We start from the raw sequence: 72,089 nt of genomic DNA, 5'->3' as shown, positions 1-72,089 counted from the left end.
GCTATACACTGCAACTAATAAACTCAAAGCAACAACAAAAAAGAAAAGCAAATATGCAATAATGAAACAGTACAGATTTTTCTGCAAGTTTTTTCAAGATCACTGACCAGCTGAGAGACTCCTCAGGGTCGCCGCTGGCAAGGTTTGACTTTACAGCTCACGCAGACTTAAAAAGGCAGATTACATAGTCCGGAACTGCTACAGAATACCTGTACGGAACCTTTGCTGACCAAGAGATGAATGGGATGGGAGAACAGGAAACCCTAGAGATGAAGACCTTGGGTAGTCCATGAATATAAGTATTGAAATTTTCTTCTGTTCCAGCCTGAATTTACCTACCTTTAAGATTATCTTGACCCTTTGTTAAAAACTGTGCAAAATAGCCTTGTTTCATTTAATGCAAGGTGATGAGCTGGTTTCAAATCTAAAGGTCTATTAAACTATAAGTTAAAGTGCAACCAAGGATATCAGTGCAAATTTTTTTTAAAGCTTAACAATATCGGGTCCATATCTTACAGTTTAGCTGTCTGCAGTTACATGGGAAGCAGTTAGTGCACTAACTTCCTTAAAACAGAATTTCAGTGATGTTTTATTACTTTCAGCAGACACACTGAATTGATTAAATTCACAAGCTACAGAAATTGTTTCTGACAGCTAGTAGCTATATACTGCAAGGACAAAAGCTTGTTAGGAATGAACTCGAAAGCAATACAAACTGATAGCAAAAGGCCTTTTGCTAATCTAGAGAAGACTGACTTGAGGTTTTTCTCCTCTATAAAGCAAGAATAAGCTGCTTGAACTTTTTGTATGCCTTTCAGGCTTTGGTAGTTTGACAATTGTGTAACAGATCTGAATTTATAAGTTACTTAAAGATTCCACAAGAACACACAAACAATTATTTTCTTCATTAATAAGTTTCAGAATAAATCAGAGCATGCTTCATTTTCATCTCTGCATAACTACTGAGATACTGTGGAAAGACAACTCTAAATAAAGTATAGGTTGCACTCCATTACTAAACTACTGCAACAAGTGACCATCAACTGGAAAAGAACCATTTCATAACGTATAAACAACTCAAAATGCTCAGTATCACTAGAACACTTTGATTCCAGGAGAAAAGATCAAACTAATTGTATATATAAAATTGGCATTATTCTGTCAGTCCAAGAGGGACTGAATGACTATCATAATGATATGCCAAAGCTACATATGCATCATCGATCAATTATGCTTCTGAATGCTCACACACAGCCTGGTGTGCAAAGCAACACATTTAAGTCAACTAGAATTTATGTCAAGTGAAAAATGACTACATTTTAGAATCAATCTAAAGCAATGTTTCAAATCATTTTTCTCCCATATGTGGTCTCCTACAATCAAACACCATCTTGTCATTTTGTTTAAACAGAGAAGTGACTTTGTAGTCTTCAATATAACAGAAGTCAAGCAACTTTTTAAGCACAGTGATTCCTATTATATTTTTTTTCAGTTCTGTTTGACTTTGTTTTTATGGAAAGAGGTTTGATGATCAAAAGGTAAACAACATAAACCATGTGATTTACATTGTCATGAAATACTTTATATATCCTGTTTGCAGAAAGTATGTAGAAATGCTGGGTTCAGCATTTACCATAATTGCCATTACCACTTTCATGTCGCTTTTCCCCAAAACACTTAAACAGAGAATGGTTTTATCTTGCTGAAACCTAAGAGGCAAAAATTAGGTGGTGAAAGATAGAAATTACATGAAAATTCACTAGGCGAGCAAAGAGTATAGTCCCAGACAGACGCAATATTTAAAGCAAAGCAAAAATGAAATTGAAAAAAAAAAAGGTAGTCAGCAAACATGCTTTTGCTTACATGCTTTCGCTTCTTATTAGTAATTTATAAAATAATATAACATTCAGGTTATGTGGCTTAGCAACTTTCAAACTTTCATGATTCCACTTAAAAGCTAAAAAAAGCCAAAAATTATACACAGGTATTTGTTTTTCCTCTCCTCACATAATATGCTTTGGAAGAAAAATACTGTTATATTGTTCTAAATTCCAAAAAAACATGCCTGAAAACTGAACCTTAACAGTTCTCTGATGTTCTGCCTGTATACTGAAGAGCAGTCCATCCTCAATTCCTAGGACTCTCATCTTTCAGAAAAGCACAAATACAGCATCAAATCCAGACTCAAAACTCAAACTTATGTCCAATCTGAAAATACTTATAAAATACATTTTTCTCTATTTAAACAGTGATTGAAACTCATAACAAATCCCAAATAACTACAGTTAAGAAGGGAAAAAAATATTTGCTTTTCAACAGGAAAACATATTCACTATATGGTGTAAAAGAATTAGGGATTTGGCTTCTGAAAGTTGAGGGCATGAGATTAGAATGGATAAGGAAATTCTGTTTAATATTTTCCTCAACCTGTATCTAGACACATAATTTTCTACATATAGTCCTAAGAGAAAGTTGACCTCAGGATTCCCTGAGGCATGCCCACAGGACAGATCACAGCTGGATCACTAAGTAGGAATGTTGTTCTCTCCGGTTTTACGTTACTGGCTGTAGAGTTGGTTTAATCCCAAGGGCTGTGTGCAGCAACGCCTACTTCTGTATTATATTAATATTATGACCCAGAAGATTCAAAAAATGTACTAAGTAGGGATAAAATAATGAGGTGATATCTACTTTGTTGACAATGAGTGAAAGAGAAACTGTACCATTTAAAACACAGTAAGCATTGCAAAATTCCCAAAAGGAACTAAAAATATTTTTAAAGGAACAAAAAGAAGATAAAGAAAAAGAAGATTAGGATATCAGCAGTGGCATTCTTCTGTAGTTCTTTTAGCATAACGGGGCATATCTGAATACCCAGAGCAGATAAAAATATCAGATGAACTTTAGCTATGATTCAGCTGAATTCCAGCCAAGCAGCTTTACTTTGCATGTCAAAGCTATATGGATATGTTAAATGTAGCAACAATACCTTGTAAGTGCATCATAACCAATAGCTGGATCAGAATCGATTTTCTTCTTCTTCTTTTTTTTTTTTTTTTTTTTTTTAATTTCAGCATTACAGGCCTCTGGGTGTATATTACTAAACTATCCCACTTCGCAACCTATAAGTGATGACTCAGAGTTTAAAAGATGTAACTGTGCTTTCTTCTGTAAATGCAGAAAAAAGCAGGGAATTGGGGGGGAACAAAACAAAACAAAACCTAAAATTGTCTTCTTAACAGCAAACTGCTACATAGACACAAATGCTTCCTTGCCAGAATAGAAGCATGTAACAATCTTTAAACGCTATCACTATCTTGAAATAGTGTTGTTAGAATTAACCATTATGGAACTAAGACCCAAATAATTTAGTATGACCTTTAAACGAACAGGATTATTTCCATAGCAGTATGATGTATACTGCAGCCTCAGCCCATTATCAGCCGTATTAGAAAACCCCAGTACTAAAGAATAGGGTAAAAAAATTTGCAGCTTGCAGGAATGGCCATGCTTTTTTTTGACTTTTTTTTTTTTTATTTGTGCCGTATTCCTCATTCCCTTATCCAGCAGAAAAAGTACAAGCAAACTCTTCACACTTTTCCATCATTTTATCAGTTGGGCTCACACTATTGTTAAGTGGAAGCATCATCTCTGTTTTCATCATGAATGAAGCATCTAAACCAGGTGCACTTCGTGCCTAACTATGCCTGGAAAAACCTTCAGAACTGCCACCGCTACTGCTGAAGTCCAAGGCCTTACTCTCACAGACATTAACATCAACAGGTTGTCCCATAAGACTTGTAAGACTCTTCAAGTCATACGCATGCCAAGCAAAGACTAGTGTCATAGCCTGCGTATCATTGCTAGCTGGATAGCACCCAGTTAGAATCTGCATTCTTCCCAAAAATGAATGGATCTCAAAAGCATAGTCTTTCAAAAAGGAAAACAATCCCTGAATGATTTTGAGGAAATTCATGCAAAGTGAAATGGAAACATATATGGAAAAAAAATATATGGAGAAAAAAAAACTTTCAACTCTAGTCATCACTTTTTCTGACCCATTTTTCAAGCTTTATTTTGCAAAGAAACATTACATTTTTAAAGATTTAAATGGGGAATTGTTCTCCCCAGACTAGTAAGACTTGCTAGATATACACGATTACAAAGGCTGGATATTTGTGTTTAGTTGAAATGAGACAAATTAAAAAGCTTTAGTAACAAAGCCATTCTCTTTAAATTGAAGTAAAAGGTCAGTTATGAAACATATCTGAAAAATCCATGAACTAAGCAGGAAGTGTCCTTGTAGTGAAACCCTTGAGAAGTCAAGAAGCAGAGAAAGTGAATTAACTCAAGAGTCCTTTCTTTGGGCTGACTCTTACTTGATTTCTTGTTTCAAATTAGACCAAAGGTCATATAGATCAAGAATTTCAGAGCTGATAGAAAAATCTACTCACAGTATGTAAAAATACAAACTTCTCCAATCAAACAAGAGGTATTGCCCGTGGAAATTTAAAGAAACAAACTAAAATAACCAAGGTGGTTTACTTCAATCTTACGCTATGAAAAGGGTGTGCCTTGACAGTAACTATCTAGACCAGGATATCTTTCCCCATACTGTTTCATACCAAATAATAAGAATAGTTAAAAGATTACCTAAACTGTAAAAGACTGGTGGCCTCCTGAATTCTGTCACCACATCCCAGCTGAGGTTAGAACACTATAAAATGTCCCAGGTCGCGGTTAATAATGAGATGTTAGGCATTCATGCTTGAAATTGTGGGTCATTTTTGATTAAACATCTTCCAGAGGAAATAAGGCATGGCATTTTCATAGTGAGTTTGTAGTGTAATATGAAAGTGCATAAAAACTAAACTTGTTAGAGGTGATATATATAACTAACAGGAAGTGACAGGGGAAAACTAGTTCATTTAAACTGGGACTTAACTGAATGTTGTTCAAAATTCATAAAGGATACTATGTCCAGAGAAGTGAGCTAAGCCTGTCGTAGAATGCTAGTTTAGTTTAAGTTTCCATGTTCAGATTAGGTCTAGAACAACAGATTGTTTGTTTGTTTATTTTTTTCTGGAACTACTAGAAGGTACACATTTAATAATACAGGGATTTTAAAAGTTGCTATTTGCACAGAAGACCTCAGATTTCCTTGTAAGTAGAGTTGGTTCTTCAGCTCTCTGAACTTTTTTCCCCAGAAATATTTTGAGAGGAAGAAAGGTTTTATGATTAAGGCACCAAATACCAGGTGCTTTCCATCTGGTCCATAACCTCCAAGATTACTTTATTCATAATTCCTGAATGACCTAAACAAATCAACACATTTCTTGGGGTAAAACTTTTCTTTTTCTGCTACCTTCTCTCTATTCTGTTCAGCAAATATTTTTCTCTCATCTCTTTTGCACGTGAAATGTTAATCATAGTTAGAACCTATAGACACCACAATAGTACACACCAATAACAAACATATCCTCTATGATAACACAATATTCATACTATGAGGGAGAATATTGTTTTTTGGTCTGCACAAACAGAAACTTCAGCATTTAAGATCAAGAAAAAGTGAGCAAAAGGTATCGCAGCTCACAGATCATGGAAAATCAACAAAAGATATTAAAGAAAATACCTTGTTTCCAATTTTTGACTAAGAACATTATTCCACCCACCTCCAGTTGAATGCAGATAAACAGAGTAGTGAAAGGTGTCTGTCAGTATTGCACAGTCAAAGCATTCACAATTCAAGCAACAAAACACAAAGAAATAATGAAATTGGTTCAAAAGCAATAAATTGTTCTCTGTTTTAGAGTCTTGGTGTGTCTAATGCTTTTTTTTTTTCCAGCAGTCATAATAATGGGAGTATACCCTCTCTTTAAGAAGTTAAAACGGGGTGAAAAAGGCAAAAAAAACACTTCAACCCAAGATTCTTACCTTTCACATGACTACATGGTGAAGGACTGTGAAGGAAAAAATAAAAATACCAATACTATCAACATTAACAACACTATAATAAAGCAGAGTGAAAGCCTCTTAATAGCAGTAGGGCACTAGTACGTGTAAAGGGAAGGAACAGCTCTCAAATGCAAACACAGCTGACACATTTAATAGAAATTATCTGATATATATACCCCAAGGCTGTATTTCTTAGTAAAAGTGTAAAATCTTTCAAATGTTACATTCCCTTCCTGTTCTGAGGGATCCAAACACATGTATGTGTGGGGTCTTTCTACATTGCCTGTAGGTGCGCTATGGGGAAGGCACACTTTTCAGCATCCACTCTTGCCTCTGCCACGTGTTGGCCATACCTTATACGCATGCTTGGATGAAAGCCACGTATACACCATGCGCTTCAAGGAAGGGAAACTGCAACGCATTCCTACACAGTCCTTTGGGGCCATGTAGATAATCAGGACCATTGGACATACTAGAAACCATACTCGGAACCAGGACTGAAAACCGAACCAGGAATGGATAATCAGGGACTGGGATTGAAACACACATGTAATAAGTCAAAATGATCTTAAATGCTCGTTTTAAGAACCCTAGGCAAGACACATCCATTGTGCTGCTGACTCAGAATCAGTCCTTTTAAATCTTCTTATGTTTAACTATGGCTAAGAAAGAAACTGCCAAGACCAAGATTTACACAAATCTTGTATAAACTACAAGTTGTGACAGGTCATGAAAGATAATTACTAGTATTTGGCAGATTAATTTTAGCTGTCTTCAGTCTGTGCCTATGGTATATTTTACAGAATTAATCTTTCATACAATTTCATGTCCGTACAGTATTATCAGCATGTGACATTGCAGTTAGGCTTTCTTAATGGACAGCACAAGTCATGCTGGAGTTGGGAGGTAATACAATCAAGTCCATCATGTCTGTTCCAGAGGCCAAATATAGACAACAAGATGACCTTTTGCAGATAATATTATCAAATGGGTTTTTTAATTCTATTCTTTACCTTATATTTTATTTCTTGTACTAGAAGAAACTTCTAAGTGAAGATGTTGCAGAACTGTGAAGCTCTGAGTTCTCATGCCTTCAAGTTTCACAGGTATACTGCAATGGATATGGGGACTTCAGAATGGAAAACCATCATCACCTTTACACTGCTATGTTTAGGAATTTGATAAAGCCAAAAGACTGGATTTTAACATCCGCATCTACCAAATGCAACGGTTTGCATCCTATGAACAAGTAATTTAAAATGTATCCAGAAAATGCATTTGAATTTAAATTTAATGCTTACTATTTTCTTAAAGCACAATGGCCCATAAATGAGAACTGGAGAATTGCAAGTGTGCAGCTTTATATCATTAGTACACCGTTGTCCACAAAATGTCGCAAATGGGATTTTTAAGAAGATCTATTACTTCACAAAAAAAATATTGCTTGAGATAGCTCAAAGAAGATTACATATGACTGATTTTATGCTCTACGATTTCTAATTGCTTCTAATAGCTATCCCTAGTCCATCTTAGCTGAAAAATATCATTTAAATATTTTAGGTAGTTTTCTTTAACAGGCTCTTAGACTTAATGTTTCTGCCTTGCTTCAGGACAACATCTTTTAATTGCTTTAAATTATCAGTGATGTCTCCAGCATTTTCACTGAACATGGATTGATTTCAATTAACTTTCTCACGCTTTAGCATAAAAGCAGTCTTATTCAATTTGCCCTAATTAGATCACACAACCTCTTGAAGCTAAAGCAATGACAGTCATTAAAAGGTTGTACAAAGAGAAAGAGGGAGACAGAATGAAGGTTGTTTACTGCATTGTTAGTCCTTTTGTAACTTTGAAGCTGCAAGGAGAGCCTGTCCCCGTGCCCATATGAAAGATTTAAAATGAAATCCAGAACCTAGGACCTGTGGAATTTTTTGGGACCATATTTTGTGTCAAAATCAGGATGATTATTTTGTTACTGCTGTATTGATGAAGATCAAGCTTCACGCTGCTGCCCGTAATGCACCTGCAGCATTGTTAGCTGCACAAGGCACTTTCCCATCTTTCAATGCACTGAGAGGATATTAGTAACTAATGGATTGGCACATAAAGAAGACAAAAGTAAGGGAACTATAATGATACGTAGTTGTGATCTTCCTTCGGTTTATATTGCCTTGGAAATTTTCTTTTTCTTTTACTGGAAGCTGCACACAAAACAGAACTGAAAAAAGACATTATCTCTACACAGAAAATTTATTTGGTTACTGAATTAACAGGCACGAGGCAGAAAATTGTATGCTGGCTGTAGGCCAGCTGTCTGGAAAGGGACATAACAGAAATTTCAGAAATGTACTTGCAATGAAAAAAACAAGTTTGGCAGCCTTGGAGAGGGAAGAAAGGAGAAGAAATAATGGCCTCTAGTAAACAGGTCTAAGGGATCATGAGACTCCCCTGTCATTAAGCCTGGTACTCAACTATCAACAGAATTACATAAAAACTGCTAGTCTACAAATATCCTCAAGAACAGTCACTGTTTTTCTCTCATATTTCAAAATCTCCAAACACCCCAGAACCTCAGAACAAATCTACTACTTCTACTACAAAAGGCCAAAAGATACAGAAAAGGAAAAGGGGAGAGCAAGACAGAGAGCCCTCTCAGTGTACAGTAATCCTTGAAAAATATTCATACATGCAGAAGATAATGAGTTTGATTATTTTCTGGGGAGACTATAGGAGTGGTAGCACGTCTCCCTGACTTCAGCGCCGACCAGGTACATAGTGTTCCATGCTGCTGTTCCTTATGCAAATACTCATAGTCTGTCTTGGAGCACTGTGTAGGCTGGATTCAAAATTAGATTCAGAGCCAGGAAACTACAGCAAGTTACAACACCTGAAAAGAACTCTTCTTCGTGCTACCATGTAAGTACAAAAAAAAAAAAAGAAAAAAAAGACAAAAATTTAATCCCTTTAGCCATGGGAGTCTAGGTCAAGCATCTTCTAAGACTCAAGTAGTATAACATGCATTGTGGGGAAAGCTGTGATCCTTTTATGTACTCCTCACACATGAAAATGCATCCACTGAGCCTGTAGCTCTCTGGAATTAGTTTATGTTCATCTTGTAGAGACAATGCATGTAACTCCACAACAATTCTGTTTAATTAAATATTGCAAAGTTGCAGAGTTGTCAAGGCATAAATCCTAGTTCCATTGAAATAATATGAAAAAAATATTACATTCATCTGTATCTAGAGTTCATAAAGGACAAAATTTCACACACTCAAAGTCACAGGCATACAAAGGTAACTAAAATACCATTTACCAGTTTTACAGTGTGAATGAATTAAACAAGCCCAGATCACACATTAACACATTTGAGTAAGTAGGAGCAAATATTTACCCCTTGTTTAGCCATAATAGCCTGTTTCCAAACTCAATTTTTCCAGTGAAGGTCTTTCCTAGAGTGAATTCCCCAGTGCTGGCACCTTGTGAACCTGCCAGAACAACAAAGTTATGGACACTAATTAGCAAAGCAGCTCTGCCAGGTTGTGATATTTCAAGTGAAATCAGAGAGTTGCTTGTGACTTTTGCTAGATCACACAGCTTCCATCAGCATAGCTGGTGATCACATCTGCTGTGTGGGTCGCAAGCTGGTTAACACTCCACGTTACAGTTCAGTGCTCGAAAAACACAGCACTGTCTCTTGACTCCCACTTAGGGATAGCATTTCTGTAATCAGAAACAGTGAATGTCAGATCCAATATGAAAGCTTTTATCTTTTGTTTAATGGGATTGGTCAGTGGAGCAATAACAAGGAATACCTTCAATTTGGCAGAAGCATTTCAGATATGTATTTTAATCCATTTTAGAAAAGTTGCACTGGTAAGACTCTGAGTGGTGAAAGACTTATTTGGGGATAAACCATACAGGAAAAATCTAACTCTGGATTAAAAATTTTCATGGAGTACGTTATACTTGTAATCGCATACCTCTCGTGTAGAACAGAAACATCACTAGCATTAGGTCCTAGTACTTCTGTAGATGTGATGGGGTCCCAATGCATGTAGCTCATTGGAAAGAAGATTTTCTAGTTTTGCTAGAACATTTTAGTAAGTTACTTGGCCATTGGCCGAGGTAAATTTATTATCAAAGATTTGAAATATTCTATTACTGTTATTGAGGTGGTGGGTGACAGACTATCTTAACTGATTTCAGGAGGTAATAGGAAATCACTGGAAGCAGATAGGAAAACATTTCCTAAAATTTGCATTGGCCATGAAGACTAGCATAAAAAAATTAGATGGACAGCATTCTACATGTAAAACCCAAGGTTTTCAAAGCATTACAAATACGTATTAAAATCACATGGGGTTTTCTCTATCTCTGTAATGAGGTACAGGAACAGAAAGAATACACATAACAAGTGACATCAGTAGTACAAATAGTGGTCCAGTAGGAAAAAAGGAATGCAGTTTCTTCGTTAAATCTTAAGTATCATGAGTAAATGTAAAGCATGTCATATTTCTCAAGTTACCCTTGCAAACATAAGCTTTGTGATCCCCTATGTACTTGCAAGCATACAAAGATAGCTAGGATGCTACACTATCAATATTACAACATGAATAAATTCAATAATGTCAATTCATGAGGGAAATTCAGGCACCTGGTAAATTTTTTTGTTGCTTCTCAACCTGTAGGTATATTTAGATAACTCTTTCTGAAAGATTTACTATTTATCCCTAAAAATTCCAGTGTTTAGCAATGTACAATGAATTTCTGTTCAAATGTTGCGACCTTTTCAGGCTGACGTGGAATTAGTGATTTCTTATGTCAGCAACATTCCTGTTTCCCTCTTTACTTGATGCTTCACAATTATTTAATCTCTTGCTGTTTACTCCTTCAGAGACACAGTGTCCTCCTCCATATAAAAGAAAAAAAAATATTCACTTGCAGTTTCCCAGTCCATTTAGGCCAATTCCCTACAGTATATGGTTATTAACTATTTATGTAGTTGCATTTTATATAGTAATTCCATTATTTCCTTCAGACCACTGAATTAAGATTGGCATGTGAGAATAATCTGGGCATATTGGTGTTTATATTTCAGTGGCCTGTAAAGGAGTTTCAATGGACAGCATATGCTCAAAGAACTGCCCATTCCCAAAAGATGTTATAGCCTGAGTCACAGTAAAACACTGCTGATTAAACAGTGACTTAATGAGGGAATTAGGAAGAATAACGCTATAGTAAAATGAGCTTATATGGACGTACAGAGAGCTTTAGCTATGTCTTTTCAACTGCCTAACTGTTGTCAGCTAGAAGTATCTGTTAGATGTATTTATTTGCTGTATATTCTGTAGTTCTGCAATACTTTCTAAGAAGAAAAAGTCCTCACCTACTTCGAGGAGCCCTCATTCCACCTGCAGGGCAGAACAGACAGAGAATTATTCGGCTATTGCTTTTTTCTGTCTCGTCCTTTGCACTTCATTAACACTTTCCGGAGCAGGTATTTGGACACATATCACTGAGTCATTAGCTTCATAATATTTCAACCACATTATGACACTTACACACAAGAAGTATGGAAGCTTATAGCTGCAAAGTACTGGAAACTTACTGGTTTTCTGCACCACACACCCCATTCCATTGCATTAAGAAGCCCAAAAGAACTTATAGGGTTTAGAATATATTTTGGGGTCAAGGCAGGACTCTAGAAGATGTTAATACAAAAGTATAAAGATATCATTCAGTGTCTTCTTATGCGTCTTACTCGGTTGGATTGGGCACTTGTGTTTGTGACACAGTGATTATCTTTTAATTACCTTTAGAGTGGTAATCAAAACAGACTGACTTATCTAGTGATCACATAACAATGATAGAACAGGACGATTAATTTGGTTTCAAAGCAAAACAAGCTACCAGTGTATTGAGCAACTACGCATACTAGAACAACATGCCTAACTTTTATTGTGATCTTAATTATAGCATAAGGTCATACACTTCTTTTCCCCTGAGCTTGAATTTAAGACCTGATTCAGTCCCTCTGTAAGTCATATAAAAATTCTTACACCCACTGAATCCAATATCATAATTCATTCCAATTTCTCTGTAGACAAGGCTTTGACTTTTCTCTTAATGGAGCAAGCCCAAGTGAGATGGCTAAACTCTTTCACGGAACAAATGTGGCACAGACAAATGAAACTGCCAACAAGCTTATTTCAGTTAGGATAGACTCCTAGCAAATAGAGGTTGTTCTTCCTCTGTCCATTAATTCCTTGATCTTTGCAGTTGGACTTTGTGGAAGGTCTGGCTCCCAAATCCACTGAAGTCAAAGATCAATTCTTGACCAAAGCATGGAAAGAACCTAAAAATTTGTCACTGGGGAACATGAATTACTAATGTCCTCATATTCTGAAAAAGTTTCCAGATAGCACCAGCAACAGTTCAAGGTATACAAGGGTACATCTTGAGGTAGCTCAAGGTACATTCCTGAGGTAGGAATCAGGCTTTTCTCAAGAAACCATTCAATGAGTGAGGGGTTCTTTTGTTTCCTCCTCCACCCCTAATGAACAATGTGAGCACAAATCACCACAGCTTCTATAAGGGTCACCTGCAAAAAGAAAAAACAGAAGAATCACCCACTACAAATTATTCTTGTATCCTAGGAGAAACACTATTAACTGCAATGGCGTGTGAAAAATATGTTTGTCCTTGATTATAGCAGCTTTATTTTGGGGAAGAACAGGTCAAGTTCCTTTGTTTATGGTGACAGCACCAAAGTTCCCAGTTGTTGATCTATCTGCTTCTCTTAATTTCAAGCAACCTACCTAGATCAGAAGTCCCTTGTCAAAGTAATCTTCATTCATTATCAGGGAGAAGTAGAGAGAAATAAAAAAACTAATGACTAAACTGCTTTGTAGGTTATGAGTATTATACATGTGTTCAGTATTAATAAATATTTTTAATTGAAAAGATTTTAACATTAAAATATGCTTTCAGTAATCTGGCTTACTGAGGATGCTCTGTCGTATCTTGCGTACGGTAGAGGAAAAGAGGAGAGGGGCACAAACCAAACACCTGGACCTAGTGAATCCAGAGACAAACTTCATAGCTAGTCCGTACTACAGTAAAGGAGTGAGCCAAACTCTGGATAAAGAACTTTCCCACCACCTCTAAATTTATTGAAGTATGACTGCAGATATAAGCAATCTAGTTTTGTCCTACTGAAGAGTAAACAAAATACGCTGTATATAGTCTCTGCTGAGTGACATGGCAAATCCCACGCAGAGGAAGAGAGGACTGTATCCAGTCTTCTCACATTTTCCATCCACAATTTATACCAACTAACTTAGCTCCTAAAATGTAATGGAAAACTCACAGGAGAGCCAGAGGATTGGTCTGTGACAGTGTGATTTAAGAAGTAGAAAATAAGAAAGGAAAGGTGAAAAGGAAAACACCAATGTGAATGGCTATTTCATATAGCTGTACATACAGCTTCCAGGCATCCCACTGTGACAGTCAGTGAAATTTAAAATTTGTGTTCAAGGGTAGAAGAGGTGAGAGAAGTTTTGGATAGGTTGCTGGAAGGACATGATTCTGTCTTCCTTAAAGACATAAACTTATCTCTCTCAATAGAATACTATTCTTATTCTGAGCTATATACATTTTAGTGGAATCTAGACAGTAGTATCCTGAAATGTGTCAGAGGCTGGATGAACCTGCTCAATCTATGGAGATTTGCATTCAATGCCAGCTAGTGAAATAGGAGCAATGATACTCAAACCCTTCCTTAAATTTCTACGTCTAAATGAAAGCTGCCCTTAATTTATTTTCTTTTATACAATGTCAGCCTACAGTAGTAATTCTGATGCTATTTTGTTTCATACAAATAAACCCCACACCTATCTTAAAAACTATATCAATACAATATTCTTATCCACTATCATAAAGGGGGAATCTTAGCCATTTTACCAGCTCTTCCTGGTATTATTCTATTTAAGCAATTAAAAATGATCTAACATTTTAAGATTGTAATATTTCCATTAAAAAACTATTTTTTCATCATAAAGCTGATACAAGATTCATTTGTTGTCACATACTAATTTCTTTTTCCCCAGAAATGTTATTTTTGACCTGCTTTACGAGTGGCCTATAAAAAACACAAATGGATTATCTCATTACTGCAAAATATGGTAATTATTATCCTCCCTTGTAGCCTTTCTTCTTTTTCATTCTAAACAATTCACACTGGTAACTACATAAAAAGGTGGAAGTGTTCTGCCAACCTGGAATACACCAAAGTTTTGTGCAAAAAAAAAAAAAAAAAAAAAGCAGTAAAAGATGCATTTCAACAACAAATGCAGCATAGATGATAGTATTTGCTATAATCTATTATGTCATGTGAGTCTATTAAGATGTTTCTATAAGGCAAAGTGCTTAGTGTTCCTTGCATTACAGTCTAAGCACTATTGCTGGACTCCCAAGTTTCTGTGAACTCCTTGAATTAAGATGTTGAAATACAATAGCATTGAGCATGACCAGCAAATCATATGTATATTTTCATTTGCTAACAACCTCCAGAAACTTGTATACGGAAATTTCAAGCTATTTGCTTGAACCTGTGGAACTTGAGGGTCAAAAATCCTCCTCTCTTTCCACCCCCATTCATGTATTCTACTGAATTTTCTGTTCTCTCTCTCTCTTTTATCACACATCCAGCCGTACCGAGTGGATTGCACCTTTGTGTTATAACCATTTTCCTTTGCGGGGAAAAAAAATCCTATCCTGGCTATTTTATAAAGTATGGATTTGCTACTATATATTGGATTATTGAAACCAATAAAGAGAAACTTGAACAATTGCACCTTGCTGATTAATTCTCCAAATACTTTTCAACATATTACTGAAAGAATGGAATCTTCAAAATGGTGAGGAAAAAAGGGAAAACACCTAAAATACTTTCTGTATGAAGCTGGCTCCTTTGTGGCTATTCTATTTTTGATCTATCCATCTATCCTCATGTATTTTAATGTCTTAATTATGTCTACAGCATTATAATACAGACATGCTTACAAAAAAGCTGGAGCACTCAAAGATACAAAGCTAGTCTCTTGGCTCTGACATAGTAGCTGCATGTATGAGCAACTCTAATCCATTTGAGAGCAAAACAAAGCAGTTGAACTTTAAAAGAGTCAGATGAAAGGTGGCAACCCCTTTAACCACTACAAATTGTTCTACAAATAAGGACCTGATTACATCTTAGTTGATTCAGCAATTATTTCTTCTTACATCTGATTCTAATCACTCATTGCAAATGATAAAGCAAACAAAATTACTTCCCAACTGCATCACCTCAACCATTTCTGCTGCGTGCCAATTCTTTCTTCTTGTCAATGTCATTCTGCTGAATGGGTGAATTAAAAAATTGTAAAAGTTTAATTCAAACGATCTCATACCAGCTACCTGAACAGCTGGAAGGACGTAGACACTTATAAAGCAAAATATGAATTTTCCTATTTGCACATGTTCAGTTATAAATCCAGGCTTTATTTTTTAAAACTGTTAGTGTATATTGGTTTTATGTATTATTTTTACTGTACATATTTCTTATGAAAGGCACTTATGAACTATTTTTACAGTGCCTTACAGTCTCCTTCAACATCATCGTGTTCCTTTAGGCACTTCAAAAATATTTTATTTATCTTAACCTCCAGCACTTTTCTTTTTATTCTCCACTGTTATATTTCTTATCAGGTGTTTTTACACTTACCTGACTTTATTCTTTAATCTTTCTACTTCTCCTTTGGTCCGGATATTTTACACCTTATAGATGTCTCTTTCTGACCCTTTATTTTTCATCTACATTGGGTCATTTTTTTGTCATAGTATATTCACAGCTAGATGAAATACCATCATTTATCTTTCAACACTTTCCATTTCCTTTCTATGTCTTCCTTACATTGATTTTTCTCACTTTCTACTAAAATAAGATCAGAAGAATTTCAACCATCCTTTTATTCCATTTTGTCTCATTGCAGTCCAAATGGTAAACTTAACATTATTAAAGTAAGTAACATTTTGAACTTATTTAATACATTATCATCAATGATGTCCTCTTCATTGTTAACAGTATATGGATAACAGAATTTCTGATTGATTTATTTCTAAATCAAAGAGACAATAAAGTACAATAAATATTCATTCTTGCGTAGCAAATTGCTTGTGTTAATGATCAACACAAAAATGTTGATAGAACTAAACACAGAATGAGCCATATTTATGTGCTTGATTTTCAAAGGCCTGACAGCCACTAGTAGGTACATAAATGAATAAATATAAAATCTGGAAGATGATTTTGGTTTTGGAAGTTTGTATAAAATTGTTCGAATGCTAGTCTGAAGCTTCTTTAAAATTAAGCACTTATACTAACCATGGAGAAAACAGTTATGTTTTAACATACCAGAAAATCCTTAGTTCGACTTTTTAAGTAATTTTGCTATCTGTTGATAACCTTTGTCTCCATACGTACACCCTACACAGTAGGACCAATTTCATTTCATGTTTCAAAAAAGGAGGACCTAGTCTACATCATGAGTATATTACTACTGCTACTCCTTTTGTATTCTTTTCCACCCTTGTCTGGGAGGCGCAGCAGGAAGCAAAGGGTCTAAGCTTTCTCCGTGAATGGCATGAGAGTAATGTCTTTCTCCACTGACTCTTGGAAACTAATAAAGAAACTGACGCAGCTGGAGCAGTGTGAGTGCAGGTAGCTAGAACAATAATTCAATAAAGAAACATCTATTTCAGCTGATTGTTCAACACTAAACTAGGGCCAGGAGGAAGACTGAAAATGAACTATTAAAAGACCACGTATAAGTGTGGGTGTAAACATTTGCTATTGTTCAGGATTTTTTAACGAGGCTACTGCAGCTGTGTTACAACCCAGCACTTGTTTGTCTGTTCTATTTTCCTACTGAGAACAAATAGAAAAAAAATATCTTGTGGTCAGCACTTTAAGACAAAACAAAAACAAACAAACAAACACACACACACACAAAAACCCCCATCCATATTGGACACACCAAATAAATAAAATGGGGACAGGATACCTTTTTCATCAGGATCATATAGAAGAACATACTTGGAAGACAGCAATTCTCAAAGAAGAAATCATTCTGCATCCCAATGGACGTTGAAGGTGACAACATGGTTAACAGACTGTAAGTTGCAAATCTTTATTCATTTTTGCTAGTGTTCCTCTTGTCTGAGTTCATTACTTTTGTTTTCTAGAATAGTGACGATATGGCAGCAGAGTATAAAGCCTTTCTGAGGATAATGCTAATGACATGGAAGCAAGTGACATGGAATTGCAGAGCACAAGCATATCAATTGGAGCTGGGGGGAAAAAAAAAAAAATCAAGAAGCTTTCTAGAGGATGCTCAGCATGACCTAAAATTTTTGATTTACAGTATTTCCAGTTTTTGTTAATTTTGAGCCACCATTGACAATTCATCAATTTCAGTGGGAACAGAAGCATGATCCGTAGGGAAATTTAGATACACCTTCAAGAAGATCTCAGCAGTATTGTTCAATTCTGAACTCAATGATGTGTTAAGAAGTTACGCCATGTTGGAAGAGATACCTTCTACATTAAAGTATTACAGTTATACGTTTCATTTTATCAACATATTATCACCATGTTATTCAGTCACCCAGTTTGACTTGATCCTTCAGAAAATCTTGCTATTCTGTGAGGTTTTCGTTAGACTAAATAATTTCCTGTTATCAGCAACATTCACCAACCCATCCACCAAATCAATAATAAATATACTGAAGCATGTCAGGCTTGGTGTCGTTACCTAGGGCAGCCACTAACAACTGCCTTCCACTCTCAGAATATTATCTGCAGTTTCCAGGAAAGTGTGTCTTTTAAAGCAGGTTGCCTGCCTGGTATGTCATATTGAGATAACTCAATGCAGTCACATAATTACATCACGTAACTTTATATCACTTGACATGGCTAAGGCACCCTAACATCAAATATCACAGAATAAAGTATCAGCTGGAGAATTTAAACATTGCTTCCCCCCACCCCCACCCCCCCAAAAAAAGGAATGAGAGGAGAATAAAAGTCCTCACAATCTTTATTTTTATCAAATCTAATCTCTGAAGAAAGAAACAAAAGAAAAATTTAGCTTGTCTACAGTATTGATTTTTGTATGTGTAACTAACACACTGAACTGACAGTGTCTTCACTAGAACCTGAATCTAATGATCAGAGTCCTATACTGAGCTCAACAAACTGTCAGGACTACATTTAAAAAAGAGTGGATGTATACTACTACATTAGCTTAAACCTGTATATCTACTGCTGTACCGAAGCGCAAGGCTGCTGCCTTGTATTCTGCAATTCCCTATGCAATTCTTTACTTAAGAAATGTGTTAAAATAAATCACAGTGCTAAATACAGACATTTTGACAGATATATTTGCTTGTATCATTGTAAAAAGTAGTAATGATATTCTGATGCAATTAATGCCACATTGCTTTCCTCTTTACTGTAGTTGCCTGTCTACTAACAAAAGGATAATAACTACGAGATAGATTTTTTTATATCACAGCCCATCTACAGTTCTCCTTTCTGTAGCCTCTTCTGGTTTGTAAAAATGCAAGGTTATCCTTGCACAATGTTTCCAGAAGATCCAAGAAAAAGAGGTAGTTTATTCTGATTTCTTTACAAAACAATGAATTCAGCATTCAGAGGATAAACTAATTTAATGGAGGCAAGGAATATTGTCACTGTGTGGAGAAAGGTGATACAGAAGTGAAGCTGAGAATGATGTTAGATGAAACAATGAAATTAGACTACAAAGAGTAATTTATAATAATAACCACACTCAGCTGAAGGTGAACCATGAGTTGACATGGACAATCCCAGATGGGCAGATGGCAAATTTGATTGACTGCTATAATTAGTTGTCAAGGCAGATTAATATGGGTTATCACAACTCACAAGGAAGAGCTGAACACCAACAGCAACTTGTGAAGCAAGTTGAAGTACATTTATAATACACACAGAACTAATTTATCACGTTAAATATTCTAGGGAAATAGTGAATAAGAAAAGATGCAGAAGCTGAAAGCTGTGTCTGAACTGGAGGATTTGCCCTGGCATGCTTAATGCAGCACAGGTGAAGGGAACAGTCCGGCCCGTTTGTTTTTTGACCTTATATTGGTTATAGTATTGCAAGCAGCTGTCTAGTTGGTTTTAAAATAATGCCATTGCTTCTTTTATATCCTAGTCTTTGGTTTCATAAATAGCGTTGCAAAATATGACTAGACCTCTTCAATATTATTTTTCTTGAAAATAGATATACTCAAAAGAAAGGTAACCAAAGGCCTCAAGAAAGGCCTCTGCAGCTTAAACAGATCATGCTCCCTTTAACAGCTCTACTCTGTTCCCCTCCTCCCTTTCAGCTCAAAAATTATTAGGAAGACCGCCACTGGAGTGGGCTGCCAGGCTAGTGGGGACCACAAAAGCTTTTAGAATCCATGTAGAATCCATGTAGCAAAATCCCCTTTGCATAACCAAAAGTGCACAACAGTATACTCACATTTACACTACCTATCTCATTCAGACAGTTTTTACTTTCTTCGAAATCAGTTTCTGGAGTACAAAGTTAATAGAATGAATGAGCAGCCTTAACGCCACCTGTTGGTGGGTGGACGATCAGAGCCCCTTTCTGCAGGGAGCAACGGTTTAAGGATTTCAGACTGACACTTATGGAAAAGACACTTCTTCATCAACAGGCATTCTGCACACATTTTGGGCCAGTGAGTGGCAAGTGGGGATGGGCAGAGGCGGCAACATGACAGGATCAGAAGATCAGCCTGCAGCCACAGGAAAGCAATCTACTAGTGTTGTGAAGATAGGACAGTGTATAATAACACTAAACAGAGTTCCAGCAAAACAGGACAATCAGCTACTGCCATTCAGATTCACGCTGGTCTCAAGTGAGCAAAGCAGGAATCTGTTGATTTTTATCCAGTTTCCAGGAGAAAAAAGCAAGTTTGAAAAACTGAAGCTTGGATGCAAGGACACGATATTGTGTTTGTCTCTGGAGAAGCATTCAATTCCCCTTGAGATGCACCAGTAAGTAGGTAGAGATTCTGAACTGGCACAGAAAGCCTGTCAGGGACAGCCAATACCCTTTTTGTACTCTTTGACAGCCAAGAAATGTGCATCTGAACAGTGTTTACATTCCAATGAAAAATGATTTTTGGATCCGGCAGCTTCTGGATGTACTGGGAGACTAGACACTATGTTTCTACAAGTGACAATGGAGTCACTCTGAATAACAGCTTGAAGATAATGGTAAATTTATTATTCCAGCATATTCCTGATGCTTATGGCAGTAGCCATAATTGCTACCTAATTGCTGCTGTTCCAGATACTAAGCATCTAAAATGTCAAAGCAGCAAGTTATTCCACTTTTGTTTTATCAGGCAACCAGATAGCTATGGAAGCAGCTATAGCATTTTTTTCCCCCAGCTATATAACCATAAACTAATATGGTCCCAGAAAAAGGCTGGGTACCAGCTGCAAAGGTAGAGTGTGATAAGATGTATCCTCTACAATGCGGGACTAATTAAAGAAGTCATTATTGGGTCCACAGCTGGGACAGATTCTTATCAAATTCAGCAGGGGCTGGAGCAGGTTCAAAAATCACTCAAGCTTGGTGCATTCAATTAGACTATAAGTTTGAGGTCAAGAATGTCTTAGCAGTGAGGAAAGTAACTTGCTGCAGAAGTATAACTCTGTTCATCAGTGTATTCACAAAAAGCATTTTGGGAGAAACTTGCATGCTTATCTGCATGACTAGAGATTATGACTGTCACATACATGATTCTATATTAGGTTCTAGGGTTTTTTTTCCAAACCCTAAAAATGTTTTGGAAAGGAGAGTGAGAGAGCTCACTGGCAAATATTTCAAGAGAGTAGACACGTAGTGGCAGGGTTGAAAGAGTAAAATGATTTAGCTTGTTTTCTCACAGTTTCATTTTAAAGTAAAAAAAAATGCAGAGGTCTACTTCCTTGAATCATTCTGCAAATCTAAATTCAAAATTAATTCTTTATTATAAAACAGATATATAGTAAAGAATTTTCCAAGGGAAAAGAAAGAAAAATCTGTCATCATAATAAGTATTCAAACAGAAGGACTGTGACAGGATTTATTTTCAGAAGATAGAATAGTTTTCATTAATTCACAAAACATTTTACATTGTATTTTCACTTAATAAATGTTAAATTAAATTAGTTTGTGTTCATAGCTATAATCTATAGTCCAATTATTTTCCATGCAAGCTGTGCTTTGCAAAAGGACAGCAAACCTGAAATATCTTTAAGAACCACAGGCTTAAATTTATGTGTTTCCTTACTAACACAGGGAAGCATGGGAGCTGTAGTTAGAAAGAACCATTTAAAATAATGTTTTCTAGCTTTAAGAACTTATTTAGTCTTCCTCTTGTACACTGAAATTATTTTTTTTGTTAGTAATCAAAACGTGTTGTACAGTCAGCGTTCACTCCCTTGACAGGAGGCAACAAGCAAAGCAAGTTTCAGAGCTGATACTTACCCCTTTGTCAGAGCATGTATTTTTCATCTGCTTTTTGGAATAATCCCTTTCATGTAAAAGGATATTCCTCTCATGGAGGAACAACCATTAATGTCAAGTACATGCAAGTTTATTGTGACAGGTTTTCAAAACTATGTGATGGGTAGCAAATCTTCAAGGGGCTACAATGATGTCTGTACAATTTTTCTTTAGTTATGACAAAAGGAGTGTACAAATGTGTACTACACTGTCTCATTTTTCAAAAAGTTTTTTCATTTTTTCTGAATACAGAAACCCTGTTTATCATTAAAAAGATAAAGACAATTATGTTTTTGTCAGTTGAGGAAGAAAATGAAAGGAAATGTTTTTGTGGCAACCTGGTGTAGTAAGAATCTTCCAGTTAAGGAACTGCCAAAATACATGAGATAGAGCAGACGCAGCTTGACAAAACTTATCATTAAAAATATAAGTGAACAATATGAGTACACGTTATAACATGAAAATGCTCGATACTTGTAACTTATTTTAAAAGTCCCAGAACACTTGCCAAATATTCATTGTACCTTTTATTCCAAATTGAAAGAGTTTCCTATTTTCTTGAAGGAAAAAATAAAGACAAGAAAAAGGTGAGAATAGAACTCATGTTTTAGAACAGGATTTCATAGAAACTTAAGAATATTTGACTAATTGTGGTGCAATAAGGAAACAAAGAGGAAAGAAAAGGAGCTATGCAAATAGCCAGTAAGCTCTCTGATATTGTAGAGTTGGAGATGTACCCTATTTCAATTACACTGAGCTGAATCAGGCAAAGATTGAACCTGAAGTTTTCCTTTGCTTATAAAACACAGAATAATGAAATTTTACCCTGATGAAAAGTGGAGGGACATGAAAATCACCAAAAGTTTGAAGGAGCAACAAGACAATTACCTGAGATCCAGATGTGCTCTGGGACATGCTGTAAGCCTTTTCGGCATGGGCAGGACCAGGGGGACCCATCAACTGAGATAAACCAAAAATGCTCAGAGTTTGCCACAGCTCAGTTACTGGATCTTCTCCTGAGAAGCCAGGGTGATGGCTGAAAAAAAGAGTATTTATGAATATCACACTGAGACATTATATGCTCTGCAACTTATTACTTTTAAATATAAATTTTGGTTTAAATAGCATTATCTTTATTATGTTAGTCCATATTTATACCAATAAGAGGGTTCATAAACCAGTGTGGTTTCTGGCTTTGCCTTTTTTGCATCTTGTCCAAGCACTAAAATTGGTAAGACTAATTTTTCTTAGTAGGCTTGTTGATGCCTGGCTGACCAGAACACCTCACAGAAAGTTATTGTTGAGGCTGTAAGATACCATACTTTTCTGAACAGTGACTATGTTAAAAGTGACTTATTTATTTATTTTAAATAAAACTGTTCTCTGAGTGCATTCAAAATCAAATCCCATGCCCTTAGCAACTACAATATTTTTTACTGCCTTTCCCTCCAAGGAACGGAGCAGAATTCACACAGCAGTCAGTGAGAGAACTCAAGTCTGTTTCATTTATGTATCATTAGCAGGAATGTTCCAGGTCTTAGGATGTCAGAAAATTAATTACATATATGCAACACCAAGAAAAGGACTGAGCTGCCTGTACGTCAATACTTGCATAACTGAAACTTTATGTTTGAATCTTCACGACTGTAAACAGAACTTAGTTTATGAAACATTCACCCCTGACAATGATGTATACATAGTAAAGATTTTGGTGGAGCCTTTCTATATAGAACAGAGTTCTCAAAGTTGTCCCTTATGTTAGATACAACTACTTGAAATAATTAAAATTTAAGGTTACAGAAGAGGATAACTTTTTTACCCATAACTTCTTTACCATAACAGAAAAATCCTTTTTTAGTGGGAGAAATCCTATTCAGTACAGGAAACGTAAGAAAGGATTTTAATAGGCATACTTTGGATTTTCCTAACGGTATTCTATATTTGCTAATATAAGATAAACATTATTATCATATAGCGTAACTTTTGTTATCAAGCATTATCAAATTAGTGACTCATTTGTAATGTAAATAAGTATTATCAGTTTTAAATATGGAAGATTTACATAGCTAATGAAATGACTGTGAAAACATTGTCTTAGGACAGTTAAAAGCTATGTTACATTTAGCAAAACTGTGAACATGAATATTTATTCTTGAACAACAGAAAGAATAACCAACTTCTTATGAATATAAAAAGACAAAGCAAATAGTGAAGAATATTTGTAACGAATAATAATTCTGGGATTAATTTGTGTAAAACTGTCCTTTTCACCTTATGTTTCCAGTACATTTTGAACTTAATGAATTTAAGTTCAGTCCAGTATCAACATCAGAGTATTTGGTAAAAGGGACAGTCCACAGAAATGTATGGCAAATAATCTAAGACTTTTCAAAAGAAAGCAGGTTATGTGAAGGAGAAGATGAAAAATAGTGAATAGAAAGAAAAGTTCTAGTCATAAACTTAAAGCTCTTTTCTAACAGCAGAGAAAATCTTCAAGGACAGAAGACACTCTTTACTTCATCAAGGTGCAGAAATGATAGTGAAGAAAAAATATTTCCTGAATATTTTGAAGATGAGATAGCTAAACAACAGGTTATCATTCACCTTTTTATTCTTTCTTCTCTTTTTCCTCCAGTTTATCTCCCACTTTTTGGATTAAAGATGTCTACATTCTTCAGAGCTATATATGGAGTCCTGAGCATATAAGACCATTCTGGTGAAGCACCGCAGCAAAAAAGTAGCTCTTATGATCTGACAAGTCAATGTGTAAGGTGCACTCACACCTGGCGAGTGCGCTCAAACCTACAGGTACTGCAGGAGTCTTGTGTTCTGAATGCTAATAGGGCAACTGACCTTTTTAAAAAATACATCGACAAACTTTGGCAAAAATTTCCTGGAAGAAAAATTTTTAATTAATTATCAAAAAATAATGCTCTCAAGTAATTAAGATTCTTAATGCAAGCGCAGGCTTTCATGGTATGTTTATGTAAACAGCAATAATTTTTACATCCTATCAAAGTATGATTTTATAGGCACAGACAAACTTTTTCTATTTTCCTATTTATTTTTATACACTAATTTCTTTGCAATGCAACCTGCCAGATACTGCTGATAAAAATTTCTCATACTCTAATATGCTGGCTTATTAATTGCAAACTTGCACTAATTGGAATGCAGCATTCTTATCTCTGAATTACACTTTTTCCTTATTTTCTCTATTTACACTATTTCTGAACTGAAATGTTTTTCAATGTTCAAAGCTATTGTACATTATTCCTATTTTTTGTTTTACAAATAGTACCAGCTTCATGGTTGTTGAGCTAATGTGGAAAGGTTTCTAATGAAGAAAGCCCAAGAAAACCTCACAAATCTACTAGGAACCTTTTCTTTGCAATGATCAAGTCAGTGATATTCAGCTGCCAAACTCTAATTAATTATATGAAAGTTAGGCACTCAGCAGTTTTGAGAATCTGAACTACTGTGCTGCTTTTTCCCTTATCTTTTAAAATTTGAGATAAACACTGTCCATTTTTTCTCAAAGGCAGACTGCAAGGCACAGGTTATTCACATCTCCAAAGTATCTTGAATTCATTAGATGGAGTTACACAACTGCGATTTTAATGCACAGAACACTGTAACATGGGAAAGACCAGTGCCAGCTTTGTCAAATGTGCCCAAATCCTTCACACTATGAAAGTGCACACAGAGCTCATCTTGATTCTTTTGCCAGTTCAGTTCCTCATCTCCCTAAATAAACACCCAGAAATAGTGCCAGGTGCCTCCAGCCGTATATTTTGTGATATAAATGCTGACTGAGGAGGAATAGGACTGAAACCATTGCTTTACTGTGCTGATAATCCATCAGCCATGATCAGAGCTTTTGGACCAGCAAGAAGGGTTTTTTTGAGCCGCATCTTAAGCACTATTGGAAAGAACTGGTCTCTTTTCCTTGCCAACCCCATGAACCATCAAGTGCTGTAGTATTTTAGAATTAGCAAGAGCAGTGAAAAGTTATGGAAACACATTATTCCCCCAGTCTCATTTTGCATGGCCTCATTACAATTATTTGACCCCAAAACTACACGGGTTTTGATCAGATAATGGACTTCAATTTATAGAAAAATCATTAGAAGTACTGCACAAAGTTAATTCATTAGCAAAATAATTTTCTACAATCATTTCTGTAGGTATTTTGAAGCCACAGAAATCAGTTAGATCATAGTTCTCCAAGACCAATGCAAGCTCATTTTAGACAGAGATCATGGGTCTGTACCTACTCCTGCTATCATCCATACGAGTTTTGCCCTCAAGTTCAACGACAGCAGCGCTGGAATTCTTCAGAATACTGCTATGTTGTGAACAGATCGACCACTTTTGACACAGTGAGAAAAAATTTGCTAGCAGGCTAAACCTTTCCAAGACACTAAGATTCAAATATGAGACAGTTTTATGTCTAATTGTATAATTTCTGTTGAAAGGCAGTGCAAGTTGGTCAGATATCTCTTCCTCCAGTATTTAAAACTAGTAGCAACTTCCGTGTCTTAAGCGGAAACCTCTGCTTCCGCTGAAGGCTAATAATGCACAAGAGTAGCATGCTTTACCTTCCAGTTAATACTTCCTCATCTGGTGTGCAATGGTGCCAGGCAGCATGTACACCGTCTCCATGCAGTCTGCAAGGCTTATAACTCACAAGTAAGTTAAAAATTCCTGCTGGGGACTGACCTCATTGGCCCCAGTGTAAGACCTGCCCCTTGTTAGGACAACAGCTAACAAACAGCTTTTCACTATCGGCTCAGAAACGCTGTATATAGTTAATTCAGAGTTCTTCTGAAAGCCACAGAGTATTACCACCTTACTAACAAGTACGAACATGAACTTCATATATTTCTGTGGATAAATAACCATGAATTTTAATACTATTTACCATTTGTCCAAATATCATTTCAGGACTATATGTCTCGCATAATCTAGAAGACAATACACATTATTTCTTATGGTCTGGATAGAGATTTCATAGTTATTACCAATATCTCTTGTCACAGAGGGAACATTAAAAGGTGAATTGAAAGAAATGTTTCAGATAAAGAACTGCTACCTGTACTAAGGGTGGATTAAAAAGTTTGTGTTATACAGATTTATGGGAAGCTGTGGTTAAGAAAGACGATAATCAGACATTCCAGTCATAGACATTTTTGGTTGATGGAACTTTGCACTTTCTAAAATGGTTGAATACTTAGTTCAGTAGGGGTCCAAATGCTTGGAAACAGAGCAGAATGCAGTAGTAGACTATAAAAAAGTAGTTTAAAAAGATGAAAAGCCTGCTGAAGATTTGTGCCATGAGCATTGTTTTCTATTTCTTAGTTTCATTCTGAGAACATTATGAACTACGGTATTAAAATTTTAGACTCTCACTGAGGTGGATTTATCTCAACCTTGCTGGACCATGCCTTTTTCAAAAATGTGAGATATTCTAGCAAGAGATCTTTATGGGTATATACACATAAAAGAATGCCAGCTTAAACTGACAAACACTGTTATTTACTGAACAATCACTCTGCTGTAATGTTGACTAAGAATACCTGGAAAAAAACTTGGAAAAACAAGAGGTTCTGCGTAGGAGGGGAAAAAAATGGAAAAGCGTAGGTGTGATTTGTTCAATATAAAATTTGTTCTGATTTCCACATATAAAATGTAAGGAGGGTTTAGGCATACACAGCCCAGAGTAAAGCAGTCTATCTCTGAAGGGGCATAAATAGTCTATTTCATCTAGCTATAGGCTGGGTATATTGAACCACTCCTGCTGTGAATATTGTCTCCCACAGGCAGGCAACTGAATCTGCTAAAGTTCACAAGGTGTGTAGCTTCCAGTGCTTGCAGCTACATTGCAGCAAAAATGGGTCAGCACAGGAATAGTCAAGTAATTTGAATACTCATCTGTGAGAGAAAAACTTTGAATTGCCAAGGTTAGTATAACCCAATATCTTTGGACCAGTTGCATACTCATACCCCTCATGCTTAGACAGGAAACCTGTCATACTACTGTCATCTTTCCATAGAAACCCCTCCTGAATTGCTCCCTCACCTTAGGTCTCCAGGATATGTCATGTATGTCATCATTGATCATATATGAAGCTGAAGTAAACTTGTAAGGTAATACACACATAAATTTTACATGTATATAAATAAAATATATACAGATTATATAAATAAAATATAGGTATATAAACACACGTGCAACTCAGATGATTAATAGTTCATGTACCAATTACTTATATATTGTGGCAAATTAATCTTAAGTGATAACTTATGACAGTGGTAGATGTATTTGATTAACTCAGTATAGACAAACATTATGATTGTAACACAACTGTACGGTTTATAATGCTTTTTCTAAAAGAATTCCAGAGTACTTTCCATAATTTAAACAAATGGCTGGAAAGCATATGCATACCCCATGTTTTGTAACATGTTTTGGATAAAGGAAAGGCAAAATGAAAATGTAACACTGCATTATAGGGGAAACTGGAAATATACAGCTCTATCAATACATTTGTGAACTGCACTTTCTGGTTTTTAATAAAGATGGAGAAGAAAAATGCTTTTTCAGGAAAAATGAGATAAGAGAAATACCACAGATGATTAAAACCGAATAAATATTTGAGAAATCCAGACAGCATTTCATGGTAGACATTCACCAGTAATTTGCCTTCATGGTATACCATACTCAGAAACTTGGTTAGATAAACTTAATCCATCTAAAATTCTAAGAAATAGTCACATCATTGTTTTGTACTTAAACTGGTTGTAGCTTCTCAAGCTCTGTATCTCTTAGGCTGACTGTCTTAACTTAGTCCCAGGTCCATGAAAGGACTAAGACCCATATAGCAAGGTTCTGATGGTTTGTGAGTCTGTGATTTACAGACCATTCCTCATCACAAGAACTTTTGCAAGAACATAAGCATGCAAGATTTCTCTAGTAAGGGCTCAGGGTGCCCCGTTGTGCTGCATCTGCCTACACTCAAGCTTATTGCAAACTTAGAAGGGCTGAGGGTTGAGGTGCTCCTGAGCTGACTCGGAAAGCTGATCCCTCTCAGAACTAATCCAGTGAAGTAAGTGATTAGTTTTACACTAGTGCCTTGAAGCGGCATGATAGCCTAAGCATTCAGGCTGGTTCAAGGGAAAGAAAAGAAACACAAGGCCACGCAGAGGATGGGACCGTGGTAATCCTGACTTAGATTTCTTAAGCTTCCTTGGAACGCATCTCACACACCAAATTCAATGAACACATTCAACTTTATGCCTCATGCACACAGACACTATTGAATGCTGCTAAGACACAACACCCAGTGCTTATTAAAAAATGATAGACAGAAGAGGAAGGGGAGGAAATTAAAGATGCACATTCACAAGGGACAGGAGATAGATTAACACGTGTACATTTCTTGGCTTTTTAATCAGGTAAACAATTTTCTCTCAAAGTCCATATGAGATATTCTCAATACTCATGCAAAAGTTTTTATTAAAAATATCATAGTGTATTCTTGCACTATTATGTTATTACAAACTTGCCTTAATCTTAATTAAAATTTAAGGAATATTTTTTCATAATTAGGCTGCTTAGAGGATATAACAGAATTTTTTAATTATTTAAAATTATTATTTTATTAAATTAGATGTTCAAGCTAATAAACTCCAGGTTAGTTTTGCACAACATCACGTAGGCATGAGTCAGCTTTTAAAAGAATGTGCATGCTTTGTTATAAAACTGTCCATCATATTTCCAGACGCCAAAAAAAAAATCCTTTAGAATTTTTTGTTGATTTTATCTCTGCAAGACTTTTCTCTACTGTTTTTCAAACAAATATGACACTGTTTAGTTAAACCTCTGTTTTCTACAATATACTTAATTGCATATCTTAAATGGGCTGAAAAGAGTAGATTAAAGTTGTCTGTATCATTAAATGGAAGAATAATATAATCTAATTTTAAAACTTTGTTGTAGTCTGTCAGAATAAAAGAGGTGATACTTTTTCAAAAAAAATTAAAAGGCTAAACACTTAGCAATACATTTACAACTTTTCAGAAAGCTCTGACCCATGAAAAAAGCTACTTTGTAAACAGAAACGTGACTGTCCTATACCTTAAAGATAATCTGTAAAGTGAAGATTTCTTTTACTGCTATGCCCCACATGAAAAAGCATTCTAATTAAATTTACTCACATGTTTTAGGACTACCTAAAACTAAATGATATGACTAAGAGTGCTGTCCAGATGCTCCTTGGACACTGACAAGCTTGGTGCTATGGCCACTTCTCTGGGGAGCCTGTTCCAGTGACTGACCACTCTCTCAGTGAGGAACCTTTCACTAACATCCAATCTGAACTTCCCCTGATGCAGCTTCATTCCATTTCCTCATGTCCTATTGATGGTCACTAGAGAGAGGAGATCAGCACCTTCCCCTCCACTGCTCCCCTTCAGGAGGTTGTACACTGCAATGAGGGTACCCCTCAGCCTTCTGTTCTCCAAGCTGAACAAACCAAGTGACCTCAGCCACTCCTGGTAAGTCTTGCCATCAAGGCCTTTCACCATCTTGGTTGCCCTCCTCTGGATACACTCTAATAATTTGATGTCCTTTTTATATTGAGGTGCCCCAAACTGCACCCAGTACTCAAGGTGGGGCTGCACCAGTGCGGTGGGGAGTGGGACAATCCCCTCCCTCGACAGGCTGCAATGCAGGTCTTGATGCACCTCAGGACACCGTTGGCCCTTTTGGCTGCCAGGGTACCCTGTTGGCTTATATTCAACTTGCCGTCAACCCACACCCCCAGATCACTAACCTCAGGGCTGCTCTCCAGCCTCTCGTCCCCCAGCTTGTATGTATAATGGGGATTAACCCATCCCAGGTGGAGAATGTGTTATTTGCTCTTGTTAAATTTCATACGGTTGGTGACTGCCCAGCTCTCTAGTCTATCCAGATCTCTCTTTAAGGCCTCTTTACCCTCAAGGGAGTCTACAGCTCCTCCTAGTTTAGTATCATTGGCAAACTTGCTTAATATACATTCAATTCCTGCATCCAGACCATTTATAAAAACATTAAAGAGCACTTGCTCTAAAATTGAGCCCTCGGGAACCTCCCTGATGACTGGCCACCAGCCTGATGTAACCCAATTTACTGTAACTCTTTTGAGCCTGACCCATCAGCCAATTGCCCACCCAGCGTATTATGGACCCATCGAGCTGTGTGCTGGACAGTTTATCCAGGATACTGTGAGACAGTATCAAAAGCTTTGCTAAAATCCAGAAACACCACATCTACTAGCTTCCCTTGGTCAACTAGGCTTTGCCATAAAAGGAAATTAAGACACTTTGCCCTTGTCCAGTCTTTGTAGACTGACAAAGAATCCCATTGGGCCCCATAGATTTATGCCACCCAGCTGAGCAGCAAGTCTCTAAGAAGTTCTCATTCAGTAATTTTATTAAATACACACTCAAAAAACTAAGATAATTCAAACTAAAAGACTTATGAACAGAACTTGCTCTGAATTTATGCTACCTGGAGAGAAATGCACAAAAAGCTTTCCATTCTCAGTGTTGCAATCATTAACAAAAGTTTCTCAAAAGTATATGCAGGTAGATTGAAAATACTGTTTGTATGGAAAAAGGCAAGGTGTAGAAATGCTGCTAGCAGCTGACAGGTGTGGTAGAGGTACTGACCAAACACAATTTTCACTATACTTACAAAAATGGGCAAGTGATCTGCATTACTCTCTCTCTTAAGAGCCTTAGTCACCCAAAAGGAGCTGGTCAGGCCTTGCATCCAGGCAGGTAAAAGAAGAATAAATAAAGACAGCATGCAGTTGTGCAGTCTATGTATTTTCTGAACAATAATTATTTCCCTAACAATTCATAAGCTTTTTTTTAAATCAGACCATATATTTTCTGTCTCAATTAAAAATGTGTCCTTACCCAAGATAATCCCTATAACAAGTCTCAACATTTTCATTTTATATTTTCTTCCTATGCTGCTTAATTTTGCTCAAGAGCTAACAAGAATACAGATATCTGAAAATGAGAACAACCCACGGTACATTGCTATTCCCTACCGAATGACTGAGCAAATTTGCAGGGATGAAAACTTTAACCTTGGGAAATAAGTATTTTAGAAACTACACCTGAAGTTATCAATGCTAAATTCTGCTAAAATACTTTACAAAACAGTGAGATAAAGTCAGCTCCCCTCAAAAATTATATGCTGCAGAGTCCCTCCTACAGTTCTAAAATACACCTTCAAAATTTGGGAAGTTACTTTTACATGCATTGATATATGTGGTTTAGGCATAGATCTGTACGTATGTTCCCACAGGTAAATAACTGTGGTAATTAAAACAAAACTAGCTAATCTCTTCAGTTCACTGCAATCACACAGAGTTCATTTGGGAATATTCTGCTAAGGGACAAGTTTGCTCTGTGCTCTGCATTATGAAGCATCCACAGTAAAACAAAAACTAATAGAATTTCATAAGTCTTGAATGCATAAAGCGTACTTTGTTTTTGCCTAAAGCATCTTAAATTTACCACCCTGGAGGAGAAGACATGATCAATAATTACCTGTAAGAAGTCCAAAAGGAGCTTGGTATAGTGCAAGGGGAAGCTGAGGGGGAGATCAATGGCAAACATCAATGTGCCTGGAAGCCGAACTGATTTAAAGGGTCAGGAGATGGACCAGCACCAGCCAGAGGGCTCTCTCCAGCTCCACCGGTAACTCAACATGTCACAAACTTGCAAACATGTTCCTTGTACGTGACAGGAGTGGTAAATACAGGAGGTGATCCAGCCAGAGGGCTCTCTCCAGCTCTACCGGTAACTCAACATGTCACAAACTTGCAAACATGTTCCTTGTACGTGACAGGAGTGGTAAATACAGGAGGTGAGCCATCCTGCTTTCACCAAGGGGATAAACTATCATAAATTACTCAACACTGACTGCAGGGAAAAAACAGGTAGTTACTGCCAAGCAGCTGATGTGGAATGAGATCTCTCCCTAGCTTACCCACTGTAATTCATCTGTGTCCTTTCTGTTAGAAGCCACATAACAGACTCGGCACCTTGCACAGTTATATGTAAGATGAATTCATTTCCCTTAATCTTATTACAGCTTATGAGAAAATAAGACTTCTTAACATGACTACTAGGTAAAAATGAAGGATTGATTTTCTCTGAAGGCAAAACATTGCCTTCTTCCTTGCTTCTCAGCCACAGACTTTTTTAAAGGAAAATGAGCATGGTCCTTTTCATAATACATTACATAATAAACTAATACATAATACATTATGTAAGAAAATTACATTACATAATAAACCAAACTGGACTACACGCTATCCATCATTACTCGATTTGATCTTCTTGCCATTGCTTCCTATAAATTAGGAGCAATTCCATTGATCTGAACAGAAAGATATTAAAAAACCCAGACAGATTTAGCAAAACCATGTGCAGTTTGGCTCCTAGTACACAAATACTTCCCAGTCACAACAAATATGTTGAGATGCAACATATTATTAGATCCTCTGGAGTAGTTAGAACTTAATGCACAGCAAGTCTTCTTTTGAAACGGTAACAGAGTATTTCATAGATAAATAGAAATTAAGAACAATTCCTCTGTTGTTTTTCTAGCTGTATCAACTGAATATTAGCCCTGCTTGTAAATCTCATCCTGCCTATACATTTAAGCCAACCCAGCAAGTTACCGTGTTAGTTTCATCTTTAATGTCTTCCTCGTAGTAGGAGTTAGCCCCCACCAGAAAGAACAAAAATATTTCTCTTCATACACACACAGAGCAAAGGAATAAGAATAGCAACCACAGACAGAACAAAGGAGTAATAGCAAAAATGACAGGACTACACGAAATGTAAAAGCAATGAACTAAAAGTCACTAAAAGTGAGCATGAATGCTATTTAGCTTTAATGGAGATTGTATCCACTTACCCTGTTAGATGAACATAAAAATCATAGCACAGAAACTGGTAAAAATATTGCAGTGGTGAACTTCAAATTAAGGCACATGCTATTATTTCATCATCTCTATCTGGATACTACCAGTTCTTGATTTCCCACCAGTCGGCAAGTACAATATACAAATCCATATTCTAATTTCTTCCATGTCAGTAATGATTAAGGAACGTGTTACAAGTACAACAGGTTTACATGGACTAACTGGCTCAAAATCTGTCCCTGAAAAAGGAACTTATACAACTATATGTTACTTCTATCAAATAGTTTACTGCTGCGTGTTCTTAAAAATTTCCAGATGGTGATATTAATGATAATTAGTGCTTGAAAATGACTGAAATAATAAATAAAAAGCAGCAAAACCAGCTGGAAACCTCCCATATTCCACTCTCTGCATCAAAACAACACTTAACAAATTGGAACCTGGCAATTTCTGTGTTGCTTATATGACAATTAGTAACCAACCTCAAAACTTTTAAAATGATTGGGTTTTATTAGTAAAGGTAAGTAACTACAAGTATCCATACACTTTGCAATAAAACTTTGGTTACTTTTTACTCTAGAAAATATTGTCCCTTTTCTGATCTAAAGCGTTTGTGTAAAATACATACAAATTAAAGGAAATAGTCCTAGAATCATAAACATCAGAAGTAGAAGTGGCCTCTGGAGTTCATCTATCCTGAAGAAATCCTGATTTTATTTCTTTTTTATTTATTTATTTTGATTTAAATCTATTCTTAACCTGTATAGACATACCTCACTGACTAGCATGCCTCCTCTCAAGCAAGCAAACTCACATGCTAAATGAAGGAGGAAATGACAAAGGAAGCCTAAAAGAGTTAAGATGTAACAGAGGTAAGTGTAGAAAATTAGGACTTTCTCATTGCTTCCTGTATGCAAACCTTTACATTCCTCTATGCTAAATTTCATTGCATGATTGCTTGGTCTCATCAAGGTCTTCTGTAATTTTTCAGAGCTAGCCTTGATTTTTGATATCTTTAAAACCTTGACTAACTTATGAGGCAGAAACTTTCTTTACAGATCTATGCTGGCTCTTCCAAGATATATCATACTTACCCATGTGTCCACTGCTTCTATCCTTTACTAGGGCTTGTATTAATTTGTCTGGTATAAATATCAGATTTAGAAGTTCAAATTTCCCTAGATCTCACCTTTTAAAAAAATTAGCACCCTTGATTTCTTGGGTGGTTAAGCAGATTTAAGCAAGAAGTTACATGACAGTAATAGCCACTATCATAGTCTCTCAACTAAAAATGCATGTGCATGAACACCCATTTTATCACATCTTCTTTACTGCCTCTTCTGTTGAAAACCAAAACATGCATGTACTTAGTCCCACAGTGATGGCTGAACTCTAGAGGTTGCTGAGCACAGAAAACAAAGTTCAGACTTCCATAGATCAGAAGTCCTGAAGACAAAACCCAGTGTCCAAGGGCTGGGGCATCATGTGTGAGAATGTGTAAGCATATATTGAATAGTTTTAGTCAAGCCTAAAAAAATTAAGCTGTGAAGTCCTTACAAAGTACATACATATTTTTTATTTTGCTTCTAATTACATCAGAAGTACTGAAAATTGAAGGACGAAAAACCCCAAACTATTGATTACTGCAATGTCAACTGTTTGAGGTAAAAAAAATAAATAAATAAAAAAATGAAAGTCACTTTCAAAAAAATCAGTATAAAACGACTTTCTGTAGACCCTGGTTTTTGTGACAGTCTGAGAAGACCTTTACGTGAATAAAAGAACCTCTACCAATCAACCAGAGTCTACAGGGTCAGATGAAAGAATTCTGAACCCAGTAACGAGTGATTTCTTGTATAGTATGTCAATTAAAGGTCCTGAATGTTACTGGCTACCCACTTTGCTCCCCAACCCCCAAAACACAATTGCCTCTTGGTTTCATCTTACTCAGTTAGAGCTATAATTATCCTGATTGTATCCCTGATTTTTCATATGATCAGTTGTTAAGATTATTTTTAGTCATCATTACTGTTTATCAATACTTTCATTTACAGATAAAAAGAAATTTAAAGCGCCTTTTGGGGGGGTGGGGGTGTTTCTTTCCAATTTCCTTCCTTTTTAACAATGTTAACACACATCTTCAAAAATTACTACATAACAAGTACTTTTCGACATAAAAACACATCTTGTAGTTCAAAGTTTTCATGGTTTTACAAGAATGAAAACAATCTAGAAATTTTATAATCATGAAAATCAGCCTTCAGAGAAGGATTTTGATTACAATATCAAAGTTCCACATAAATCTCAGTAGTTGCTTAGATTCAAAGCACTCCAACTGAAAAGAGGAATTAATTGTTTTAGAGGAGCATTACAAAGGAGATAAATGAATGGTTGTTTCCATGTTTTTCCCAGTGTTTAATGACTTACCCTGGGATAAGTAGTCTAGTAGACAGAGTAAAGAAGTAAAAGAAAAAGAAATCTTCCATCTCATTTTGCATAAATGAATTGAGAGGCAGAGAAAACCTTATTATGATATGTAAAGTATGTGCCTGTAGGAGCTAATTCTACTCAAATTATTGGTACATGCTTAAAAGCAAATGCAACAGCTCATTTCAGCAGGAAGCAGAAATATCTAGTACTGGAAGTATGTGCACTTTACTCAAGAGACCAATCATCTTACCAAAGGAATTATTTAAATTAAGGAAAAAATATATGTAAGACAGTCCTTCTAAAAGCTACATTTATCATAGATTCTCCACTGGAATCCCAGAGCAAAATATTGCACCAGGAGGACGGACAAAAAGCAGGCAACTTACAGCTAATGGAGCTCTAGCAAAGTCCTATCTACAAGAGTTCCTGAATAATTGAAGAGACAAAATGGAATAAAAAGTATTTTGAAAGGACTCTTTAATGTCTCATAAATTCTATTTGTTTAAACTGAATTTATATTGTTTCACAACAATATCAGTCCTTTTGGAACCAACAGGATTTTTTCTACTGTAATGCCAGCAATTACACCTAGTAAAATTACAAATATATCTACATATGCATACAGAAAACGTGTTGCTGCATACATATTGAAAGGAAGTCTGATCCAGGAGAATGAAATGGCATGAAATGTCTTCAAGTGAGAAGTGACTGACAGAAGATTATGGAGAAGATTAATAAGGGAAGAAAGCTTCATCACACAATGATGGTACAGCAAAGGGGAATCAGATGCTTTCATGTTACATTACAGCCAAAGATAAAGTCCAGGTCAAAATCTCCACAATTACCCTCAGGGTCGTCTTAGACGAAAGGCGCCACCTACACAGGACCGGGTCAGCGTACAGTGTAGTCCAGGCACTGTTCCACTGTCTGAGGAAAGTCTAGAAAAGGGAAGAAAACCCACAGAGATGTTAACCGCAGGAGTGCCACTGAACAGATGCTCTGTATTCCCACACTAGATGAAAAAAGGGAAGTTAGAAGACACGTTCATAGTCCACATTAATATTACAAACAACAGAAAGAATATTGAGAGCATTTTTCAGGTTTACCTCAATCTTACTATACTCATTCATAAGGAATAGTTTGCCTCCTGATATCATCTAATGTACTCTTTATAAACCTCTGAGGAAAATGGTTTGTGAGTAATAGAAAAATAAACAGGATTTGAAATATCTAACACTAAAAAGAAAAAAAATTATAAAAAATTACAAGATTAATGGACTATACTAATTATAAATTTGAAAGAATAATCCTCTACTGCCAGGATAAATCCAAAATAACCTACGAAATAATGTTCCAGCTATGATAATATTTATATAAAAATATTTCTTTTAAAGAAATATTGTTCACAGCATTTTCAGTGTGGCAGAAGAAAAGTATCCTCCAGGAGCTCAACAAGGACCTTAATAATAGCTATCTAGAGAAACAGTAGGGCCACCGATGAATTATTCTGATCTAGCAGATTTTACAACACTAAGGATGGTTATCTACCTTATAGAATGAAAAACATGGCTGGATCCTATATGCATTGTACATATATCCTATTTTTATACACTTATATAGGCTATCCACTGTAGAAAACTTCTAGATAAATGATTCAAAACTGCATTTCACATATAAGTTCTTATAACACACACACATATGGAGGATTAGCACAAAATGCTTTAACAGCCCTGTACTCTATATCATTAAAGACTGAGACTTTTTAGAATAACTGCTTTAAATATTTTTAAGCTAACTCAGCACTTTTTAAAATTTTAATAAAAAAGTCTGTAGTCAGAAGACGAGAAAGCAAAGAAAGTCAGTAACTACATAAGAGCTGCACACTTGATGAGGAAAAGAAAAACGATGCACAAAACATTTACAGAAAAACTCACTAACTTCATATGAAATGTTATTCAAGTCTTGTCTTCCAGCTGTAAAGCTGGCCAAATTGTATCAGAGAACATTATGGCAGTGCAAGTTTCATTATTAAAAAATGTATTTGTAATCATTCTTTGCAATGTTTTTTAAAACCTTACAGCCCCACCCCAGCACAATGTCTGAGAAGATGTATATAATATAGCTAATATTACAGTCTCCTAAAAATATTATCTTGCTGGACAAATATGTACTTTTGGATAAACAGCCCCTGACCTTACAACAGCCATTCTTCTAAATGTTACAGCACTACTAATAGTTTCAATTAAATAAAAATTAAAGCTGAGAAAATATCACAAAAGGGTAATCTAATATTTGATCATTAATGTGCTTATGTAAAGTGATATTTACAACAGCATTTTGAGAACCAGGCAACTTCTTTGGGAAAAAAAAAGGCAGCTTTAATAACTTTTAGTACACTGCACTTTTGTGTTCTGCACGTTATCCTCAGAAGCACTGGCAAGCTTCATCTAACATCAGTTCCTCAGGCACAAAGATGAAGCTTTCTCACAGAACAACCCTTCACCTTTAGATCAAACTGAAGGTTTTTCTGGCTTCTCAGACTGGACAGAATCTAACATAACATACGAGATGATTTCAGGATTTTTAAGAGGTCTGTTGTTTATGGTCATAAAAATGTTGTCCAGCATTGTTATCATTTCCCAAATACCGAAATGAGCAATACTCACAACCATTGAAAACCTTCTGAGCTAGAAATCACACCCATACATACCCTCGTTGCAACTAAAGGTAACTTCCACAGATTAACTGGTTGTCTTCCAACTACTTCCATTCAGGATAGCTACACAGAAAAGGTGAAAAACTAGACAGAAAAATTGGTAAAGCTGATTACCATATACGCAGAATTCGTGTTTCTTTGCCCATCTCTCCACTCCTGTGTGGACTAAGGAGAGAGGACTATGGGAACAGAGGTGTGCTCTAAGACACAGCTACCTCGAGGATTGGAAGAGGCAAAGAGCAAGAAGAGAGACTTAAACAACTACAGTCATTTCTAAAGAGTCACAGTACTTATACGAACTCTCGACACCCTTTCCTCAAATGTATCCCAGCTGGGGTGCCGAACTGATGCTGAGAAAAGCCAAAATCAGGACTCAATAGTCTGAACAACTATTAAGCAGGTATTCTTTATTGCAGCACTGGACATACAGAGGATCACTCCTCCTAATGTGCGTGCCCGCACAGGGTTAGCTGCATAACTTATACCAGCTTTACATAAATACTCATCAGTTTTCTGATAAGAGATATGAATATTCATAAATTTTCTAAAGAACTCATTATCATATGCAAATGTCCTTTGCGCATGTCTGTTGCTGTCTCTGGGTGGTTGTCAGGGGTCTCTGGATGAAGGATATACTCTTCCTCACTGTGACCGCTAGTTAATTTCTGCTGTTGTGCAAACTCAGTTCTGAGATCACGTATATACTGTCCTTGAGGGATAGTCTGTTCTGGTTTAGCATTTGCTCTGCAGCTCCTTATCTTTATGGTTCTGTACATCTGCTTTTTCTAAGGTCAAATGTCATCATAGTAAATTTGTTTAGGAACTTCTTGTCTTGAAGACTTTCTGATTCCCCCAAAGCAACAAGTTTTAGTCACAACAGTTCTAACTCTATCAATCCCTCCTTTTCTTTTGAGGGCTTGTAGCTTACCTGCTACAGTCCTCAATATAAGAATTTACTAGAGTCTCAAATGGAGACTATTATAGAAATGTTTTATGTTTGTTTGCAAATTTCATAATAATTCACCCTTTTCAAGGGCCTGAGTAAAACTGTTCCCTGTTTCCACTTAGTGTCTAATATTTTTTTTTTCCATATGTCTCAGCTGAATTTCAACAACAGAAAACATCTAAGAGACACACGAACAAACATTCCTAAAACCATTAGAGTAACCAGTCCAATGAATAATTGTTTTAACCATCTTAGATTAGGAAGCCAAGAAGTCAATTTATCCCACAAATCTCGAAACCCTAAAGTGCCATCTAGAGATGTGTCATGGAATATTTACGTTTTTTCCCCAAAGTACATTCAGATCTGCTTTAATCTGCTTATCTTTAGTGATATATGCACATCAGCTGGTATTAATGATGATGCATATCTCAAAAGGGCTCAAATCTGCTGTAGCCCTAGGTTTTACACGTATTCCAAGTAGTGCAATAGGTAGCGTTTGGTACCAATAGAGGCTTGCTTCCTGGCGTATCTTTGCTATTTGTTGCTTTATCACATGATTCATTTTTCTACATGTCCACTGGCTTGGGGTCTGTAAGGTGTATGTAATTGCCAACTGATTCCCAATAGCTTGCTGACTTGCTGCACTACTTCTGCACAAAAATGTGCACCCCGTCTGACGACATTATCGTAGGTACCCCAAATCAGGTTATTATTTCATTTAATAGTACCTTAGTAACCTCCCTTGTTTTATTTGTTCTACAAAAGAACGCTTCTGGCTATCTGGAAAAGGTGTGTGAGTACCGATAGGTGTCTATACCCTCCTTTTCTTGGAAGTTCCAAGAAATCATTTTGCCAATGGTCCCCCGGTACATTTCCTTTCCCAATATTTCCCAATTGTACCTGGTTACTTGTATTAGGCCAATCTATTACCTTTTATCTGTTGAGTGTTACCCTTCAGATGTCCTCGACAGCGCACAATGGCGACTTTGCTTGGCAGTTGAATTGCCTTTAATAGGTGAACTATTTCCTCTGCGTGCTTTATTTGTTTTCCTTGTTCAGTCAGCAGTCCTCATTCTTTCCAAATTGCTCCATGAGCATAGACGACTCCAAAGATGTATTTGGAATATGTCCGTATATTTATCTTTTTCCCTTTTGACAGCTCCATGGCCTGCGTCAGCTTTTGGCGCCGTTGTCACCACGTATCTGGCCTTTCGAATACCTTGTCGGACGAAGCTGGTTCCATCCATGAACAAGGAATCTTGTGCATCTTCCAGAGGTTCTTCTTTCAAATATCGTCTGCTAGAATATACAGTCTCTATGGTCTCAAAGCAATCGTGTGTCAACGACAAAAGTCACCCGCTGAGGAAAGAAGCTGCGTTCGTAACATTAGTTACTTCAACATTAGTATTGTCTGATTCAACCAGACCGGCCAGGTATTGTAGAAATCGGGATGGGGAAAGCCAGTGATGCCCTTTCTGTTCCAACACAGCTGATACTGCATGTGAAACCAGCACTGTGATCTTTTGGCCTAAGGTGAATTTCCAGGCCTCCTGAATACTCAAGACCACAGCTGCCACAGCTTGCAGGCACCCTGGCCACCCCTTGCTTGCTTTGTCAAGCTGTTTAGAAAACTAGGCCACAGCTCTTCTGCAGGGTCCTAGCCGTTGAGCTGGGACCCCCAGAGCTATACTTTGTCTTTCATGGTAAAACAGCCAGAAAGGTTTAGTCACATCAGGTAGGCCCAGGGCCAGGCCTTCATTAGTTCCTTTTTAAGTGTCTTGAATGCATTTTGAGCTTCTTTGGACCAGATCAATCGTGTGGTGTTGTTTTTCAGAAGTTCATACAAAGGTTTTACTATTATTCCATAATTTTAAATCCATAACCACACCAACCTGTCGTTCCCTAAAAGGTCCTGAGTTCGTTTACCATCTGAGGGAGGGGGCTTCTACAGATGGCTTATTTTCCTTCTGTTCCTAATTCCCAGTGTCCTCCAGATAATTCATATCCAAGGTAAGTTACTTGTTGCCGCACCATCTGAGCTTTCTGTTGAGAGACTCAATACCCATTTAGTCCCAAAAAGTTCAACAAATTGGTAGTCCATTGTATACAATCAGGTTTTGTTTCAGTTGCTATTAATACGTCATCCACATACTGCAAAAGGACTCCCTCCCTGGAGGGAGAATCCAACGTTTCAAGTTCTCATGCTAATTGATTTCCAAAGATTGTCAGACTATTTTTAAAACCTTGGGGTAACGCTGTCCAAGTAAGCTGCATTTTCCCAGCTTCCCATTAAAAAGTTATTAATTGGTCTTTCTGTTCCCTTCCAGTCTTCTAACTTTAAGGGGTATTGTTTTTGTCATACTAGGCTTACCCCTTCCTCATCCTCTAAATCCTCCTCTGTTTACCATTCCTCTCTGTTCCAAGGCTGCCACTGTAGCTGTCACCAGCACTTTCATCAGTTTTCCTCTATCTACATTCTCCTGATTCCTCTAAACCCTCCTTGCCTCCTCAAGCAATTTTTCTAAGTTTCTTATTTCCGGTTCTTTTAACTTCTGTAGCTTCTTTCTTATATCTGTAGTTGATTGCACCCAAAACAGAGAAACAAGTTGTTGTTGTTCCACATCCAAGGAGGGATCTAGGGTAGTGTATTTTTGCATGGCATTTCTCAATTGATTCAAAATTTCAGTACGGGTCTCTTTCTGTCCCTGTTTGACAGCATATAACGCTGACCAATTAACAGCTTTTGGAACTGCATTTTTTAATCCCAATTTTATCAAATCTTAGTATATTTTAATAATCTATAATCACACCTGTCATTAGGGTCCCAGTGTGGGTCAGTCAGGGGAATGTAATCGTCCACATTCCCTTCTAAGGTTCCCCCAGTAATTTGGGCCTGCACATGAGTTTGTGCAGTTTTTAATACTAATCGTTCTTCTGTTTCCATCATTTCCCCAAAATCGAATCTACATCTGTCCAGTCAGGGTCCTGGATTTTTATTATTAATTCAAATCATTTTGCCACTTGAGAGGAGTCGTCCTGATATCCCCTAGCTACCTCTTTCCAGGCATCTAAATCAGTAATGGAGAAGGGTACTCTAGCCATTCCTCCTGCCTCCATTACCTCTCGTAATGCAGCCAGGAGTTGTGGAGCTTTCTTTTTTCTACTCCTGGTCTATGCTGTAACAGGAGTAAAAGCACTTATTGCTCCTTCCTCCTTGCTGTTTTCAGTTCGAAGATAGTTTGGGGTTACATCTGTCCCATAAGAAGAGTATTCTTAACCTTAACTATATTCCAGCAAAGCATTATTTTTATTGTGTGTTTTTAAGAATTTTCTGTTGATGGTAGATATAGCCCTGTTTCTCAGATGAAAATTTCTTTACTTTCAAGTTTCCTAGAAAATCTAAGTTTAACATTATTACATTTTTTTTAAATGTTGAAATAAGCCATTGTCCCACTGAGGTCTACAGAGAACAACCTTGTCTCTTTGCATTTCAGACACAATGATATACTAATATCTATTTAATGCTTGTATCTCAGAGTTTCTGTTGTTCATAATAAACTCAGCAGAGTTTCTCCCCATAAAGGCCTGCCTTCCTATATTATATTAATTGGTGGGCATCCAGATGTTCTGTTCTATTAGAACACAGCACATGCTGGCAACATGGACATTTACTTCAGAAATCAACGTTCAAATGAGAAGGAAAGAATCTAGTTAGACAGCAAGATATTAATTACTAACATCCAGCTGACAAAGCAGAGGTTTCCTTACTGCCAATATATTGATGTTACAATAGATTATTGTCCAGTTTCTTTGCAGAGCTTTCATTAACAAACGTTATTCTTTAATATTGCCTTTTTGTAAATAGTAACAGAACTTAGAGAAAAACAGAATGGCTAAATATACTAATATTTGCTTGTTTTACATAAAACATTGTCATTTATGTGAAGTAAGAGCACATACTATGTTACCAAAGATTTCCTCCGAGAAATTCTCTAAACCTTCTGAAACTGATTTTTATACAACAAAATGGATCATATATTCAGAGTTGCCCAGTTGCCATTTAAACTTCTAATTTAAAGTTCCGGTTTCTCACAAGCCTTCAAGATCTGTTACAGTGGGATATAAGAAGGCATTTCTGAAAACACTGTGCAAATTTCAGGCAGAATTCTGTATCTGAAATTTTCTTAGAATCCAGCCTTTCTCCATTTGCCATCAAGGGAAGATGTATTCATTAGACCTGGGCTTAAAAATCTGTAGTTTGCATTTCAACAGAAATAAAGACATGTCATGGCCTTTAATAGAAAAGAGAGAGAAAACTGAAAATAATTTTTACTTCCTGCACTGGTAGGTATTGTGACTCAAGGTATCATTTTCTCTTATGTAGAAATGACTAGAAGCTTGTCCTTTCTAGAGTGTGGTACACTTTGTCCCTTCTTACATACCAAAGAAATCAAACTAGGCTGAGAAAAGGGAACTCAGGAAGCTAATGAGATATTGTAATGAGGTACTGTCTTCCAGTCAGCACAGTGCAGCAGAAAGTAATCTCAATAATCTCAGCTAAAGCTTTAGCATCGCCAGTGAATTATCGTTGTTTACTAAGAACTCTTTTTGTGTTCTTAATGTAATGTTGGTCTGATGTGAATGTGTTACAGTCTTTTTCCTTACTTTTTTTTTTTTCCCTTTAAAAAAACAACCCCACCACACTAGATTCACTCAAACTCACCCTTTTTCCTGCATGGACAAAATGAATGCATGGAGAAACTAAAAGGAGGGTTTCACAGACAGAAAGAGCACTCCTTGTTGATCACTCTCATGTGTCGGCAGGTACAAAACTCAGATAAAGAGGAGGATGCTTGGCCATGAATCGATGTCAAATGCTCTCTCTCGTGACCATGGCATTGCACATATCAAGGATCCTTTGCTTTATGCAGTTTACTAAATCTTCAGCTGTTAGTTTGTGAAACATCATAGAGCTTCATCCCTCTCAATGGCAAGGCCTGCATACAGTTTGTCGAGCATTTAAATAGGTGTATTTTTTCTGTTAATTGTTTCCTATGTTTAACACTGTCAGACAGTCTTTATTCCATCAGAACTGGTAGCAAATTCTCTCTTTAGTATTTTCAAAGGCAGGAATGAAATTTGCATTCCAGTTTCAGATGAGGACTGAAGCAGCTTGTGGGAGTTCAAAGTCAGAGCCAATTATAACTGGATTGACTTACCTGGGCATTAGAATGACTAGGAACATGCCAGATGGAGGTTTTGCATCTATACACATTTGCAATTTATAGGAAATCGCTTAATGGATTGCAAAGCTCATTCCTTCTAGTAATTCAGAGAAGAGTGTCCCTTTTTAGGTTAGAAATAGCTTTCTAACTGTCAAATAGTGTCAGAAATGCCAATCCTTACATGAGCAGCTGTTTTGCTTCTTCAGGACTGTCCTGGTTTATCCTTCTTTGGCAACCAAGCACCACACAGCTGCTCGCTCAGCCTCCTCCCCCTGCTGATGGGATAGGGGAAACAATCTGAAGAGCAAAAGTAAGAAAACTCATGGGTTGAGATAAGAGAAAAAGAAAAAAAATTAATGATAATAATGATGAAAAGGAAAACAACAGGAGAAGGAGAGAGAAACAAAGGAAAAACAAGTCATGGAATCCCTCACCACCCACTGAATGATGCCCAGCCAGTCCCTGAGCCGTGGTCGCTGCTTCCCGGCCAACTGCCCACAGTTTATACACTGGGCATGATGTCATATGGTATGGAATGTCCCTTTGGAAAATTTGGATCAGCTATCTTGTCTGTGTCACCTCCCAATTCCTTGTGCCCTTGGCAGAGCACAGGAAGCTGAAAAAGTTCTTGACTAACGTAAGCACTACTTAGCAACAACTAATATATCAGCGTGCGATCAACACTATTCTCATACTAAATCCAAAACACAGCATTGTACCAGCTACTAGGAAAAAATTAACTGTCCCGGCTGAAACCAGGACAATGATGCCCTTCCCTTTTTAAAATTTTTTTTATAGTCTCCCCAACTACTTCATAATCCTGAGCTGTACTTTAGACTGAAAAACCACAGTTCCAATGGAAAGTTTTTCCAGCGTCCCACACCTAAACCTATCTTTAGAAAAACTTGGAATACAAATCTATTCCTCACATATAGAAAACCCATCTATTCCTTGGCACAATCACAGTCCTGGGGCTCTACAAAATATTAGCAACTGCGACAGCTTTCAGTGTGCCTGTCATTGCCACCTGAGCTTCACATATCACTCCTAGCAAAACACTGTAGTGAGATATCCTTAATGGCCATATCTTATATTATTATTTGAATATATAAAAAAACAAAATGTACACAGAATCACTAAGACACTAACGCGCCCAAACTTACCAGTCATTCATTCATACCACATAATCCTGAACCTACTTTGATCCCATTAATTTCCTGTATTCTTCACTCATCAACTTCCATGTTCTTGTCTATAAAACTGGTCATAGCGTTTAGAGCATGACTTTAACTCTTAAGCAGTGGAATTCCTAATGTAGTTTTGTCATGTAGAATAATTCCTCTAACTTCATGTCCCTCATATAAGCAATTCTCACTGTTAATAAATCAATTATCCTGAGAAAAGCATGCAGTATTTGATCCTCTGGCAGTCAATGTTACAATACTAACACAGGTCAGAAGGAACTTATGTTGCTTTTAACAGACAATAGATATTAAATATGGTCGCAATAGTAAAACTTGACTGTAAATCTCTCAAGGCTAACTTTGAGAACTTGTTGGTTCTTTTTGATTTTTCCTCTTGGCCTTTCCTATTACCTGCATCTCGCTCCATTTTCCCAACTTTCTATTTAAATTGCCTAATAAGTCCATCACTCTCTTCTCTTCTGGTTTATTCCTTTTAAATTCTGCCTTCTTTTACACTTCTTAATTTCTCTTTCTTTTCCTTGTTGGTTTTATTTCATTAGCTTCATTTAAGAAATTAAGACCACACTGCAATTCTGTTGTTTTATATAATATACCTGTAGTTTATTGCCATAAGATGCATTTCCTATAACAGAACTTTCTGAGAAAATCCTAATGCTTTTCTCATGTAGTAGCTTAATATGAAAAAAAATTCTGAGATTAATTTTATGCATCATTTAGATGAGCTAAATCCCAAGTAAGACAGCCTTTAGTTTAATTATTCTAAATCATTCCATAACTTTTATGTAACATAATAAATGTGGACTTTATTTGCTTCTGGGGAAATAGTTAAATTTTGCATGCATTCATAACTAACCAAAGTACAAAGTAATTAAAGCTTTTCAGTGCTTTCTGATAAGCATTACCATGACATAGCAATTAAGCCCTCAAAAAATCACAATGAAGATGCATGAAATTATAGTCTTTTAAAATCAGTATTAAAATATGGAATCTGTTTAACTTTTTGTAGTGTATACATATGTGTATTCCAGGTGATGCTTGGAAATAAAAGTATCAAAGTTCTAACAAAAGGAACTGCTAGAGTTTGGCTCGGCAAAATGACTTTCAAAAGTTCAAATACAATTTCCACCATTGGCAATGGGAGAGATTACAGAAACTCTCATCTTGGTGGGTTCCCAGAACTGCTGCCCATTCCAAATACCCAATTTATTGTCTTTACACATATCAAGGTTGCAAGTGCTGCCTTGAGTATGCATAAAAAGTATCTGAAACAGCCTGGAAGCTCAGGCTATATGGATGGGTGGCAGAAAGATCATGAGGCATTTCACAATGCAGTTACTTTGATGGCGGCTCCAGGAATGATATAGGCATAGTCACTGAGAGCAAGGCTGTATCTCACTACAACTGAACCAGGAACAGGTTCTAAGAAGCAAGCCTATTACCTAGAGTTCTTTAATTTTTCCTAGCTATACTGTACAGCTGGCAAAAATTTTTCAATTTTCAGGGTTTATTCTTTTAAAAAACCCAACTTTTGAATTGTTATGAATCATGTAGAAACCATTTAAAAATACATCAAAAATGCTAAACTTTTAGTCAGCAAATGCAATGACAAAAGAACTCGATAAAAACCAGACTTGACAGCATGCGTGTCATAGAATCTTAGAATGTCCTCAGCTGGAAGGGACTCACAGGATCATCGAGTCCAACTCCTGTCCCTGCACAGGACAGCTCCAAATTCACACCATGTCTCTGAGGGTGTCGTCCAAGTGTCTCTTGAATATCGCCAGGCTGGTGCCATGAGTGACTGCCTCCCTGGGGAGCCTGTTCCAGGGATCCACCACCCTCTGGGGGAAGAACCTTTTCCCAATATCCAATCTAACCCTCCCCAAACTGCTTGTTTACCAGTATCGTTTCCTCTAGTAACTAAACACAGCAGCCATGTACATCACTAATTTCAACAAACCTAAGACTATTCTCAGACATTATGAAAAAGACAACTCATTGCTGTGTCAGCCTTAGCTTATCTTTTCTGCTTTTATCAGCAGCCCCCTGGCTGCTGCACTAAACGCACCTGACCAAAAGCGAGGCATGACCCTTACAGCAAACATGAAGTAATATAATTTAAAATTCCTGATTCCGTGTCATTATTTAAACACAAAATGTCAATAAGAAAGAATCCAAAGTGTAAGACAAGTTCCTAATGTCTCTACCTCTCATGACTGTTACTCGAAACTAATGCCTCTGTACTAAATGACACTTTTATGCTTTTGCACCAGTATACTAACATTAGAAGCTAGACATAAATTAGAAATAAAATGAGGCTTTTTGGGGGTAGTGAAACACACCAATAATGATATGATAAATATATAGTTTCTTTACACTAGTTATATTACATTTGTACTAGGGACTATGCCACCACGTAAGGTTACCAAAAGCGGTGGTTCAGGGAAGCGTGCTTAGTTTGCCATCACTCATGTAGACTTAGACTGAAACATTTCCCTGCTCCCTTTCCAGACTATACAGACATTTTAAGTCCTCCCCTCACCCCTTTCTGAAGGTGTCTTTTACCTCCACATCATTCTCACTCTTTCTTTTAACACTGAAAATTTTAAAATAAAAAACCAAACACAAAAAACCCTGCAGTCTCAACTGAGGTTTCACATACTAAGTAGCAGTTAGTGTGCACAGCACTAGAAAGAAAAAGCAGATTAAATGCAATTCTTTCACAGATATAAGGCTAACAAACCTTTAGCATTTAGAGAATGCTTCCAAGTTGCTAATGCTAGATTACTGGAATGGAAAGTACCACCTTTCTACTACTCTCAGTACTGTCTTGCTGGATAAGAGATGCGTATTGAAGATGGTTTTCCATTCTCATTTCAATGTTTAAAAAAAAAAAAAAGACTTTTTAACAAGTACTGCTACATAAAAGTTTTATCCAGGCTGCAATATACATGAATACAGAAGCGGTTTGGTGTCTAAGAACTCTCAACTTAGGAGTCAGAAATGTCTATAATATCTATTATTCCAGGATGTTGGATATTCTGAAAATTATGTATTACAGATTTTCTCCATTTCACCATCAATAGGAACATTTTTGAAACAGAATTCCATTTTATGCATGCCTCATGTCACTTCAGTTTCATATAACTGCAAAAATTATATGTATTATATGGCTTAATAAAAGGACGTAATATAACTATGTTGTTAAGTATACAGTACTATGCAAGTCTGATACATCTTTTGGCCAATCAAAATACAAAACACTGGAAAGGTCATCCGTTTCAACTCTTCCTCACACTATTAACAATGAAGAAAAGAGAAGAACAGTGAACAAAGAAGAAAAGTAAAATGTTCAGCAATCCGTTTATAGAATTTTAAAAAGTTAACAGCGATACAGTATATTCCCCTAATTCTTTGAATATACAAGTCTCAAATTCCAATACCTCACTGAAGGTTGTAATGAGAACATAACAGAAATTTGAACCTATTATTTTGACAGTTAATTGTAATGAGAATGTGAAATGTTATGAACTTAATGTACTCCAAGGGAATCTGTCACCTTATATTTCTATACTGCTATATATATAAAATAATATACAAACACATACATGTAGATAAATATACACTATAAACTCTATATACAAAAAATAGGATTACAGAAATGCTTTGCTTTCAATTCTAACTTGCAAGATAAAAATGTAATAAGTAGTCTTTAAAAGACCCTGAATTGTTTCTTGCCTTCTATTCTCTACTTCCAACAGCAAGAATTTAGGCACTGAGTTTGGACAAAATTCATTTTCCTGTGATTTAATATTAATAAATAATTTATATTATGCTTAATTCTGCAGCAAATCTGAAAATTGGACAAATTTCAAAAAAGTTCATAGAATATTAATTAATACAGCACTGACATTTACATAAACAAGCAATAAACTGATTGCTTAGCTTCACCTGGTGCTGGACCAAGACTGGTTTTTTATTTTAATACAAACAGTTAACATTGCAATCAATACCAATAGCAGAGTTAAATGAGAAAAAAGCAATTCTTTCTCCAGTAGCTGGCTTCTAATTGTATAGTAAGGCAGATATTTTGCCTTATTAGCTAGACAAGATACTTATTTAAAAATTCTTAAAACATCTGTCTTTATTAAATTCATTGGAAAAATGATATAGCAAACAGGAGACATGTTCTTGATTGGAGCCAACTCAAACCAATCATTCTACCAGTCATGTTGTTTTCTATATGTATGATCGATAAAAAAATAAAATCTTTAATTATCTTAAATGAATGCAAACAAGCCTACATACACTTTTCCTTACTGTTCCCTGCTGTCCTAACATAAGTATACACAAGTGAATTAGTTTCAAAGACAGGTTAGGTGACAAATTTCACCACATTGGCAGAATAGACATGATTAGATCACAGTATTCTCTAATGCATGTTCTCTTTATCTGCCTTCCTTCTGCAGAAAATTTGTGGTCCCAAGCCAGTGTTATTTAAAAAGTCCTTTTTATTATTTCATATCTGAAGTTACAAATGTGAGCTAATTTGATTAAGCATTTATCATATATTTCTATCTCTATATCAATTAGAATCTTGTTTCTGCTGATGAGATCTAATTTTCACCTCTGCTCGCTACAGCTTGAAATTATTATTCCACTTATGTTCTCACTTTTTACCTAAAATTGCTGTTCCTGCAAACATTCTTGGCTTGTGTCCTCACTTGCTCAAAAGTCTACATAAGTCCAACACAAATGAATTTTTAGAACAGCCAAAGAAATTCCTTGGGAAAGTCTGAATAGACATGCAAAAAAAAAAAAACCAACCAAGCCATGCAGTATTCATTCTGCAATATTTGTGATCTTTCTAAGATTATTCATGTGTTAAACATGTTGATCCACCGTATAAAAATTGCTAGAGATTATTTACTGAGATAAGGAGCCATGGTCTTTGAAACAAGAATAAAAGGGTGGTAAAGGTTTTTGTCTCTGTAGCAATGTTTCTGTGACAAATTTCTTCCGCAGTCATAAAGTAGTGCATTAATGGACACGTGCAAGGAAGCTTTTCCAATTTTTCTCTGCATTATATATGTCTTCAGTGTCATTAGTTCTTCACTTCAATGAATATTAAAATTTAAAACAAAATACTTCCTCCTTGTTTTAACCTTGAAGTTACACACTAGCTTTGTGCTGATGGATAAGACTTTTAGAAACCAGTTGAGATGAACTTTTAGGGTAAACGTGTAAGAGACAACTGCTAAAGAAAAGGCCCTGCAATACTATTCTGTCCTTGATTTATTCTGTGGACTGAGGAATCTTCCTCCAAGTATAAGTCAATCCAAACAAAATAGAAGAGTATCAGAAAAATAGCTCCCTCTTATCATAGCACATAGCATAACCAGACAAAGATCTTTTTACATCCAAACTACTTCAAGTTTCTCTTTATATCTAAGTCTAGACAATAAGACTCTACTCTGAAAGAATTAAGAAGGGTGTAAGGAGCACAGTAAATTATCCCTAATCAAATTTAGTAAATACTGTATTGCCTTTTTTTTTTTTTCCAAACAGAGACTTCTTAACTGCAAAGATACAATAAGGGATTTCAGATATAAATGCTCCTTGACATATTTAATAGTGGGGTAAGCAATTAATTTCAAAGTAGCCACGTAATTAACTTAGTAAAAAAGGTACAATAGAAAGGCTGCTATTTTTGGCTGCTTTCCAGTAGAGGAATACACAGCCCACATTTGCTTAAAAAAGCTAACATTATGTAAATCAACTGTATTAATCCTAATTTCCATGCAGTCTTGTCACTCTTAAAAGGTTTTTTTTCCTTCTCTGTTTATTACCATCAGGGAAGAAACAAAAGAAAGTGAAGAAGCATCCTGCCAAAAGTAACAGCTACATTCCGTGTTCTCATTTGCCAGTGTTTCACCATATCAAATTCCTCACGTGTCTTAAAGTATTTCTGTTACACAGATTTATTTGAACACAAATAAAACAGTTCTTCATAAGTTGAAGTGTTTCAAGAAGACTATTTGGCTTGCAGAAGTGTCTTCTGTAAGACAGCGGATCTCTTTTCACGCAGTCCTCCACCTTCATGCAAAAGCCTATGATCAAATCATAGCCTCACAAAATGTTTCCTTTTACATTGATTTATAGGTACTGTCCATCTTTTAGATAACAAACTTACCGAAAAGTAGCAGCAAACACTTTAGTACACAGAACCATGTTTTTTTTTAAAAGGGCTTTCATTATGAACTTTGTAAAGCTTACTCTTAAGAATATGGTATTTGCTTTTGAACATTGGTGATGTAAGCAGGCAATGACCTCCCACCCAAGTGGTAAAGTGGCATCATTCAAGACAATGGAGTTATGATCTCTTTAACTATCATTATTTCTATAAATTGAAACATTATAAATTCATCTCCACCCTCATCATCACACTGGAACTAAACTTTAAATGTAAAAAGGAAATATTAGGGTTTCCTTTTGTTTAAAAAAGTAAAAATAAAGGTTTCAAAGATTTACAAAATTTATTCTTTTTTCTCCTTTTCTCTATATCTCTCATCCACCCCATGCCCCCACCCCAGTGCAAGTTGAGATTCACGTGCACTTTGTGGATTCCAGCAACTGGAACGTTATGAAGAGAAAGGGAAAAAATAAATAAAATTTTAAAAAAAAAAGAACAAAACTACAACAGTGTTTTCATCACTGTAAGTTTTCTTCCTAGTCCTGAAGGAAAACTCCCAGTTAAGAGCACAGGAAAAGAAGAGATGACCTATTCTCTTGCTCCCACAACATCTGTTTCAATCATCCTAGTCAAGACCTTTAGGGTGCTATTGGCACTAAAACAAGAAACTGTTTTTGAGAACTCTTACAAAACACTTTTTTCTTTTCCCAGAGGAAATAGAATGTCCAAAGATATACTTAGAAATGCTTGACTTAGCTTTATTTATTAAATATTTATTTTGACAGAGAACACAATAATATAAGCTAAGGTTGACTCTAGTCACAAGTCTTGAACTTAGGTATGGTTTGGCTTTTTTCTTTTTTTAATGCACTAAGGAAAGGAGCTTCTCTTGCAACTTCATTATTCTTTTCTTGAAAAATCTGTGCCTAAAATATCCATGCACATCAGACACAGCAAAAGAAGACACATTTTTGAATATAGAAAACAAATACAATTTTTTGTACAATATCAACAGAAATGGTTGCCCTTCTGAACAGTAATGTAAGTGCTGCACAATTACTGAAAAACATAAAAATTTACCAAAATTTACCAGATCTTCACTAATGTTAGATCTTCTTTATGTTTAGTATTTTTGGGCCATTATCTCTGGAACTGATTTATAGATAGAATAACTCCCATTTTTTCTCACAAAGTGAAGTTTACCTGTTAGCTTATTCAAAATGAACTAAAAAGAATGACTGGCATTTGGACACTGAGCTGGAATAATTTACAGAGATAGTAGTAGAATATTAATGAGAAGCATAAGCTGTGACAAAAAAGGAATGGTTTTTTTTTATTGTTGGCTACTTCATTTCACTATTGAGCATTGCACCTACATAATGTAGTTATAAGAATGCTAACCTATTGGTTCCACATTTTAAAACTGTCAATGAAAAAAAAAAAACCAACAAAAAAGCAGGATCTGAGCACAAAAGAAACATTATTATAGTTGCCAAGAGTTCTATCATAGCACATGCAAAACATGCTAGTATTGACATCATTAAAAAAAAAATACAAATAATTGCTACGTGCTTCACAAATGTTTCTTAGAAGACCATTTTAACAACTTCTTTGGCATAAACACAGAAAGTACTACAACAGTCTATGATTAAAACCTAAATCAGAGAGGACTACAATAATAGTAATTTTTTTATCCTTACAAATAACTGGCTCTACTTCATTTTGTGAATAAATTTAGAGAGACGTATGAAGTGTGATGCTACAAATTATTGTGAACACATAGAATAATAAGAGTGGAGGAAACATGACAGTATTAAGAAGCAAAGAGCAACAAAATATATAAAACAAAGAATGAATCCAGTGCAAGTTTTTATGTATGGGCTCTGATTTACTGAGGAAAAGGGAAAGAGGACAGGGAGTGTCCGATATCAGTGTTACAGAGATAATGTTTTCAAGTACATTCCTATTTGTAGAGTATGCACATGGGTTAAAATCCTGTCATGAACTTTTATCTTTACTTATTGCAATATAAAACAGAAAAATTATAGAAAGCTGGCAGAAATTAAAATCTTGACTTCATTTAGAAAGCTTGAATTTGTTAATTTTGCAAGCGAACATTGGAGGAAACTGAACAACACATAAGCAGTGTTACAAGCTGAATTACAAGAAGAAAATCCATCTATGGAGAAGGAAAAAAAGGATTTAAGGGAAGACTGACAGTCCCAGTACCTCCAAAGTAGACAAATAAATAGTGCTGACAAATCTGAAAAAAAATGGCGAAAAGATTAGGGATTCCTAAAGTTGTCAAAAAACAACAACAAGAATAGGCAAAGGTCAGGACAGCTTTACAGAGTCATAAGGAAGGGAAAAAGCAGCTCATGGGGCGATTTCAAAAAGGTGTAGAATGATAATAAAACTATAGCAAACCACAAATAAGCATTAATAGTTCATTAACCTGAACGAGCTGATGCACTAAAAAAAATAAATGCAATGCTTGCTTCACTTTCAGTACTTGTTGCTTTTTATAACCTACAATATGATGCAAATAAATGTGAGATTTCTAGTGGGCATTTGAAAAAAATCTCATTTGCCATACTCTCTTAAAACTACCCAGTAAAATTACACTAATTAGATTTAACAGCATGTACCACGTTGAGGCAAATGCAATTCATAATTTAAATGAAGAGATTTACCATAAACTTAGTTGCCTACCTGCTGAGAGAGAGAGAAAGAAGGATCAAACCAACCCTTAGCCGTCTCTAAACATTAAACCACTTGTGAAAATTAAGCCCAGTGAGTCACTGATATTTCTTACTCAGAACCATATGAAAATTTATGCTGGAAGAAAACTCTAGAAATATTCAGTCCAATCTCATGCTCAAAGAAGAGGTAGCTTCAAAGCAAGACCATGTTATCCAGGGCCTTGTCCAGACGAGTTGTGAAAACCTCCAAAGATGGAGATTATACAAGCTGTCTGGGCCCTGCAGCTGTCATGGTGACAAGTTTTTTTCTGTGTCCAATTGGAATTTCCTCTGCTGAAACTTCCTCACTTCTGCTCCCTCAACACATCACGTGCTAGGCCCTCTCCCACCTCACTGGCTTTCTGCTGGACTGCTAACAGTTTGTCAGTCTCTCCCTAGTACCGCGGGTCCCAGCATTGGATGCAAAATTTCAGATGCAGCCTCATAGATGCCAGGCCAAAGGGAAAAATCACTTCTTGTAGGATCACTTTGTAATGCAGCCCCATATGCAATCAGCCTACCACAAAAGCATATTGCTGACTCCAGCTCACGTTCACCAAGATAATCAATGTCATTGATTGACCTAACCAACCAGTCAGCACTGTTTTAGGAGGTTACTGTATCCCACATACAAGACTTGGCATACGCCTTTGTTAAACTTCTTAAGGCCTTGAATGACAGGTGAAACGGGGAAGCAAGATCTGTTCCAACAGTCTTGTCCTGCAGTACATCAACCATTGCTCCCAATTTGGTAAACTTGGTTAAAAAGGTTTACTTTCCTCCTGCCACAAATACTTTACCATGCACTAAAAGAGATGTATTTAAAGACTCAGAAAATGTTTGTGCAAGATCCTCTAAAACTTTAGCTGTGGCAGTGAGAGAGATCAGACATCTATTCTGCACAGCAGAGTGATAAACAGAGTAAATTACCTCTCAGATATTCTATTACCAGATTTGGGGTTGTGAGGGAGGTGTTTGGTTGGTGGGGTTTTGATTTTGGTTTTTTTTTTAAAATAAATTTCCTCTCATTTATAATATTTTCAAAGTCTAAGTTACATTTGCTCCCTTGGTTATTAGCAGTCCTTCTAGCTCTTGTTTATCCAAACCACCAGGCATCGCTTTACCAGTACTTAACTTTTGTCTCATTCCTGCTCTCTTTGCTGAAAAGCTGACTCTCGTTCCACTGAGGTTTGGCCAACTGCATCTGCACTAGTAGACTATTCAACTTCTTCAACACGTTTGCTTCTAAAGGAAGAGAAGCTACAACTTTTCCTTTTGGGGTTTGTTTTTAGCCCCCTGCAAAATGGTGTGTTTTGGTATGTGCGTTGGCTCTATGTGTACCCTTCCACCCCTTTCTGCAAAGTCTTATTCATAGGAACTGTGATTCTTATAAATTTCTGTTTGTGGCATAACCTTCTATGGCCAAACATACCCTTAGGTAGTCAAGACTTCATTTTTATTTGGAGAAATGTATTAGATATAACCTAATATTGAAAAGTAAGAGAAGATGTATTTTGCCAGAAATAATGCTACCACGATGAAATTCAGTTGAACGATGCTATTCTTTTCAAGAACTGTAAGAACACAGAAGGAACTCTATGCTGTAAATATGTATGTATTTCTAAAGATAGTAGAAGTTTTCCTCCATGACACCAGGCACACCACTGATTTTCTAAGTACTGAGATCTCCTTTAGAGCCACATTTCCTGGTGAGCTCAGAAAATAACGCTAAATGTTTGAACATAAACAGCTAGCAAAAGTTTTGGTCATATACATAAGTGGCCCTCAATATTTTTTTTTAACTAGACAGCAGGCAAGCACTCCCTGTCCTGACTGTCATTTAATCATCAGCCATTATGCTTCTTGCAAAATTGTAATTACACAGACTGCTGCTGTTTTCTTCTTTTCTTTTTAATTTTCATCAGAACTACTTATACCACCAACAGGATCAATTTCTTCGGTGTATAAGTTTCCTTGAATTTGCTACTCCACTTTTGCCTCTGAAGAAGAGTTTTATGTGCTTATACGGTACTATCACAATTTTGTCTGACAAAGGCAGCAGGGTCATTATAAAAATCAATGGCTTTATAAGGATTTTACATAAACCAACTAAATTTGTCCAGTAGAAGATTAGAAAGATATATACTTTTTTCCAGGTTAGTCATGCACTGTTGGGAACAACCTGAAAAGAATCCAGGGACTCTTGGAAGTCTCAGTGAACAGTAAGAAAGAACTAAATCAAGGAAGAGAGGTGCTTCTGTTCACAGATCTAAGCTTCTAGGTCTTACATAAGTTTATAATGAGCCTATTCTGCTCTATTTAGTACTTAATGCAATAACATAGACATGAATATGCTTTCCCATCCCATTGTCACAGTAGAGCTTACCATAAACTCTAGGGCTACTGATTACCCAAAACCTTAATGTCTGCTCTGCTCAAGCTTTGTTAGGTTACACAGTATAAGAAAAGCAGGATGGACTTTGGGTTGCCCACAGACTGTCTCCCAGGGAAGCCAGTTCCTAGGACAGCTTCTCCTTGCAAAGGCATAGAACGATCCCAGAATGCCACCAAAGAAATGGCCAAAGTGTAGCTCATTGCCTAAGGCACATTAAGAAGTTTCTTTCATTTTGCACCTCCAGGAAATACAATAGCAATGAACACACAGAGGCCAGAGATCCCCTTGGATAATGCTCTAAACCTGAAGGCTATTGCTCCCTGCCATCATGCAAAGAATGTGTGTATGATCTATGGCAGATAAGACACATGCAAAACAATCCATGTGTATGACTGCTTAAACAAACTTGAATCTGTAGTCACCATTACTAATGACAGCCACCACAGGGAGGTGCCTAAGGCATTCTTTACAAAGGCCAGTAATAAAGTCATTCAAATTTTTTGCTTTTACACTTTTGCCATTGTCTTATAGCACAAATCCAATTACTTCTGTTTTGTATGTCAATATCTTCATCAGCAACACACAGCAGAAAGCAAAACATACTTAGGTGACACTTTCTTAGCTTTAGGTAGATCTGATTAATGAGGCAGGGCTGAAATTAACTTTTTTCTTTGTGTTAAGATTTCCTGAGTAGTGCAAAATTCCCTTTCTAATGCTGTTCATTACGTTTTAACCACCACCAAGCATGCTGAAAGCTAACACACTTCTTAAGCTGCACTAGCCATCCATCCATGTCTTATTATCCCTGTAAATATAATGAGATATGATTTGATATTAGCAGCCACAGATTGGAAATACAACTCTTGTTGCAGTACCAGCTAACCCATTGACTTCAATAAGGTTGCACTGATGTAAATAAGAGGAACACGGGTACTTTAAAGATAACTTCATAACTTAAACACATGACATTCAAAAACAGTGTTTTGATTAATACTGAAAACATTGCTTCTTCCTGCTAGCAATACTCTCTACAAACAGCCATAAAGAATTAAAATACCTACCTATATAAATAAGTGTTTAAAAAAAGGTGCACTTAATTTTAACAGGCAAGGAAACTCTTCCCAGGCACCTTTAAATTACTGTCAATGTTTAAAAATTCTAAGGCCAATAAGTGACATCCTGTGGTTTTTCCTACTCTTTGTACAGTCCTACCTATGTAGCATCAGGTTGCTAGACTAATAGAGCAGCCCCAGCCGTTTTGTTGTTTGGGCTTTTTTTTGTTTTACATGTTTTTGTTTGGGGTTTTTTTTTTTTGGTTTGGTTTCTTTTGTTTATTTGTTTGTTTTGGATAGGGGTTTGGTTTGGTTGTTTGTTTTAAGAGCCACATTCATCTTATAGTTACACATACACAAAAAACCCAAACCATCAAAAAACCCTGGCTGGTGAAAAAGCCAAATGTCATCAATCAGTGTAGCACTGTTGGAGCCCTCAACGGAGCTCCCAGTTCACCAAACCTGAAGGTTCTGTACAGCTCTCTCTGTGACCAGGTAGACTACTGATGACCAGTCACCACACAGGAAAAAGTTATGTTGCAACCAAACTTCTTACTAAAAAGATTAAAAGATTAATTTCTTGTCCACAAAGGCAGAAAATAAAAACCTACTGGGGGGGCAGGGAAGAAGAAAATTTTCACTGGTCCCCCCAGCTACAAAGAATTTTTAGCACCTAATCCTATACCCACAAGTACTGTTTTGTTTTGTATTTTCTTTGGGTTATTTTATTATTTCTTTGGGTTACTCACATAAATTTATGCATAATCAGAATTGTGAATGCCAACGCCCACAGACTGTCATAACATAGAATCATAGAATGTCCTGAGTTGGAAGGGACCCACAAGAATCATCAAGATACTTAATTATCTTTTTTCCTGAACTGGGTCTGAAATGTTAGTTGTCGTTCCTATTTTACAACTGTTCAAGGAAAGCAGACGTGTCTTGGTTCATCATCTTTCACTTCTCTTTAGACTTTTCATCTTTTCTTAACCTTCAAGAACCAGGTATATTCAATTAATAAACTTGTGTCTTGCTCCTGGTTTTCTCTCAAGGCTATGATGTTCCAATTTCAAACGTACTTTCCATTAACAGCTTAGATTGTCAGCACTACCCAAGCCAAGACAAATTGAAAAACACAAATCTGTTAACACAGTAATTACTCACAAAGTAACATTATGTAAAAACTTTGTAAACCAGAACACTGTTTCCCGAAAGGCTGTGTTACCACACTATATTTCCCAAACAACATTAAGGTGTGCATACTTAAGAAATACACACATTCTTAAGGAAGAAGTGGTTTAAGATTAAAAGGTCAAAACATTCAGGAGAAAATTAGAGCAACACTTTGTACTCAGTGTACTCAGCAGTTACTTGCTGAGATGGTACGACTTTAGAATTTTGGTGCTATCATACCTCTAAACTCAAGGTTATATCATCCTTGACAAAGCTCCACAGCATGGATAGATCATGATTATTGCACTACTCATGAATTATATATTATCACATTCCCTTGGATAAATTACAAGCCGAAATTATCTGGAAGTGAGCAGATGGACTGCAATGTTTCAAAACAGAAGTGGTGCAGGTTATAAGAGTATAGGATCCCCACAAGAACATACATCTGCTGATATTCACATATCTAGGGTGGGGGTTTTGAAAGCACTTTTGAATTTCAATAGTAATAGAAAGACAGTTAAGTTGACCTGAGCAGTAGATTAAAATCTTCAGAATTACCAACTGTGGAACTTTGGGAAATTACAAGAAACTCCTTTATGATTTTCTAACTGGAGGTTCTTATTTCCTGTATGCATATTTTCAATAAGCTATGAGGAAATTAAGAAAACATTTTCTAAAATTTCAAATGAATTATTATTCATTGAATAATAAGATTGTTATATTCTGAAATATACCATTATCATCATGGATTTTTTTGAGCCAGACCAGAAAGTGAATTTGAAGACCTACTGTAAGAATAATATTTTATTCATTAAGGTAATAAGTTACATTTTTTCATCTAATTATTTGAAAGACTTCTTAAAAAATTTCCTCCAATATACTCAAAACTATTTTTTAAAAGCTTAATGTAGACTTATGTTAGAGTTTGCATTACATAGCCGACAAATAATGTACTTTCCCTGAGAAAATGTTATTACAATAAGTGTGTTTGATCAATAATGTACAAGAACTCCACTGTGTCTTGGTTTAAATTCTAAAATTCATTTATTATTGACCAAATCTGGGAGAAAAAAGAAAAAATTTATTTAAAGCTGTATATGACTGTATTTAAATTAAATTTTAGATCTCTACATATTCAAATTAAATTGCTTATAACAACGCATTGCCTTACTACAAAGAGCAGGTTAGAATTCTTCACGATAAGAACTGAATGTCTCAAATATCAGGGAGCATATATCAAACAAAAGCATAACCTGAAAAGTCTCTTATTTTCCGTACTGCTGTGAGCAGCCTACTATTAAAAACTGATAAATTATTTATATATTAGAATTCTCAATATTTATTTCTTCTTTCTCATGAAAAGTGTGAAAATTCAGATTTTTCTGTAACAAAAACACATACAAAGTACTTGCTGATTTTGCAAGTACATTTACTTAAATAGCTATGGCTTTTTGCAGAGTTTGACTCTTTCAGTTCTTCAGAATTTTATGTCAGGAAGCACATGGATGTTGCATTTAAGTCTATTTTTTAGAGTATACCAGGTCTGACATATCTTTCTTCTCACTAAAACAGATCTCATCAGTGTGCTTGGGAATATTTTCTTTCAGTATTCTGAACTTATTTAACTCAAGGATAAATTTATAAAGTCAGTGAGCTGTCAGATCACATTGTGCTATTTTGTCTCTTTAAATGGTTTATCTGTCATTATTTGTATAGTTTACTGTTTTCAAAAAACAGCTACACCTACCCTATTTTGCTGCTGATAATCAGTAAACACTAACTTTAACCAAAATATTTTGTTACTAAATCATCTTTTTTTAAATACAAAAAAGAATTTTCATTCAGATATTGCAAAAGCAGAAACAGCAAGGATTAGATCAAGTTCCACACATAAAGCACCAGTGTATGTCTCAGCACTTTAAATAGTCTAAATATTCAGTGATTTTACATCCTTATCCACGTATGTCAGACCCATAGCATTTACTTCATGGTACAATTTGTAGTAAATGTATTGGCTTTGACTATTTAAAAAGTCAACACATTGAATCAAGTCCATCTTGTATTTGTTCTGGTATTATATCCCAGAGGAAATGAAAACAGGTGTTTCAAAGAAAAGTGCTGCATATCCTGTATAAACAGATATAGCATAATTTGTTCTCTATGAATAGTCAAATATTAGCTAGTTGATATTGCATACTTCAGAGGTGAAGATCAATGCTTTTTATAGAAAATATTTTGAAAGAAGTTTTAAACTTTACCATTCTAGATTAAAATTAATCTCTCTCACACTCAATATTTCTCCCAAGAAACATCTACATTTTGTTTATTTTTACTTCATGAATACAAATATCAGAACTGGACATAAGGATAAAGTAAATTCTATTTATTCCAAGCTAAAATGAAGCATTAGGACATCAGTGATTAATAGCAATTAACTTGCAATCAATAGAAAGAACAACTAAAACATGCACAGGAAAAGTTAAAGTAAATCCTTATAAAATGTCTTTATGTTGCTGCTAAAACTGTTTTCTACAAGTTCAGTAACTTTATAGTAAAAGGAACTGCTAGGTAATGTGTAATTATATTTTGTGCATCTGCGACTGATGTGTAAAACTGTGATGCTTTGTTGTACCGCATCTTTAGGAGGTATATAATACAATTCACTGAAGCAATTGAAATTAAAAATGTATACGCAAGGCTTAAGTACTCAAAAGAGAGCCCTAACTAAAACAAATCACAGTGCTGAAAATTTAAAGAGTTGCAATTACAGTGCCTTTATGCTACTCAGATAAGCAGAGATTGTGAAATAGAGCCACCGCAATCATTTTTAGACAGGGCTCAAACACCTTAACGAGCGTTTTGAGGATTTAAATTCATAAGCAGCCACTAACCCTTTCATTATTTAATCCTGTTATACATAGAGAAGTCCCAACACCAGTTCTTCTACTGAAGTACCTACGCCTATTACATCTGGAGATATCTGTTCAGGTCTCCTGTTCTTTAACTGAGCTCGTACCTTGACCTCCCATTCCTCTAAAGCCCCTTCAGTGAACTGATACCCTGCAGCCAGGATCAATACAACCACCCACAAGCTGGTTTCTGTCCTAAAATTCCTTTTTGCCCGCTTCTGTTTTTCCTGTGCTCCTATTGCACCCTAGATGGAGTCAGGCTGCCAGAGAGCCAGGGTTAGCTCTGGACTGGAGGAACAATATACTTCTAGGTTCCAAGAGATTTTAATCTGTACACAGGCAACTTCACAGGCAGGTAAAATAGAAAAGTTAAGTTCTACAAAGTACCAAAACACAACAGCTGGGATTTAACTCTTAAGATATACACAGCTATGGCTCAGCTAGTCTCCTCAATTGCTTTAAAGTCAAAGAAGAGAAATAGGCACCAGCATGATTCATGTCATTCTGAAGTGAGTATCTTAGGGGAAGACAAATCATGCTACAGAAGTTCCTACTTCTCAACTATAAAGGTAGCCTAAAGGACTAGTTCAAATGACATCAATTTCTCAAGTGACATCTACTTTATGAACTTCTCCAGTTACATGAGATTACTCCGATTCCAAAAAATATAAAAAACTTCTTGTGATCCAGATCAATAATTTTCACCTTTCAGACAAAGGCATTGGACTGATAACAATTTGAAGACTTGAAGCACTGAAGCACTTATTTGTAAATAAGAGGATCTGTAGCTATGCATATTCCTTAATATGTTTTTTTATCACAGGTATAAAATAACAATAATAAAATCAGAAAGATAATGTTTCTTTACTAGGAAAAAAAAAAATAAACCAAAACAAACAGAACCAAACAACATTCTCCAGATGTTGATACTATTTGAACATCCAGGAACATAGCATATCATCATTAACGTTTTCAACGCCTGTTACTTTTTTGTGCACAGAGCGTGATGACAGTCAAGACACTGCAGTTGAAAGAACCCTTTGTTAAGTATTCTAGGCTGCTTAAATCTGGTGTACTATTCGTTATTCTTTGGAAGCTGTACCACAAGCAGCTCAGTAAGGCACACGTGAAAGAAGTTATTGCAAAGGAAAGTTTTGCTTTTTACAGCGTTGTCATCAAAATTTACTGGTATATTAAAAGTTCTAATTTGACAATAAGTTTTCTGCGTTTTTATGGTATGTGATATATTATACAGATTACATTCATGGGGGAATCTGGAAACACAATAATTAACAACTTAAAGATCTTCTAAATGCCAAAGCTATTTTATGGGCTGACCAAAAACATTAAAAAGTCATGAATAATGTTGGAGAACATATTCCCCAAGATTAAATTATTCCTGAAGGAAAGATTAAAGCCGTTTACAAGCTTATATCTAGTACAAAAAATAGTCATGGAAAAAAGCCAACAAAAAATCCAACACAAGTAACTGGGAAAAAAAGTAAGAATATACTGCAACATAGTCAGAAAATAATTTCTGATATGTTTGTTATTTATTGCCTGATATGTAAATTTTATAATAACTGCCAGGACTAGGCTTGGGTTTTTTAATGTAAGAAACAAGAAACCAATATTTTATTTTTCTCACTGTCGCCTCAAACCATATATGTTATACCCTTATGGGGAGGAGGGGGAGGAGGGGGAATAGATAAATAAAAACCATAGAAGCTATATGTTTCACATTTTCTCAGAGCCCTCCTGGAACAAACATCAGGTTCTTTGGCCAAATACAGTAGCAGCCTAATGCAACTGGTTAGTTCCAAGTTCATTGGCAACTAACTGGTCTGTCTATTAGAGGTGCAATAACTCAATCAGGAAATACACAAAGCATTCAACAAAAGAAAGCAGCACAGATGCAGGACTATATGAGGGACAAAAAGTATCTCATATTTGTTTTCTACACAAATCTCATTATTGTCTTCTTCCAGTTGTTCCTTTTGCTGACTTGACTTTAACAAATCGCTTCAGTCTGTTAGTAGATGCTCACATGAATAAAAATCTTTGCTTTTATTCTAGCAGAATCTTACTTGAGCAATGACAAATATTTACTGATACAGAATCATGTGCAGTTCTTACCAGTGAACATTAATCTATTTCAAAGTTGATCGCAATTTTCTCTTTTCTCCTTGTTAGTTGAGAAACCAAGAGAACAGTGTTGAAAACAAAATGTTTTCTTTGGTAGGCTAGCTGACCTTTCTTGAATAAATAAAATAGTAACAGCCAATATTATTGTGCATAATAGCAGCCTTAAAAAAATAACACAATGAACCACATATTACCTAAGACTTACCAGGAAAACGTGGCAACTGATGCTCCTAGCCTGCCTACGCTCAGTTTGCTGGTGGTGGGGAACTTACGGGTAACACAGAATTTTGCTGTTTCTATGTAACTGCTGAAGCTTTGTTAAATACTAGCCGATAATGTTCTATTGAACAGAAGAAGCACTTGCTAACTGCACTGCACCTTCAGGCAGCTGATACACAATGGCCGCCAGTGAAGTGATTCAGCACAAAGAGAGAGCAAATCACACCTCTTTTCCTCGTTTGCAGAAGTAAATGTATCCTGCTCTTCATCCTCTTTGTGTAGGATACTAAAGGCACACCTGGGAAATGCCCTGCGAATATCTCCTGTACACAATAACGCCCCCAGAAGCCATACCGGTGAAAGAGGCATCTTTACAAACATCCTCGTCGCGGCCCGGAGGGCAGCAGTGGCTCCCACCGGTTCATCTTGAAAGAACCTCCCTTCCTGTTCCTGAACCACCGTTCCAAGAACACCTGTAAGTATTTCTTTTTAATTATTCCTTACCTGGGAACAAAAATAGCCTTTATTTCCTCAGATTAAAAATACTGAAACTGTGAAAAAAGATGGCTTCTTGTTTCTCCTAAAAAATCTTGCACATACAGTATGTTTCCCCACCTTTCACCTACTTTGGAATGAACTTTTAAACAAGCTTTCCCCATCCTCACTCCCCTCTAGTTTAAACCCCCAGATTAAAAGGTAATGGTAATAGTAACGCTCCATTCCACTCACTTAACATAAAAGGGTAAAATCTATGTTAGTTCAAGAGCTGGTCCATGAAATAATCTCTTGCTGTTCTGAGGAGGGAAACTGATTGTTCATCAGGAGATCAAGGCAGACAGCTGACCTGGGAACAACCGCAGCCATCCAGTTCTTGCCTATTTTGGCACCCAATTTTAACCTATTTCTGCATGTTTTTCCAACACCTTAGATGAATACATCATGGGCACCAGTGAGTCTGGTATGATTGCTTACCATTTTTTTCCCTTAAAAATAAAAAGGTAGAGAGGGAAGCACTGGGGAAGAACTTTTTACATCTCTGTATTTCCACTGCATGTTATAAATATCCCGAGTGCTTGCTAAGTTAGGAAGAATACTTCATCTCCCAAAAATAAATTTACGTGAAGCTATCCACTGCACAGTGGAGTTTCTGTGCCCATTTGCAGAGGACCTTGCAACACATCTGGCAATCTGCCTTGATTGTCATACAGCAGTAGTAGGTAGTCTACGTTCTTCTTGGCTCCAGGAACTGCAGAAGCTGAAATCCTGTTTAAATGCTGCAGAGAATGTAAGAGAAGAGGCGTTATTTTACTTCTACCTCCTCTGTAGAGTTGGATTTAATTTTGCCTTTTTTCTACTAGCAAATACTGTGTAAACCTATCCAGGACTGTTCTTATTTGAGTCACTGCTCCTCTCTGAGGATGGTCAAAACTTTGTTGTTCTATCAATCAGCCTTTATTTCCTCTCTGCCACCTTTCCTGTCTATTTATATAATATACATCACAAATTGTTACCTTCAAATACACTGAAGAGAAGCAAAATCAGAAGCCATGGAGTTTATCTGTGCTTAGGTCCATTTCCACACTATGTCTTCCAAGCCCTGCAGACACTGTGCTATGAGAATTGTATTGTTATTGTTTCTTCTCTCTGACTAGGATGTTGTAACAATGATCATTGCAATAGGCAATAAAGCTGTGTACAAAACAATGCAGATTATCATTCTTAGTACTGGTGACAACTGAAAGAATCATTGTCTTAATCTACCCATTGTCAGAAATATGCACACTTTATAATAACTCTATGCATATATTCTGAAAAATATTTTCATTTCCTGAGACAAAATTTTTGTATGCTCTACAAATTAATTTCTTCAGCTGTTTCTGAGGCATGTGTGTATACGTTCTACTTCTGACTTTCTTCATCCTTAGCTCAAAGTTACAATTACTTAGATATATGCCTACAAATCAACAAAATTCAGTAACATCATCTGAATCCATAAATGTTATAAACTAAGCATATATCGAAGATCACAGTATTTTCAGTGTATTTTATCTGGAAAACAACCAACCAGTAATGTACAGACTCCTGAAATCCTAAAGTGAGGTATGAGGAGATCAGCATTAAACAATAGAAGGTGCAGTGTTTTAACCACACAAGTGTGTCTGAAGGAGGGCAATGAAGCTGGTGAAGGGTATGGAGAGCAGGTCTTATGAGTAGAGGTTGAAAGAACTGGGGTTCATTAGGCTGGAGAAGATGAGGCTGAGGGGAGACCTTATCATTCTCTACAACTACCTGAAAGGAGGTTGTAGCGAGGTGGGCATTGGTCTCTTCTCCCAAGTTACTAGTGACAGAACGAGAGGAAATGGCCTCAAGCTGCATCAGGGGAGGGTTAGATTGGATATTAGGAAAAATTTCTTCACTGAAAGAGTGGTCAGGTATTGGAACAGGCTGCCCAGAGAGATGGTGGAGTCACCATCCCTGGAGGTATTTAAAAGATGTGTAGACAAAGCACTTAAGAGCATGGTAGCATTGGGTTAATGGTTGGACTTGATGATGCTAGAGGTCTTTTCCAACTTTAATGAATCTATGATTCTGTGATTCTATAATTTAGACAGTGAAACCCATAGCCTGGAGTGAGTCATTTTGGATCTTTCACAGAAGAAAGAATTTAAAACACCGTAGTAGCAGGTAAATCAGCTAACAGTGTGTGCTGAAAAGAGTGTCTGCCAGAGAGAAAAGCAGAACTACTCAGTCTTACTACCTTAGTTATTACAGTGCCTGCTTTGAAAGGGAGTTGATTGTGGATTATTTTCCCTGATCCCTGAATGTATGCATTTCCTCCAAAGAAGTAAAATGTGCAAATGTTCCATAGCTGTTATTTGTGTTCAGCAAATTTGTGTAAGTCAAACTCTGTGTGAGCTAGGCATTGTGGCACTGGACCTCTTTAGGAAAAATAATATGTATCTGGTTCAGCTATGCAGGCATCAAGCCTTTCAGCTATGAAAGGCAGTCACAGGCATGCTTGACAGAGGAAGTGTGGATGCCTGAGAATCTCATAGGCTCTCATAGGCTTAAATATAGGAAACAAGATTAACTTCAACCATTACCAAGCTACACGGAAGAAGCGCAATGGCACAGACATTGTAATATTGGAAAATGCAGAGGTATTCTAATCCAGCCACCCTCCTCTGAAAGTTACCGCTGTGTTGTATATTCGGTATCATACAATTTTCAAAAACAAGTACAAGAAACCTGCTTTGAATAAACAGTCAAAATGAGATTTTCCTTTTTGTTTATATTTCACTTGCAGACTCTTCTTGTTCATTGTACATGGCATGTGTTTTCCCTATTGTCTCTGCAAATATTTATCTTTAAGTAGAGTGGTTCATTCATTTTGATTATACTCAGCTCTCCACTTATCACCACACTTATATAATCTGATTAACATAAAGTGATGAATGTTACTGCCATTAAATATAATGAATAAAAACCCTAAGAGCTGAATAGCCTTACTTGACAAATAAGGATATATAAGGAAAAAAAACCCCTCCGTTATTCTTTTCTTCCATACACCGTTTAAGAGTTCATGTACAAAATATCAAGGGATAAATTATCAGTGTGATATTGCACTAAATTAGTCTTAAAATCAGTCATAAACATGTTAGTGTACAAAGTCTGTGAAAATGCTTTCAAAAAGAGAGTATGTGTCTAGAGAAAAGAACTACTCATATGCATATTCACAGGCAAGTCACACATCAGGATAGGTGGCCACAGCACATTCTGCAAGGTGCTGGATATTCATCCTTACTATCTCCTATTCATCAGGGCCTGCATAGGCCGGTAAGGGTTGTTCATTTCATCTCTCTTTATGAGGCACAACTATTAAGGAGTCTAATCCTCCCCCACCATTTCCCTCCTGTTCTCCAAAAGATGGGATGACTTCATGACGTGAATGGATATTAATGACTTCATACAAAAAACAACCAGACAAACAACAAACCACAAAACTGTAAAATCCACCACTTGAACTTCTAGACTCAAGACAGGATTAAGAATCACAGCCCTGTCACTAACTAGACAAGGTATTTATTTACAATAAGATAAACCTATGATTCTCTGTTCTTCTATGAGGTATTTTGTCACTATGAGACTTTTGGAGACATATCCACTGACCTGGATTTATCACAGTTACTGGACCTGTTGGTGCTAGATGAACCAGATGCTGAATCATAATTTAACTATTTTTATGAAAGCATTTATTTAAATCCCATTAAAGAGCCTCCGATCCCTCAAGAGTTGCACTGGGTTCTAGTGAGAAAACCAAAGGTCAGCAAAGGATCTGTCATGTGGAGAGAGGTGAGATTAGGAAAAATATTTTTTATGCAGTGAATTTAAAGAAGACATCTGTGATGTACCATACCTACTCCAAAGACAAAACTGTTCTGAAACACTCTTTCAAGGAACTCAATATTTGCAATGTTAAAAGGATTTATGGTCCTGGAATAATAACTGTCATTAATCAAAATACCCAAGCAACTTTTATTGTTTCAGAAATTCAAAACATTCTGTAGTTCTAGGCTACCTGGAATAGTAGGCAGTTTACATGTGTGTAAACATCAATAACAGCCCATCCGGCAACAATCCAAATTAAGTTTGTGGTGGGTTGACCTTGGCCAGCTGCCAAATACCCACCCAGCCACTCTCTCACTCACCCTCTTCATCAAGGTGGCATGAGAAAATAAGATGAAAAGGCTTGTGGGTCACAAAAAAGACATGGACACATCAGTTACCATCACAGGAAAAGCAGACTCAATTTAGGGAAAATTAATTTAATTTATTGCAAACTAAACTAGATTTGGGTAGTGAGAAACAAAGACAAAACCTAAAATACCTTCCCTTCCCCTTTTCCCCAGACTCAAATTGACTCCTTCACTCCCAAATCCTCTCCCCCAACCCCGAGCAGCACAAGGGGGACAGGGACAGGGAGGCCGGGGAGGTGGTTGGTTCATGACAGTTCCACTGTCCTGCTCCTTCCTCCTCATGTTTTTCCCCTGCTCCATCATGGGCTCTCCACAGGCCAAAGTACCTTCGGGAAATATCCACCTGCCCTGGCACGGGGCTCGCCATGGGCTGCAGCGTGGATATCTGCTCCAGCGTGATCTCTCCAGAGGAATGGCTGCTCCAGCGCCGGGAGTACCTGCTCTCCCTCCTCCTCCAGCCTTTGTGTTCACAGCATTGTTTTCACACCAGTTTTTCTCCTCACTCCTCATTGCCTGTGCAGTATTTTGCCCTTTCTTAAACATTTTCACAGAGGAGCTACGAGCTTGGCTGGAACCATCTGTTGTCCGGCACGGGGCAGCATCTGGTCTCTCCTCACAGAGCCCACCCTGCAGCCCAATCCCCCCACCACCAACGCCTTGTCAGGTAAGGCCTCGCAGTGCTCCCAAATCCTGCACTCTCGTCAAGAGAAAGGAGTGACTTTTAGCATTTTTACCAATATAATAATTCAATGACAGGACAGGAGTTCAGTTGTAAAGGTGCTCCCAGAGGACTCCAACAGCTTGCTCAGTTCTAGTGAAGACATTTTGTCGATGCAAATTCCCTACAGACAAAATTACCAAGTTATTTACATGCCTGAAGATGAAGCTAGGCAATATGATTTTTGAGAGTTTTTTAACACCCAAAATCACACCAGTTTAAAATGTACCATTTTCAGAACTGGTTTATGAGCAAATACATATAAAAGATGTTGATATTCTAGACATGTAACACAACCTTTAAGAATGAATGTATAGTTATTCTAAATGTAGGAATTTGGCAAGACAAACAAGAAGGTATGAGGAAAAAAGCACAGTAGGATGTAATTTACCCAAATGAACAAAAATGTAGTTTTCGGTTTATTAAGAATACGTCTATTTAAAATCAAGACAAGTGAAATAATTAAAATATTAAATTGAAAAACAAGATGTGCTTGCCTCCCACAAGTGAGAAAAAAATGTTCATATTCATTTGCATATGAAAAATGTTTTGATTGCTACATTATAAGAATTCCCTTGTTAAGATATGAACATACTAAATTTAAGACCATGTGAATGGTTAAGTCTCTTACCTGCTTTCAATAGCAATTATTTAAAAGAATCAGTTGAATGTATTTAATACTGAGAGAGCACGACAGATTTGATGACAATGACACCCTTAAAACAGAACTGGGAAGACCATTCTATGCATTAAGCACATGAATTGATTTCAAGTATGAACACTTGATGTAGCAAAATGAAGTAATATTCTAGACTGAGAGAATTCATATTCATAGGCAACAAGAATTTGAGCAATGTTAAGGCATTACAACCCTGATTTAACAAAGCAGTTAAGCACAGAAAACCAACGTTGCCTTCAATGGGCTGAAATACAGGCCTAAATGTTTTCTGGGTAGAAGGAGGGTTGCTCATATCTGCTTTGTTGAATCAGGAATTTTAGACACAGCAGTTTGGACACAGTCTCCTCAAAATGATGAAACTTAGTAAAAGGAATTTTCACTGACAGGAGACTTCCCCTCTGAAGGACACACACTTAAAATAGTTTCATTTTAAGGTTCATAAAAGGGACCCACACCTTATAAATCAAGTCTTTACTGTGTGATGAAAAGCCAATATGAAGTGAAAGTCTGAAAAGCAAACCTGATTAAAGGATAACAGAGAGTAAAAATGGATATAAGGGCAGATAACCATTTAGATTAGATAAGAATTCACAAAGAAACCTCTCAAAAAGCAATAGCAAGCTCATCATTGAAGAAGAAAATATCAATTTCAAAAAACTAGAATTTAAAAAATATTATCAACCTATGCTATTAAAATTGCAGTTCTTTAATATCATATGCTCTAACTTAGCTGTTCATACTATATGGGCTATGTTTCCATTTATGAAGTTTTAAAAACTCTGGCAACCAACCACATAGGGGTTAGAGACTGGGGTTAGCGTCTGCTGAGGTTTCATGGAGAGGTAGAGATGGAATTTTAAGCGTAAACTGATTATTCCCATAGTTCAGAAGACGTTGGAAGACAGCCTGACAGTAGTTACGTTTCTGGTTTTTTTTTTTCCCCTAACTTTCTGGAACGGTGAGCTGGAATCCCTTGAAGCTGCCT

Source organism: Phalacrocorax aristotelis, chromosome 8, assembly GCF_949628215.1.
Source record: "Phalacrocorax aristotelis chromosome 8, bGulAri2.1, whole genome shotgun sequence".
Taxonomy (NCBI): domain Eukaryota; kingdom Metazoa; phylum Chordata; class Aves; order Suliformes; family Phalacrocoracidae; genus Phalacrocorax; species Phalacrocorax aristotelis.
Note: the sequence above shows the minus strand (reverse complement) of the source record.